The 61,483-nt window shown below is 35.5% G+C and overlaps 2 protein-coding genes across 2 annotated transcripts; both read right to left on the reverse strand.

Annotated features, from left to right (window-relative positions):
* Nucleotides 1-9,084: 9,084 nt before the first annotated feature.
* LOC150103855 (haloacid dehalogenase-like hydrolase domain-containing protein 3) lies at nucleotides 9,085-35,509 on the reverse strand. Its single transcript, XM_090397154.1, has 2 exons — nucleotides 35,259-35,509; nucleotides 9,085-9,941 (listed from the first exon to the last, which is right to left on the reverse strand). The coding sequence occupies exon 2, from the start codon at nucleotides 9,911-9,913 to the stop codon at nucleotides 9,167-9,169; it is 747 nt and encodes a 248-aa protein (XP_090253280.1). The 5' UTR covers nucleotides 9,914-9,941; nucleotides 35,259-35,509; the 3' UTR covers nucleotides 9,085-9,166.
* Nucleotides 21,228-35,355, reverse strand: LOC150103856 (haloacid dehalogenase-like hydrolase domain-containing protein 3). Its single transcript, XM_090397077.1, has 2 exons — nucleotides 35,248-35,355; nucleotides 21,228-22,047 (listed from the first exon to the last, which is right to left on the reverse strand). Exon 2 carries the CDS (start codon nucleotides 22,011-22,013, stop codon nucleotides 21,228-21,230), a length of 786 nt encoding a protein of 261 aa, XP_090253203.1. The 5' UTR covers nucleotides 22,014-22,047; nucleotides 35,248-35,355.
* Nucleotides 35,510-61,483: the final 25,974 nt, after the last annotated feature.

Below are 61,483 nucleotides of genomic sequence, written 5' to 3' on the forward strand. Positions count from 1 at the left end.
AGTAAAATTCCTGGAAAAAGAGGAAATGGTAAAACCTCAATGAGATGGTATACCTGGAGCTACTGGGCTTCAAAGAGTTGAAGCCTCAAAGAAAGTCCACTGAAGGACTAGGAAATTCATCTGGCACATCACCAGTGTCTGCATACAGACAGATATGTCATTGTCAGCTGTGAGACATTAGCTAACTTGCAATGCATGTAGAAAGATTTATAAAACTGGTTAGTCTAAGGCTACCGTTAGAGCCTCCACGGCTCAGTGTATAGATGAAGCCCTTTGGTCAGAAAGCCCTGTATTCGATTCCCATCCATGACTTGAGGAACCTTTATATGGTCTCTTTTGACTAAAGGTGAATTAACCAGTCTCTTTAAAAGGTAGAGAGTTTTTTTTTTCATCTGGAAACTCAGGTTTATCATCCATAAGAACAAGCCCCATGAACACACATGAATTACAATCATAAACACTTGCCCTTTGTAGGATGCAACAGAGGAGTGATGGATCGGCTGCATTAATTCCTCATAAACCCCTCATGAGGAAACTCAACCCATCCTAAGGTATGGATGAGAAGGGAAGGCAAGCGACCATTCTGCCCATCCAAGCAAACTAGTTCTTTCCTGCTCTTAACATTCTCATACAGAGAAGGTATTTGCCATCTTGCCTTTCACTTTCTTTTAATGCTAAATTCCTATATTCAATCGCAGATTTATTGTCTCCTGATTCACACTTCCCCTCAGGTCATTCCTGCCAACACTCCATCTCATTCTACACATCACAAATCACATATATCTCACACCTCACTTTTCCATTCATTTTTGCACATCTGCATCCTTCACTTTCTACTGTTCTTTCTCTTTTGCACTGATCACACAAGCTCAAGTCTTCCATCCATCTTTCCTGTAATCCTACACTATGCACCTTCTCCCATTCCCCCCCCTCTCTCCCCCTTACTCTTTATTTCCTTGACCTCTTATCCCATTCAATCTCTCCCTTGCTTGCTCATCTCTTAGGTCCACTCTGTTTCTTCTTCTAACTTGTCTCAAGTCTTCTAACCTCTATATTCATTATCATCAACCCAGTCCTCGAGTCTTCTAACTCTATTTTCCTCTTCAAAGAATGAACTGTAGACAGTGTAGATCCAGAATGCAATAGTACATTCTAGACAGGAATGTACAGTGGAATCTATAGTGCACTAGTACAGTGGATGGACAATAAAGAACTTGTTCACATTTGATCTGAAAAGCTTTGGATTATATTCCTTTGGAAACACAAGATGGCAGACTATTCCAGAGGGCAGCAGTGAAAGAGATGAAGAGGAGAAGAAATTATTATTATTATTATTATTATTATTATTATTGCATGAGCACCTCTATGGAGTCCTAAGATTCATTGTGGAGACCTAACTATTAACACAATACATCTCTCCTGGAAACCATTAACAGACAAAGCATCATAACTGACTTAGTTAACTGATTCCATCTCTCCAACCATAAAATCTACTCTTCACATTCTTGCTAACTACACTCTTACCCAACTACCAGGGATGACCTCTTGTTGTACCCCCTCTAGCCAAGTGCTGAAATATTTCCCTTGTATTAATCCTATAAAATCCTTTATGTAACTTTCATGTTTCTATTGTATCCCCTCCCCCTTTTTTTTGCCTGTCAACCAACTTTTCTAACCCACAAACTCTCAATCTATCCTCATAGGAAGCATTCCTTAGACCACCCTCTGGTCCTCTCTACTAAAATCAGGTGACCAGACTGAGCACAGTAATCCAGATGAGAATGTATCAATGCTTTATAAAGATGAATGATACCTCCCTTATCTCTGCTTGTTAGTGAGTTCAATAATCAAATAATCCTGTGAGCTACACTGGTTACTTTTAGTAAACTCCTTCCTGGAGTTTACTAAAAGGCAAGGCAATGTGGTACACAGCTTGTAATCTTTTATATCCCAAAATGCATAACTTTGTACTTTTCCACATTAAATTGACATTATGTTCTACCCAATATCGTCAGCCTATTTAAATCATCCTGCAAGTGCTCTATATCGTACCCAATTTTGCATCATCAGCAAACAACTGAATATCTCCTCTCAAATTATTTCCTATATAATTTCTATACAAATTCAACACAGTGGTCCAAGCACAGAATCCTGCAGCACAGCACTAATCACCTACCTTCTCCTGGATTCAGCTCTTCCAACTTTCCAGTTATACTCCTTTTTGGTATCTATCAGTCACTCTTTTTATCCATTGTCACCAGTTTCATATCTGTCCTCATTTGTGACAGTTTGCAAAACCTTTGCAAAATCATCATGTAACCATTCCCTTTATCCAACTCAGTTACACTATATTATAAAGAGTCAGTAGATTACTAAGGCATTACTAATCCTTCACAAAGCCATGCTTCCTGTTAGATCTGAAATAGGCAACTTCAAATTTTACATGACGTCACCATTCCAGAATCTAACAATTAACAAAAAATATATATGCATACTTATCTTTTAGCACAGTGTAACTATGTTTTTTTTTTTTGTAACAACATCTTGTATGATAAACTGTGAATTATGTGAATTTAAATTAATGTATCTATATGTCTAGCATAAATGTAAGTCAGCAAAAGGGGCAGATATGAAAGAATCATTAGTGAAATATTATAAATGAAAGAATGCGTGTTATTCAGCAACATAGGGCAAAGATCACCCTAATACTATAAGAGCAGCATAAGCACCCGTGGGCATCACATCTAAGAAGACATCATGACGCATACATTCCCGGAAACAAGAATGTCCCGTATGTTGATCGGTGAAGTCACCCAGCCTGAGACCAATGGGTGAGATGAAAAGAGAAATTCAAACTAGGAAAGGTGGCGCTCTAGGGGAGCGTATAAAACCTGTGACACGGAAGTAAATCCCCCCATTTTTTCTTGTTCCTGCATTTCTCTTCGTGTGCTCCAAGAGTTCATTGCAGTTTCAGCTCTCATTTTTTTTGAGGGCTAACTTACGAAAGGATCCGGCATGACACCGCAGCAGATTTCGGCAAGATCAACCGTAGGCCGTCAATGAGAGGGCAATCAACGTAAAACCTTAGCAGAGAGATAGCACTCAACTCAGGTGAGCACGTGTAACCCACATGGCGATAAGATCGAGACAACCAGAATCGAAACAAAGAAGGACGGAAGAAAACCGATAAAGAATAGATAAGTACTCTCACTTGTTCTAGCCCCTTTTGAGAATTGACTAACAGTGTTAAGAGAATGCATCTTAAAATTTGTAATGGAAGAAAGAGTGAAGAACTAAGATTTATGTAAATGACTATGCTTTTAAAATGAACTTTAAGAACTTTCAGTTAGATAGAGATTCTGTCGTAATTAATCCGAGAGAGATTATAAATGTGCTAAAATGCCTAAATGTCCAATTGAGCTGTAATTAAGAATTAATATATGTTGAGTTATTGAACTTGCTAACATTTTGAAGTCAATGCATCATTGTTTTAAGAGTGAGAGGGTGAGAGAAAGGTAGAAGATTAAATTAAAATTGATAACTACTTTAACTTGTATGGCATTATATAATGAGTTTAAATAAATATTTTGGTTCCTTACATGTGTTTCTGATCGTGATGACTGACCCTTCATAAAACTTCGAACCTGTGATCGTGTGTGTGTGCGGGAATACCCCAATTGAAAATAATAGGGCACGACTGAAAATTAAATAAGCCAGAGAACCCAAGACTTCTAAGAATTCAGTTAACATTATTAGTGGCACCTGATAGTCTGTGTTTATCCTAAAGGTTAAGTTTATCTCTAACTTTAAGACCCAGGCTGGCACAGAAAAAAAAAAATTTTTGCCTGAGTGACCAGGATAACTCATAGAATTCAGGGAACAGGTAATCTCTGGTGGCCCTTAAAAGGTTAAATTATGCAAGAAAAGGTATAAAAGAAGCGAGACATAACGATAAGACTAAAATTAATGAAGATCACAAAACAATGACGCAACCGACTTAACAAAGTGGTACATGCGATAGAATTTGATATAGCGGCTGAAGTAGGAAAGGATAAAGTAATTATATTGCCTCGATATATCAATATCAGAGATATACGACGCAATAATTCAGGTATGGGTAAATAAGAATGATATTCCCCTCATAGAATATCATTCTTATTTACCCATACCTGAATTATTTTTCTGAGAACTTTTCCAGTACTTTTACCACTAATCCTGTGATAGTGATTGTATAATTTGCTACCACAGACTTAGATCCTCCTTTATGCATAGTAATGGACTTTTTCTGTTGAAGGTGAGTTAGCCGATCCTATGCAGTGGTAACAGGGTTTTTTCTACTGGAAACTCGGGTTTTTCATCCTGGACACACACAATTCAGTATAATATTTACAGACAAAAAACATACTGTTGTTGATGAGGTGCAATAGATGGTGCTGATGGTAGTAATGTCGTAGTTGGATAATTTAATAGTGGATAGGATGAGATGTATTTAGCGAAGCAGAGTAGTGTGCCCTCCCATGATGAGTCCTTGGATTCCCTGGAGGTGTCACGTAATAATAATAATAATATTAATAATTACTTTGCCTTCCTTCCACTCTCTTGGGACTTTGTCAGAACTGAGACTTAAATTAAACATCCTAGTCAAAGACATAGCCAGTTCCCTTGCACATTCTGTTAAATCACAATCCAATATCCCATTCACAGCTGTATTATTTGCATTCATATTCTGCAATATCTTAAGTATCCCCCAATTCATCAACCACTGTTCTCATATTAATTCGTCACCTCTACCATAACAATATCTTCACTTCGATATATCCTTGCAAAGTGGTCACTCAGTGTCTCAAAAATTTTCTGCTGTTTATTCTCTACCATCTACACTCATTAAAGTTATCCTTCAGTAGTCATTCACCTTCCTACTTGCCATATCACAAAAATTCTGGAATTTCCTTTTGCCTGCTGGGCTAATTTTTTCTCATAATCTGATTTTGCCTTCCTAACCATCAGTGGCGGCTCGTAGCTTGAAATCGTGGGGGTGCTGCAACTTTCGAAATATACATACACACTGTAAGTATAGCGTATACATGTTTGGATAAAATATCAAAATTACGGTAAAATTTAAAAACAAATTAAACATGAAAAAATATGACTTATTATCAATAAAATTATACAGTTTGGTATAATTCAAAATTACTTTAAAATAAAATATATTCTTCTTGTTTTGCTTCATGAATAAATATTGTTTATTATCGATAAAATTATAGTTTAGTATAATTCAAAATTATTAAAAATAAAATCCATTCCTTTAATTGTAAATAAAGGAATGGATTTACAATTTTCGGACATCACAATTAAATCCTTTAATTGTAATGTCCAAATATTTAAAGAGACGGAGTAAACACGATAAGCACTACAAACACTTTACTACCGGAGCAAACTGCATATAAAGAACAGTGGAACTGCGCGACGGACAGTGCCGTATTACGCTACTAGCTCACTATGACATGCATATGCTTGAGCACGTAGCAATATGACACTGTGCTGCTAGTGTCCTTCACCCTCCTAAGTGTTACAAGATACAAAATAAGAGAATTGCATAGGATTGTTGATGATAAAATTAAATATTATCATCAACAATCGTATGTAATTCTCTTATTTTGTATCTAGTAGCAAGGCTTATACGTTGGTTAGACATAACTGGTAATTAGTTTACGGAATTAACAACGCAAATGAAGTATATTAATTAAAGGTAACTTTAATGAATCACTTCTATATTTCGGCAACGTCACATTGCCATCTTCAGGAACATAAAGATATGGTATGTGCACTCAGGAACTAACACAAAGCAAATGAGGAAGAAAGCAAGAAACTAATATTGTTCCTAAAGTCCTAATGGTGCCCTCTTGCGGGCTAATTTGGTAGTCTTGGCAGTTGGGCTGAAGTTCTCATAATGAAAGTCTCCCAAATTTGGGGCAGTTTCATGCACCCAAATTTGTTGAGGTTAGGAACGTTTTTTAGAGCTGCTGAAGATTCTTTGAATAATCTTTCGTATTTAAACTTGCTGCGATGAATTATTTTTGTTTTCTTCCAACGAATTTTATGGTGGGTATCTAAGGCATGGTCTGCCAGCCCAGAGCGGCTGTACTGGTGAAACCGGATGTAGTCTTGGTGTTCTGAAATCCTGATATTTGTTGTTCTGCCTGTTTGGCCAAAGTAGGACAATTTGCAGCTGCAAGGGACCTCGTATACACCAGGTAGGTCTAGGGGAAGTGGTTGGTCTTTGGTAGAGCGGATAAGGGATGCCAACTTTTTATATGGTCTGTAACAGGAAGTAAGGTCATATTTTTTGAGGATATTGGTTATTTTCTCAGAGGTGCCCTGGATGTAGGGGATGGTGATAGACTTGGTGTAATCTTTATTGTGGAGGGGGGGGGGGTTGTGGTTTGCAGGTTTTAGTATTTTTTGGATTTTTTTGGGGTTATAGCCATTGGCTAAGAAAGTGTTGCAGATGTGGTTTAGTTCAATAGTCAGGGCCTTGTCATCTGAGCAGATTAATTTTGCCCTGTTATATAGTGTTTTTATCACCCCATATTGTTGTGAGGGGGGGGGCGTGGGATTGCTGGTGAATGTATCGGCCAGTATGGGTGGGTTTTCTGTAAACAGAGAAAACCAAAGATCCATTAAGCTGGCGGGTGATTAAAGTGTCTAGGAAGGGGAGGGTGTTGTTTTCCTCTTTTTCTAAGGTGAACTGGACTCTGGGGTGTTGGTTGTTTAAGTGTGTTAGGAAGGAGTGGAGTGTGTCTGAGCCATGTGGCCAAATAGCAAACACATCATCCACATAACGAAGCCAAATAGTGGGTTTTTGTGGGGCGGAGTTTAAGGCTTTCTCTTCAAATGTCTCCATAAAGAAATTGGCCAAGGGTGGGGAAAGTGGTGAACCCATGGCTGTCCCCTCTATCTGTTTGTAGAACAAACAAACAAATCAAGAGGACACCATTAGGACTTTAGGAACAATATTAGTTTCTTGCTTTCTTCCTCATTTGCTTTGTGTTAGTTCCTGAGTGCACATACCATATCTTTATGTTCCTGAAGATGGCAATGTGACGTTGCCAAAATATAGAAGTGATTCATTAAAGTTACCTTTAATTAATATACTTCATTTGCGTTGTTAATTCCGTAAACTAATTACCAGTTATTTTGTATCTTGTAGCACTTAAGCAAATAAAAATAAATTAATAAATATATTTATATATATAGAAAGAAAAATTGGAGGTGCTGCAGTTCCGATGCACAACCGGCCCTGCTTACCATGCTACTCACCTATAAGTGCTTAAATATGGAGGTATAAAAGTTTCACAGTGGCTACATTGCATAATATAGACACTGTGAAAGCATTGTCAGAAGGTAGAATTTTAAAAGCTTGGAGTTGAGCTCTCATAGTAACTATAAGAAATACAGGAAATGTGAAAATACAGGTAATGTGAGAATTACAGAGAAATTTTCCTTCTGAGTATTCCAAGTAAGATTCATGCAAGCATATTTAAAAAGAGACTAAGAAAATTTACAGAAGACAAACTTAAAGAACAAGCTGTGTTGGTCAAATGAGGTACAGGATATAACTATTGATCTGTAGATCTTAAGTTTTGCAGATCTGAAAAAAGGCATAGAACGAGATGCCAAGAAAAAAAAAAAACTTTTTAAAATGTTATAATTATGTGGTGTAAATGGGACATATCACACAATACATGAACTATATTTGAGTTGCAAGCCAGCAGTCAGAATTGAAGGGGGATATACAGGAAGATGTATGATGTAAAATCAGGCAAATAACAGTCAAGGTAGTAAGACAAGGGTGTGCAATATCTCCACGGTTATTCATCATCTATATGGATCACATTATGTAGGAAAGTAGCATTAGGCCTGATATCAAAATTGTACATGTTAATCTCAGCTCTTTACTTTATGCAGATGTTATACTCTTAAATAACTACAATACAAGTCTGTAGATTCCTTAACTAAATTGAATAACTAATAAATTGTAATGAAAATGTACAATAAAAAGACGGACTATGAAAACATGCAGAAACATTGAAAACATTAGCTGCATCCTGAACGGAGAAACTGTAGAATAAATAAAACAATTCAACTATTTGAGTGCAATTTTTAGTGAGCATGATAATTATATATGGAAACAGACAACAGAATAAGTAAAACTGCTGTAGTGGGAAGCCAAATGAATAAATTGATATGAAATAAGAGAAATTCATTAAATTGCTAAGCTAGTTGTATACAAGGTAGTGTTCAAACCAATTTTAATTTATGAATCCAAGAACTGGGTTATAAATATAACATTTGTTAAAATACAAGAGACCAATATGAGAGTTCTGAGAAAAATTAAAGAGCTGTAGAGATGTCATATTAAAAACAAAGATATTAGGAATGAACTTGACATTATTAACATTCATAAATGTGTGAGCAGAGTTGATCTCAGGCAGCATGATCACTCAATCAGATTGGCAGATGAATGGTTAGTTAGCAAGAAGTGTTTTATGCTAGGAATGTATCACTCCACTGGTGTGATATGCTAGGAATGTATCACTCCACAGATTGGCAGATGAATGGTTAGTTAGCAAGAAGTGTTTTATGCTAGGAATGTATCACTCCACTGGATCCACCAAAATCCTGGTGGACTATGTAGTTAGATGCATCTTAGAAGACCAAAATATAAGATATGACAATACTGTACTCCTGACAGGTAAGAGATCAATTAGAAGGAAAATCATGTAGTACCATCATAGTATCCCATTCACCTGCTGAACATACATATCAAGAATTTGATTGTTACAGCTTTAAGAATGTGTTCCAAAAATCTGAAATGTGAACTCAAACTAAATATGTTACTTTGGCAAAATAAGTTCAATATAACTGCTTGGGATTTTAATTCACTAATAAATTCTACTAAAATAATAAAGTTTTTTTTTGTAAAACTTCAGAATATAATTTATTGAGAAGAACAAAAAAAAATATTCTTGTTTACATTACAGAGTCTCTGGACTCTGTAATGTAAACAGAGTCCCTAAATATCCCTAAAACAAAATAAGATTCATAAAACCTTTCAAAATGTATGAAATATTCATAAAACACCATTCATGACTTTTGCAGGTGATTATTTTTTTTTATCTACATGTATGATTATGTCAGTGAAGTTGGATACCATATTCTCTGATGGTATTTGTTTGTTTTTTGCAATACTTTCAACAAGTTCCTTCTCTAACAGAAGAAGTGCATTCCATCCTGCTTCTCTGGCTGCAAAATAATCTAGTTCAACATTGTCTCCAATGTGGAGGGCATTTTCTGCTTTTAGTTTTAAATTCTTAACACAGTGCAAAGCCATATCAAAAATTTGCCGACTAGGTTTCTCACATTTCACAGCATAAGAAGTTAGAATAAAACTGAAATATTTTTGTAATGAAACATCAGTTAAAATTGTTTCTAAACGATCATCAAAGTTTGAAATAACACCTAAGAGTATGCCTGATGCTTGTAATTTTTGCAGCGTGCCATGGACACCTGGAACAACATTCCAGCATGTTTTTTTACTATAGTCTTTATACAACTGTGAAGCAACTGCTGCAAGATCATTATTACCTGAATAACCAGCTGTTTTGAATGTCTGCTTGACTAATTCTGTCCACCACCACTCTGATGTTAAGCCAGTTGTTGCCCCGAAAGCAGGATGTGCTTTGCTTAAAAATGTCCAAACTTGCTTGAATGCTTCTTGGAGAGTTGATGGATTAGATTCAATTCCATACAGTTTGGCTGTATTGGCATACTGTTCACCTACAGGTAATTTTAGTTTCAGAAGTGTGTTGGTAACATCAAATGTAACAAGAGAAAACCGAACCGAAGTCATCACAGCAAGAATAAAAATGTCTTATATGCTGAAAGAAATAGATATTAAATTATTAATATTTTTATTAAACTTAATCAGTACATTTAAATTTGCCTGACATTTATAAGCAAAAATAAAACAATTATAACATCAAGATTGCGTTTAAAGTTAAGGGAAGGTTTATGATGATGTATTCATCCCTTCCTCTGGAAGAATTCCACTCTTCACTACTTAGCATGAAACAAAGCTGTCTTCGTTTCCTAACCTCTAGGGATTCACTCTTCTCCTATCATATATTAAAAATCTGTTTTTATATCTGTCGTATAAGATCCCACCAACTTATGTTTCTAGGCCAAGGAATATTCCAGAAATTAAGGGCTTTCCTAATAATTTCATTTTTATGATAAAAAATATTATCATTTAGTGCCATCTCCGCATAAAAAGATACATAAATATTAATGAAAGTGATAGACCCTATGAAATGTCAATGAGCCCACTTGTATTCTCCCTGCTTTGTGCAGAGAGGATACAAAACAATCATAGTTACAACACTGCTATTACCATTAAAAATACAGACTAAAAATGAAATTAATATATATCAGAGCAATGTTTTTTTGAAATGTCACAAAAGAACACCTGGGAGTTTATAGCAATTTTGTTGACATTTGGAAAAATAATTTGAAACGTTCACATTATTTTTCCAAGTAATTAAATAAGTTAAGTCTCGATTATAAATATTACAATAAACTGCTGTAAGTGAAAACAATAATGGGAATTCCTGAGACTTAAGTCCATTTCTTTGTCTTGTGAAAACAGTGATGGTCTGGGAATGCAATGATTGTAGGCTAAAATTTTTCTCTTACCATAATTTATTTCACTGGCTACACAAATATTCTATTTTTGGAGGAAGGGGAGATGTTGGCAGCTTGAAAAGTTAGTATAAAAGTTTACAACAAATATAATTTGTCAAGTGAAAAGCATGGCAAAGGAATCCCCTTTGCCATGCTTTTCACTTGACAAATTAGTCAGCATACTACAAGTCACTTGCAGTATGCTGAATTTTTTTTTTTCAAGTGATTATATACACCTTTTGTTAAATCATGGCTTAGAGAGTGGGTGAGATTTGGAATGGAACAGGGAATGAAGGCCTTTGTGAGTGTGAAGATAATTTCTGTGACTCTCTCTCAGAACAGGCATTTGGATCAGAAGCATGGAAGCAGTAGTATGATTAGAGGAAGGATGAACAGAAGTTCTGGAGGGTGTCCTACTCGGTTCTTTGTAGTACCAGAGGACAGGAGATTGGGAGTGACTGGATGGAAGGCATCTGTAAGAGAGGAAACTTGCACAAGATTGTGATCTGAATTATTTAGAGCAGCAGTGATATTTAGAGTATATCTAGAAGGGGAAGTGATTAAGAAAAGATGAATGGTATTGGGAGAGGATTATCAGGTATTCAGATTGGTAGTTGTATGATTTGCATTAGGTCAATGCTTAATGGAAATTATTGTCATCAGACTTCCATCGAGTCAAGAAACTCATTGTAGGAGGTCCCACTTTTACTCCTCATTCCCTTGTTCATAGCACTTCTAGGAACTGCCTTTTGTTCTCCTGTATACAGCCATTCTATGAAAAATATCATCCACATTAATCTGGTATTATCCCTTACAAGTTATGTCTCGATCATGTTCTCCCCCCCATCCACTAAGCTCCGCAATTTACATTCTCTCAATCTGTCTTCATACTCAACATGAAGCTGACCTGAAACTGACTTAGTCAATTGTCTCTGAATCCTTTCCAACACTTTATCCTTTTTGAAAAACAGGCAACTAAATCCATGCACAGTAATCCATATGCAGTCTGACCAAAGCCTTGCAATGGAATCATCACATCCTTACTTTTACATGTCTGTGTTCTCTGCATCATTGCCATAATCCAATGTGCTGTCCTCACAATTTTAGCAAAATGTCTCTGAAATTTTAGGTTCCTATCCACCAATGCAACTACCATCCAACCTCATCTGTTCCTGATTACCTCAAGATCATTCATCTCCTCCACCTCTTCTAAGATATCCTTGCCACACATACACCAATCTCATACTCTGCCTCCCATTTGAAATCTTACACTTTGCTACAATGAACTGGTATCTCTACTTACCTGGTATATTCAAGTCCTGCTGCAAGGCTACATCTATTCTACTCCTCATAGTTCTCCCTGACTTTGCATCATCACCTGCAAACAACTGCATGCCACCATGCAAGTGCTTACCAATGTCATTTACAAAAAAAAAAAAAAAAAACAGCTCCAATACAAACCCCTTTGAAGCACCACTAGCGACTTTCCTGTTGTGGGATATCACCCCACATAGATAACGTGTTAATACTCATCACACAGTCAATCTACCATCCAACCCCATCTGTTCCAATTTAATTACCAGCTTGTCATGTTGCAATTTATTGAAGGCTTTTGCAAAATCTAAATATACTGGCCTGGTTGGCCAAGTTGAGTGGTTAACATATCCACTCTCCAGCCAAAGGGTTTGAATCCCGTGGTGGAGATGGAGAGTTGTAGAGTAGGTGCCCTCCCTCAATGAGTCTTGGACTCCCTGGAGGTGTCAAATAATAATAATAATACTGTGTATGCAACCCCCCCACACCAGTCCAATGCATTTGTCACCTCATTATAATAAGTAAGCAGATTACTAAAACCTGATCTTCCTTTACCAAACCAATGCTGTCCATCAAAGAGAATTCTGCTACTGTCAACCTAGTTCTGAATCTGGTCCTTGCTTACTTCTCTAGCACCTTGACCACAACTCCAGATAAGCAGATCATCGTATATTTCAGAGTCTTAGTCTTATTTCCCCCCCCCCTTCATGAAGTTGAACAAGTTTGACCTCTTTCCTCTCCTTTGGAACTTGGGCCAATCTAACACTCATATTAAAGAGGTAAGTTACTTAGGAAGATGACGTCACCATTTGAATAGCTGAATTGCAGAAATTTGAGCTTCGTGGATAAGAAGGTAAATAGGTCAGAGTAATTTTTGAAATTTGGAGAGCAGTAAATACAGCAGATGATTGTAACTGAACTGGGCAAGGTAACTTAGCCAGAGGATAAAAGAAGGATTCAAAATTTAGCATTCTCTGGAAACCAGTGTCTGATCTAAGAAAGGCACAGGTGTCAATGTTGTGCTCTTCTGGTAAAAGAAATCACACAGTATGTAATTTGGACACTGAAGGCAGACTGTAGCTACAATTTGGGCTTAGTCAAGATTAGGAGATCTGGTCTAGATTTCTGTAAGTGACAGTATACATTATTTATGTTGGCATTTATGCCACAGATTAACATGAAAAAAACAGATGTGAAAGTGATTATTTATAGTGATTTTATCATGTTTTGTATAGTTTGTTTCATGCCTCACTTAGGTTTGTGAGTAAGATTTATTTTAATCACAATGATGCTCTCATTGTTTTGATTAGGTAACCGAGGAAAGCAGAGTAAGGACATGCAGAGAAAAGATACTCTTGGACATGCACATACAGAGAGTGACATCTCCTTTTCATAGCATAGCTTCGACAGTGCCTTCCGCATACTACTCAAACCCCTCCCCCCACTCACACACAACAGGCACACAATCTGACAGAATGTGTAGCAGTGAGTGCTAGCTGACTGCAAAGTCTCCTGACTCATTTGATGGGGTCAGGCCTAGGTACTATGTCATGGCCAAATTGCAGTGCCATCTAAGTGCTGTATGCTCAAAATGGAGTATGTTGAATATGCCCTGGAAGGGTATTATTCACACACTGCATTTAGAAGAGGGGGGATGGGGAATGGCTTGGTTTATTTTTATTTGCAGCTGAAGCAATTCATACTATGAAACTAGTGTATTATGTTTGCTTAATTTCATGTGTTCAAAGCCAGTTTGCCTACTGGGGGTAGTGGGGGAAAATAAACCAGAACCCCTACTCTAGATATTAAACAAGGCATGTGCCACTTCAAAACTCCAATTAGCACAAAAATACATATTAAAATGTTGTATAATAATATTATTTAAGTCAAGGGATATTACATCCCATATTGTTTCATAGCCGAATAAGAAACTCAAAGAGTTTCATGCCGAAGATAGTAAATATGTAAAGTTCGGAGAGTCCAAGCGTAAGCAAATACCTGGATAGTGTTACAACTGACCCTTTAGGGAGTGCAACACTGAGGAAATGAAGCCTTTGGCTCTTCATATAATTAATAAGTTATATAATAAAATAAATATGCAATTGAAATATTTATATAGTTCTTTATTTTACTCAGAAAAATCAGATTTTCAATATAATATAATATAATAAGTTGAAAAACATTATTAATAAAGTAATTAGATATATCTGACTTAGAAAATAATTTGTGTTAATACACTTTAATAAGTTTAATAGCCATGATTTCTATAGACATATTTCATAAGAATTATCTGGCAAATTGAAGATAAGTCAGCACCTCATGATGCTATAATTTTTTTTTTTTAAATATGAACTTATAAAAGTGCTGATTTTTCTCATGTACCCTTAACATAACAGGGAAAGAGGAGAAAATCAAAGAAAGAACATAGTGGGCAGAGACTGTGCATCATGAGGGAGGAATTGAATCTCACAATTCAAAAGATGAAAGAAGATGAAATTCCAAATCCCCTGGAATAGATGGTATACAGATAGAACTCATAAGGAATATAGGTGAAAAAGGTATGGAAGTGTTATGGCAAATTATTAACGGAATTTATGAAGGACAAGAATTACCAGAGGAGTTTAGAAGATCAATTTTTATCCTCATTCCAAAAAAGACGGGAGTTTTAGACCTTAACAATTTTAGAACGATAAGTCTTATAACTCGCACAGCAAAAATTCTGGTGCAAATAATTTTAGAGAGAATTAGGAATAAAATAGAAAAAGAAATGAGGAACAGTTTGGATTCAGAACCAACAGAGGAACTAGAGAGGCTATACCTTGTCTAAGAATTATTGGGGAGAAAACACTAAACCATGGTGGAAAGTTGTTTTTGGGATTTCTAGATTTTGAAAAGGCATTTGATACAGTGAAACATGAAAGGCTTTTTGACATTCTAGAAAATGCTGATATTGACACTTATGACTTGTAAATTTTAAAGAGATTATATTGGTCACAAATAGCATCAGTATGTGTAAATGGGACCCTAGGGACCCTGTAACCCCTAGAGAGCGCGTCCCCCGGGTGGCGGATAGGGGGAGCCCACTATGTGTGTGTGTGTATATATATATATGGTGGGGTGGTCCGAATATACTGAATAAGGACTCGTGGACCAACAGGGCCATAAGGGGCAATCATCTTGATTGTAAGGGAAGCGGCACTCCCATGGACCCCTAGCTGGATCTATCCTCTCCTTCTTCTACTTTGAGGAAGACCCACTTACTTTAATCTTTGCTATAAGGCCTTATCAGCCAACTCTTCTTACTTTATGACCCTTGTGCTATTAGAGTACTCGAGGGCCATGGGGTCTTTCAAAATGTTTCATGTTTCAAAAATTGAAACATTTGTTTATAAAACTAGACTATTGAATGACACAAATGTACAATGGCTATATGAACAAAGAATTAACCAGTATCTAGATAAAATAAAACAAAATGAAGAAATAGAAATAGAATGGCTTAATATAAAAACGATACTAAATGCAGCAGCAAACGAAAGCTTAGGAAAGACCAAAAAATTCAATAAAAGAAAAAAACTGAAGATCTGGGATGATACAATCAAAGAAATAATCAAAAAGAAAAAAGAAGCCTATCACAAATGGTTAAGCAGTAAAAGATTAGAAGATGAAATAGAATATAAAAGAATAAGAGCCATAGCTAAAAGAGAAGTCAGAAAAAGACAGAGAATCATGGAATAAATTTGTTTCTAACTTAGAACATGATTTATATAAAATAAGACCCAATGTATATAAGATTTTGAAACACCTAAATGCAGATACCAAAGAAAACATAAAATTAAACACTGAATTGAAATTAGAAGAATTTCTAAATTACTACACAGAACAGTGGACAGACAAATATTTTAAAAAAGACAACTGGCAAACAATTAACGAAAATGAAAAGGAAATAACTGAAGAAGAATTAGAAATCAGCCTGAAAGAAACAAGAAATGGAAAATCACCTGGAGAAGATAAGCTAGGTTCAGAACTATATAAATATGCAAGAACAAGATTCAAAGGAAGACTCATTATTTTTAAATAAAACTTACTCAACTGGTATCCCCCCAATAGAATGGAAAAAAGCAATTGTGATTCCTATCTTTAAGAAAGGTAATAGAGATGACCCTAAAAACTATAGAGGTATCAGTATACTAAATTCACGTTACAAAACATACAGCAGAATCTTAAATAACAAACTAATGAAATATTCCGAAAACTTTATTCTAGAGGTACAAAATGGATTTAGAAAAGGACGATCATGTATAGACCCAGCCTTCTGCCTAAAATTAATAATAGAGAAAAGAAGAGAATATAATTTAGAAACACATATTGCATTTATTGACTTTGAAAAAGCATTTGACAAAGTTAAAGGAAACATACTATTTAACATATTAAAAGAAAGACAAATACCAAATAATATCCTAAAAGCTGTCACAAGTATATATATGAAAATAATCAAATACAAATAAGATTAAATCATGAGCTATCATATACAAGAGAGATAAACCAAGGGTTCTGACAGGGATGTCCCCTCTCAGCAACTCTTTTTAATATCTACTTAAATGAAATAATAATAAAATGGAGTAAAAATTTACATCAAGGAATTAAACTTTCACCTACAGTTAACTTAAACACTCTCCTCTTTGCAGACGACCAAATAATAATTACAAATTCTGAAGATAACTTACAGAAAGCTATTTTAAATCTAAATGAGATATCCAAAGATTATGGTATGATAATATCAACAGAAAAATTAAAAACTATGACCTTTAAAGGACAAGATCCAGCAAGAACTAAAATAGTATTAGATAACAAGATCTTAGAATAGGTGAATTCATTTAACTACCTAGGATGTATGATCACTTATGAAATTGAAAAAGATATAAACCAAACCAAACCTAGTTCAAAAACAAACCAGGCTAAAAGTATACAATACATTAGCCCTACCGGTCTTAATGTATGGAAGCGAAATCTGGACAATAAAACAAAAAGACAAACAAAGATTAACAACAGCAGAAATGAAGTTTATGAGAAAAACTGCAAAGTATACCCTATTTGATCACAAAAGAAATGAAGATATTATGAAAGAATTAAACCAAGAACCAGTAATTGAAAAAATTAAAATATATAAACATAGATGGATGGAACACGTTCAAAGAATGAAAACAGAAAGATTACCAAAACAAGCCTTAAAGTACAAGCCATTAGGAAAAAGAAAACCAGGACGTCCTCTTAAACAATTCAACGATGACTTCTAAGGCCGGAACAGGCCATACTAGGCCTAAATCCTTGATACGTATGATGATGATGATGATGTGTAAATGGAGAGGAAACAGGAGAATTCCCGGTGGAGAGAGGAGTCAGACAAGGATGCAAGTTATCACCATTATTGTTTAATTTTTATAGTGAACAAAATGTTTAGAGAGGCACTTGAGGATGTAGAAGAAGGAATAAAAATAAACAGAAGAATCATTAATAACTTAAGATATGTGGATGATGTAGTAGTGATGGCAGAAAGTGAAAATGGGTTACAACAAATTATTCAAAGAATTGAAAACTCTTGTAAAGAGTATGGACTAAGAATTAACACAAAAAAGACCAAGATAATGATAATGGGTAGAAAAATAGGAGATAATGTAAAAATAAGATGTGGAGGAAAGATTTTAGAAGTGGAAAGATTTCAATATTTAGGTAGCTGGATCTCAGAGAAAGGAACTTCAGAGTTGGACATTAGAAATAGAATAGGCAAAGCTAAATCGGCATTTATGGAAATAAAGAGAATTTTAATAAACAAGAACACGAAAATAGGCGTTAGAATTGGAATAGTTAAAGCAACAGTTTGGAGTATTGCAAGTTATGGAAGTGAGTCATGGACACTAAGAAAGAGAGATATGGAAAGAATTAATGCATTGGAAATGTGGTGTTATAGAAAGATGGAAAAGATTAGCTATACAGAAAGAATATCAAATCAAGAGGTTTTAAGACGAGTTGGGATGGAAAGAACACTGTTAAAGAATATTATGCAAAGAAAGACTAGATTTGCAGGACATCTTCTGAGAGGTTCTTCAGTACACCTGACAAGAACTATATTACAAGGGAAAGTTGAGGGGAAGAGAAGACGTGGAAGACCAACTAGAGAGTGGTTTAATGACATCGTGGAATGGACTGGTTTAAGAATGATGGAAGCGACAGACAGAGAGAAATGGAGAAGAGCTGCTCATCTGCTGCAACCCTCTTGCTAGAGGATGCTACCAGACGACGACGACCCTTAACATTCAGATAAATCTGAATATATATAATTTAATAAAATAGAAATTTCAAAAGTGTGTTTTTCATTTGAGAAAAAAAAAATCAATAAAGATTTTAAGATAAAAATCATTAAAATCAACACAATAAAAAAAAAGAAAAAATGTTCTTTAGAAATATACATGTGGAATTCAACATTGATAATTGTTACAGTTGTAAATATAGAATGAATGCAATAAATGAAATACAGTCAAATATCATATATAAATATATAAGTATATAATTATAAATCTTTGAACCAAAGGAATGTTTTCAGGAATAAAAAACAAAAATTTTCACTTAGTAAAAATCAGGTACCTATACAAAAAAGAATAAATAATATTAAAATAGGATGTTTGTAAAAATAGATAAATTAAATGCAATTTGATTGCATCTAATTTATATCATTATATATTACTAATATAACAGTACTAAGTGATTCCTTAATCTGGATAATTCATATTTTGATAAATGCTATGATGTATTGGAATCAGGCCCGGCTGGTGGCGTGTGAAAAGTGTGCAATATATACAGGCGCTGCAGAAGAAAAGGCACAAAAAATGTCAAAAAATATGAGATAAGAGTTTAAATGAACAACGAATGGTACATATAATTATGAATGTACATCGGTTGTGTCCCTTCAGATCTTCCCGGAAACGAACAAATAAATTCTGAAATTGTATCCTGGACCCAATTATATCACTGTAATTTTTTTATTAAAATTTACGAAAATATACCTAAAATAGTTGTTCTGTGTTTTTCGATGTATCATAAATCAACTTATGATTAATTGTTGAGCTCTATGTAAAAAAAAATTATAAGCAAGACTAATCCGTAGGTAACATTATACTGTAAAGCGGTTTTCATTTGTTTTTCATTTCCTGTTTTATTCAAACTTTATTAAAAAAAAAAAAAAAACTTTTTTCGAAAGGTGCCGAACATTAATCGCACACACAAGAAAAATACTAGGTGCTGGTTCTGATTGGAATATATATATTCTACCATTTGTAAAAGAACGTGTCATATTATTATGCACCATATTCACAGGGAAACGGGGAGAGTCAGGGTGGACGGGGAAAAACTTTATGAAACATGCGCGTGTTGAATTCAGAAGTGAATGTGTAAGCGGACAACCACAAATTGAGATGGCCTGGGATGGGTGGAAAGAGTTTAGATGTGAAGAAAGTTGTAGAATTGGTGGTAATATAGAGGAAGTGACAGGGGAAGGTATTGAAGAGTCACATCGCAGGAGTGATGTTCTTAGGACTTGTAGAAGGAGTAACGATTTATTATGTTTATTCACTAATGCTAGAAGTATTCGAAATAAGGGGAACGAAATTGTTGCTTTGCTCGAGTCTGTTCGCCCCAAAATTGTTGGTATAAGTGAGACGTGGTTAGATGACGATGACATCCTGACAAGAATAGAGATGAACGGATATGATATTTTTTGTGAAAATAGACAGGGAAGAAAGGGAGGAGGAGTACTGTTAATGATAGTAGATGAGTTGTGCCCATCTAAGGTGGAATTGCAAGGTGCAAATAGTGGTCACGGTTTTGAGGCCGTATGGTATGAGGTAGAAGTTAACAGGATGAAATATTTAGTTGGGTGTTACTATAGACCTGGTAATATGGAGGGTGATGAGAAGGAAATGTATAGGCAAATTGGCTAGCTAGCAAGAAACGAGTTATCATTATGGGCGACTTTAATTATGGTAATATAGACTGGAAGCAAGAGACTGCATCTGGGGGGTAAAGAAAATGAATTTTTGGAGTTTTTGAAATAATTACCTTAGGCAGCATGTAATGGAGGCACATTCAAATCCAATTATATTAAAATTGGATTTGATCATCTCATCAGATGATGTTATTATAAATGAGGTGTCAAATCTTCCACCAGTTGGTGAGAGTGACCATGAGGTGATCACGTGCAGGGTGACCAGTCATTCGAGGATGTCTGTTAGAAAGGGATATATGTGGAATTATAAGACTGGTAATTACTGACTTGTAGAAGTCAATGATTACCAGTCAAAATCAAACATTGACTTGTAGAAGTAAGGATGTTATGGTTCCTTTGTATAAGGCTTTGATCAGGCCACATATGGATTACTGTGCACAGATCTGGTCACCTGGTTTTCAAAAAGATGAAATTGCGTTGGAAAAAGTTTAAAGGCGATTGACTAAGGTGGTTTCTGGTCTCTGGAATGTAGAGTATGAAGACAGATTGACAAAATGCAATTTGCAGAAATTGGTGGATAGAAGGAGGAGGGGGGGGGGGGGATATGATTGAGACATATAAGCTGTTAAGTGGTTATTACCAGATTAACGTCAGGGAGGTTTTGCACAGAATGGGTGAGGATAGCAGGAGAACAAGAGGTCATTCCTGAAAGCTGTATAAGGAGGGTGTGAGCAAGGGAGTGAGGAGCAGGTTTTTTGCATGGAGAGTGGTGAGTGATTGGAATGCTTTGCCCAGAGAGTGTGGTGTGTGCAGAGACAGTGAATACATTCATGGCACAGTATGATAAACTGTGTGTATAACAGTGGACCTCCCACGATGAGGCTTTGACTCCATGGAGGTTTTTATAATAATAATAATAATAATATTCTATTATTATTGAAAATAGTACAATGAAAAGAATATCAATTTTTGATCTGTATAAAAAATAAGAAATCTACATGGATGGCAAATGATACACTATAAGCAGAATCTCACTTGCAGCATTTTGCGTAAAGTCTGTTATATATTTTCATATTAATAAATTTTAGCATATGGATTTCAGTAACAACAAAAACAAAATGCACTTTGTATTTTTATCAAATAGCAAAATATATTCTTGCAGCTATTAATAATGTTAAGCTGTATGTACTGAAGTATTATTAGATGAATAATCAATATTTTCCAATAAAATATGATCTGCCACTTCACCGATGCTGAATACTACATCATTGGTTGGTAAGCAATAGCCTGTTTCATTATGAGAATCATGATCACTTAGTACAAGTATTGCATTCCAACCTGCTCTTTTTGCTGCAAGATAGTCAAGTTTAAAATTGTCTCCAATATGAACAGCATCTGTGGAATTAACTGGTAGGTGTACTTTTTGCAAAGCAGAATTGAAAATTTTTGAACTAGGTTTCTCACATTTTTCAATGTACGAAGCAATGACAAAACTAAAATAATGCCTCAATCCAACATCCTGAAGAAGAGTTTCTAAAGTATCATCAAAATTAGAAATAATGCCCAATATCACACCTGATTTTTGCAGTCTCTGTAGAAGGATGTGGGTTCCAGGTGCAACATACCAACATTCTTTTGTGCTGTAATCTTTACACATGCAACATGTAATTTTTGCAATTTGTTCATCACTAACATGGATATACCCAGCATCTCTAAATGTTTTATGAACTACTTTTTGCCAAAACATGTACGGAGTCAACCCTTTTGTTGCACCAAAAATTGGATGCGACTCACTCAAAAGTTTCCAACTCTCTTTATATGCTCTGGAGAGATTCTGAGGATTGGCATCAATTCCAAACAGTTTGGCTGTTTTAGCATAATGTTCTCCTGCAGGAGCTCTATATTTCAGAAGTGTATTAGTGACATCAAATGTCGCCAACATAAACCGACTAACAGCCATTACAAAATGTAATAGAAATGATGAAAATATATTCCTGAAAGGAGAAAGAAAAACATTAATATAAGTGCATGCCAATCATATAAATGTTTCACGATGTTAATAATGAATTCTCAGTGTTTCAAAAACTAAGTACACAACACATTCTGAGAATAGACATCAGCCATTAATTCAGATATATTATTTTTTAAAGATATCAATGTCTTTTAAATGGCACTATTTTAAGCTCAAAATCTTTTATTCTTCTTTAGTGATTAGCTGCATGGCATATCTGAAATGTTATCCATCACTGTATACTTTCTGCTTTTACATTCTTCAAAGAAACTTCTCGGTAAGAATATTATAATGAATTTACAATATAGACAAAATTAAGTCATCACAGGAGAAGCTCAGTAGAACCAGTCTGACTCACACACCATATATGTTGATGTATAAGACAATATTTGCAGTTAAAAAAAAAAAAAAATTCTGACACAAAGGGTAATGCTCTGGGTATAAAATCTGAACCTTTGAATTCAGCAATGCAGAACATTATTCAGTGATGGTAGAGAGGAGAGGAAGAAATGCTGCAGGAGGATAAGAATGAAAGAGTCAAAGCCATGGTTTTAGATTCAAAGCAAAGACATGGTGTTTTAAGAAAGGAGCATTTTTATTAAAATATATTAATACACATACTGGTCGCTGAATTAGAAACTTTTATTTAATACCATGTAGGACTTCCTTTAGCCCAAAATATAGCATATATGCAATTTGGCATATTTTTCACAAGGTGTTGGATTGCATCTATGGCTATAACATACCTGCATTCACCAGACAGTACTGTAACTGGCTCAGACTTGACAGAAGAGGACTTTGCTCCTGGATCTATTTTTTCTAACATGTCCCATACATTCTCAATGGGGTTCATATCTGGCCTTTGTAAGGGCCAGGGAAGATGGTGAAAGTTATCATCATGCTGGCTGAACCACTACTGAACAATTCTTGTGTGATGGACAGTAGCATTGTCATCCATGAAACAACTGTCACATGCAAATCCATCATGCAATGCTGACTTTTTCAAGTCAGCATTGCAGGATGGATTTGATCAGGACTAATGTTAAGATATTCCTTGGAGGACACCAGACATTCCAGCAATATCAGGTAACCTGTTCCATACACCAACAGCACATGCCCTACACCAAGACATCACCTCTACAACCTTGAATTGTGTTGACAAGGCAAGCTAGGTTGATCAACAACCTCTCATGTAAGGGGTCAACATAAAAAAAAAAGCTGGGTTCATTGCTTCATGGGGCTCACACCAAACTCTGCCTATTATCAGTATAGAACAAGGTGACCGTGACTCGTTGGACCACATGACTTTTTTTCAGTCTGACAACATCAGTCACAGTGTTCTCACACAACTGTAGATAAACTTTCCAGTTCTTTGCAGAATTTAGTAGTTTCCGTATAGGCGTGCAACTCTGCCAATACCAATCTTCTTCAATTCCCTGAGCATAGTTCGATGAGATATGGGTTAGAAACAGCCTTCATTAAATGCTTTGGTCAACTGCTGCACACAGAAAGTTCTGCTTGTCCATACAAGCCTTTGCAGTCAACTATAATTTTATTCCTGACAGACTGACTGTATTAGGACCACAGTTATGTCTCTTAGAGAAGCAATGTGGGCTATTTTTCCACTGATTAAGTATCCAGGATATCTCACTTTTTGAGAAATCAGTCAGCTCTGCTGTTTTCAAAATCATGACTCCGGCTACACCAGTACACACACAATAAATCCTTCATAGAACTCTGAAAGATTCTTTGTTTTTCTTACTGTGATCAACACTATTGATAATTACTGATCAGCAGCATTCTTAAATACTTGCCTAGAACAGATGGTTCTGACACACATGACCAAGTATAGTATTTTGCATATACATTTCACTTATGCAGTGTGTTTTGCATATACGCTGCATAAGTGAAGTTTACATACATCTGCATAAAGGTTTCTAATCCAGTGGCCGATATGTGTATGTATAAACCATTTTTAGGGTAATTGCTGTTTCACTTTTATATTATGTTAATTTACATGTTAATATACTAATTATTTTGTATACAAATATTTGTATTTGATAAATGTATTTAGCATGGTCAGCACATAGTGTTTTCATTTAAATCCTAATAACACCATATTGGTGTGTCACATGAATTTTAATATATGAAAACAAAGATTATTATAAACATGCCAAACAGTTTTACTGATTGATAGGGAGTAGGTAAGGCCATTTTAGCCCTATCTAACTTTCACAGACTGAGTGGGGAGTTCAATCTCCACTGGTAGCCAATCAGAGATAGCTAGCATCATGTTGGAGGCTTAATGGATTTTTTACAACACTCAAAAAGAATTAAAATAGAATTTAATACTTCCTATATTTCGTCCTAGTTCCCACACATCTACGGGGATTACAAAAACAATTAATGTAACATATACACAAATAACAAACAATACTAAGCCCAACCACGTGGGTGACACTAAAGTCCTATCTAGGTAGAGCGCCCTCTAAGGGCAGTAGTAGGTGGCCTGGAATGTAAGGTGGGAACTCTGGTGATGAGTTTCCTAAATTCCTGCTATGTGACAAGGTGGGAACTCTGGTGATGAGTGTTTCCGATTTGATTTAGGAAACACTCATCACCAGAGTTCCCACCTTACATTCCAGGCCACCTACTACTGCCCTTAGCGGGCGCTCTACCTAGATAGACTTTAGTGTCACCCACGTGGTTTGGCTTAGTATTGTTTGTTATTTGTGTATATGTTACATTAATTGTTTTTGTAATCCCCGTAGATGTCCTAGTGACTAGGACGAAATATAGGAAGTATTAAATTCTATTTTAATTCTTTTTGAGTGTTGTAAAAAATTCATTAAGCCTCCAACATGATGTCCTCACAGCACTTAAGCCTCTACACACATAGAGATAGCTAGCCCAAGGCTATCACTAATGAAGTGGAAGCAAGGGAAGAGACAGCTCAACAAGTGCTGCCAACTTGTGATCCCTAACACATTATATTTAATATCTGAAATAGTGTGGGTTCTACAGTCGATTTTCTTGAGCTTATGGGATGAAAAACCCAAGTTTCCAGGAGGAAAAACCACTTGCCAGTGCCAGAGATCGACTAACTCAGGAACCGATTGAAAAAAGGCTTTGGAAAAATTTCCTCTAGTTACTGACTAGATTTGAAAATAAGTCTTCCTTCATGCGATCAAGTGCCGTGGTGTGCAAACACCACATCCATTGAGCTACACAGGCTCTTTTTCAAAAAACAAATCAGCTAATGCCTTTTATTCCCATATAGAGAGTAGGCAAAGCTGTTTTAGCCCTACCTAACTTTTGGAGACTAAGTGGGGTAATTCAATCTCCACTGATAGCTTACAGACAAGAATGGTTTAAAAAAGAAAAAGGAGAATATGAGAGGAGATTGGCCAATCAGGTCAAGGCTAATTCAAAGGAATTTTTCTGCTATGTGACAAGCAAAAGGAAAAATAATTATGACAGTTTGATGCTGGTAGATAGTTATGGTAGCAGAATAACCATAACAAATGATATAGTGGAATTATTTAACAAACATTTCATCAATGTATATTGTAAGGGTGTGAATGATGCTGTGCAACACGTAAAAGGGAGGCAAGAATAAGGAGAATTAAAAGTGAAAGAATCCGAGGTGTATCAAGTGTTGCTTGGGTTAGATATTAATAAGGCTGTGGGAATGGATGACATATCACCATGTATTTTTAGAGAACGTGCAAAATTGTTAGCAATGTCCTTGTCATTTAATGAAAGTCTTGCAGCTATGAAGATTCCTAAGGAGTGGAAAGAAGGCAAAATAATCTCTCTCTCTCTCCACAAGCACAGTTTGAGAACAGAAGTTTCTAATTATAGACTGTCTGTATATCTGCAATTGTTATCAAAGTGTTGGAAAATTCAGTTAGAAATGGAATACAGGATTGGGTTGATCTACATAAAATTCTCTATGATGGTCAGCATGGATATGTGAAGAGCAGGTCTTGTTTTAGTAATCTGCTTATGTTTTATGATAAGGTGATGGATGTGTTGGATAAGGGAGAGTCATATATACAGTGATATTCTTGAACTTTGCAAAAGCATTTGATAGATTATCACATGATATGTTGATGTACAAGCTGAAGAGGATAGGAATAGTTTATTGGTTAGATGGATCGGAGATTGGCTCTCTGAACAATACCAGCAACTTGTGTATGACAGAGCCGTGTCTCAGAAAAGGCAGATGACCAATGGTGTGCCTCAGAGTTCTGTTCTTGGGCCCAACTGTTTAATTTATTTGTTAATGATATTTCATGTGGATTGACTGGGGATTTTCAAATGTTTGCCGATGATGCAAAGTTGGGTAGAATTATCAGGAGTAGTGCTGATGTTAATTCTCTAGAGGAAGATTTGAATAGACTTTTAGCTTGGACAAATGTTTAGTTGCAATTTTAATATTAAAAAAATGCAAGGTGTTACACTTTGGGATACCCAGACATAAGGTTATATACTGTATTGATGGAGCTGTACTTCAGGAAGTGGATGAGATTTGGGATCCTGAATTGATGGTAGACAGTGGACCGAAGTTTCAGGAGCACATAGCATTGCAGTTATGATAAAAAGTAAATTGACATGTAGGGATGAGGAAATGATGGTGCCTCTATATAAGGCAGTGGTCAGACTACATATGTACTATTATGGTCACATTTGGTTACCTAGTTTTCATTATGATGTGGAAACACTAGAGAGGGTCCAAAGATGAAGTGATGTCAGGACTATGGAGTGTTGGTTATGAAGAGCATTTGAGAGAATGTGGATTACCAAGATTGGTGGATAGGAGGAAAAGAGGAGATATGATAGAAACCTTCAAGTTAGTTAAGGGATTCTATCGAATTAATATGGAAGAAATTATAAAAAAGAGTGGATGTTAAGATGGTAATAACAACAGATCATCCCTGGAAGTTGTATAAAGATATGGTGAAAAAGGGTGTGAGGAGAAGGGTTTTATGTGTGTGGAGAGTTGTCAGTGAGTGAAATGCATTGCCTGAATACATTGTGAGTACAGGTAGTGTAAATAACTTCAAAGCTCATTATGACAGACATGTTGCTGGTTGAGTGGGTCTCTCACAATGAGTCTGTTGACTCCATGGAGGTAACCAAATAGTAATAATATAAATGGTATTTTTTGTTTTGCTTTGTGTGATGAAATCAAGGACAGTATTTTAAATTTGTGTCAAAACTATGCCTGCAGCATTAATTTTAGTCATCTTTGTCACAACATTCCCTGCTGTACTCTGATCTAGAATAATATATATATATATATGTGTGTGTGTGTGTGTGTGATCATTAGTTACATTGACTCGGTGATTAGATATGTTCATCTTTTTTTGACTGACTGAAACCGAGAAAATAGATAAGTTAATTTAATGGAGCACACAACATGTTTCATCAAAACGACTTCTTTAGGTGTGGTAACATTTAAATCAAATTAAAAAAAACATAAAAACACTGTGCCATTATAATAACAGACGTAAACTGAAGTTAAGTTGAATTGCCGTTCAAGTCCATTCTGTAGTTCTATTGTTGTGCAAATGCGAGCATATGAGTTCATGCATATGCCAGTATTATCTAATGGCAGAACTATGCGAGTCAGGTAGACTACAACTGAGGTTGCTGTTGATGTGAGAAGGGTCTAGTACAATTTCTTTGGACACAACTATGTGCTGTTCCACTTCATCGTGACAAATATAAACATTTGATTTTGCGTTCCAATCTACTCTGTGTTGATGGCCTTCATTATTTGTGTTCACTGAAAATAAGACATGACTTGAGAGTGTGCTTGCGCTAATTGTATTGTATGAAATGTCTCTCTGATGTTTCTCTAGCCGTAAGAGGATTAACTTCTCAGTCTGGTCATAGTATGGCCTCCCACAATCACATATTATTTTATATACACCGGGGAACTGAAGATGGTTATGAGCTTGTTTCAGGTGGCTTAGAACTGACCTTAGTTTTGGAAGAGTTGAAAAACACATTTTTATATAAAATTTTTTCAAAATTCTTCCTAGTTTCCGGGAGAGCGAGCTGATGTACAGTAAAGAAATATAACCCCTGGGGTTGTTAGGGCACAGGTATAGTTGCCTCTTAATGCTTTTGGAACAGTATCCATTATTTAAGAAAGTTCTTTCTAGATATTTTAGTTCTTCTTCATCAGGCAATACTGAGCAAGCATGGTGAGACAATGTGAAAATGATACCTAACTTTTATGTAGGATAGTGATGTGAGGATGCATGTAGGTACTATCCATTTGTGTTGATTTCCTGAAGATCGAGATCTGTAAAGAATCAGACATCTTAGTAAGCTTCATGTCTAGAAATGAAAGGGAACCATTTTCTTCGATCTAGACGGTAAATTTTATGTCTCGGTGGAAGTTGTTTAAATGATTTAGGAAGATGTGAAGATTCTCTACACCATGGGAGCATGGTGTAGAGAAAAATGTTACTTTAGAGATGACTTTTTCCTTGAAATCTTTGAAGAAAATGTTGGCCAGTATTGGAGACAAGAGGCTACCCATAGCTTAGTCCTTTTTTGTTTATAAATTTTCTCTTCGAACTTAAAATACTCCAAACTAATACAGTGTGAGAGGAGAGCAAAAATCTTTTTAGAATTCTTGTTTTTAAAATGCTGAGAACATCTTACATTGGAACATTTGTAAAAAGTGCCACAACATCAAAGCTCGCCATAATATCAGAATTCTTCAGCTTTATATCTTTGATTTTAGAAGCGAAGTCCATTGAATTTTTAATGTAAGAGGAAGATTTGTAAGGAGGATTCTAGATATTTTGATAATCTATATGTCGGTGAATCAATACTATCAATTAATGGTCTGAGCAGATAATTTGCTTTATGCACCTTTGGAAGGCCGTATAATCTTGGAATAAGTGGATGTAAGGACTGAAGAAAAAGACCTGTGTTTCTTGGAAGTTTCGTTGTCATCTTAAGCAGATTGTTTGTTCGTTATGTATCTTTCTTGTTGGATCTCAGTCTAGTTCAGAGTAGGTATCTGATTCTAGTAATGTCAGGATTTTTTCGTGATAAACTGTTTCATTTAGTAGGACCGTTACATTGCCCTTGTCTGCTTCGAGGATAATAATATCTCTATTCCTGTTAAGTTTTTTTGATAGCTAGTCTTTCACCAGGAGAAATGTTGTCGACTGGTGTTTTTGCATTGTTGATCGCAAATATTGCTTCCATATGAAGTAAATTTGCATTGACATTTTCTTTACCATACATCAGCTCACTCTCCCGGAAACTAGGAAGAATTTTGAAAAATTTAATATAAAAACGTGTTTTTCAACTCTTCCGAAACTAAGGTCAGTTCAAAGCCACCCAAAACAAGCTCATAACCATCTTCAGTTCCCCGGTGTATATAAAATAATATGTGATTGTGGGAGGCCATACTATGACCAGACTGAGAAGTCAATCCTCCTATGGCTAGAGGAACATCAGAGAGACATTTCATACAATAGAATCAGAGCAAGCACACTCTCAAATCACATCTTATTTTCAGTGAACACAAACGATGAAGGCTGCCAACATGGAGGAGATTGGAACGCAACATCAAACATTTATATTTGTTACGATGAAGTAGAACAGCACATAGTTGTGTCCAAAGAAATTGTACTAGACCCTTATCACATCAACAGCAACCTCAGTTATAGTCTACCTGACTTGCATAGTTCTGCCATTAGATAATACTGGCATATGCGTGAACATACGCTCGCATTTGCACAACAGTAGAACTACTGAACGGAGTATAAAGACAATTCAAGCTTAACTTCAGTTTACAAGTCTGTTATTATAATGGCACAGTGTTTTTATGGATTTTTAATTTGGTTTAAATGTTCCCACACCTAAAGAAGCCGTTTTGATGAAACATGTTGTGTGCTCCATTAAATTAACTTATCTATTTTCTCGGTTTCAGTCAGAAAATAAAAGATGAATGAATATATATATATATATATAGAGAGAGAGAGAGAGAAAGAGGGGTCGTCAATGGCAAGGGTAGTCAAGTTCAAGGCATAATTCAAAATTTGGCGGTGGGGAGAGCAGTTAAACTCAGAAATATACTATTTTCAGATTTTTCTAATCTGCTAACAGAAAATGCCACCTTATCTCACATCTGCATGAAATTTCATCTTTATAGACTCAGCACATCAGTACCATGGGAAGCTTAATCCCAAATTTTTTTTGAGTCAGTTCCATCCTCTGATAAGTAGGACAACAGCCTCACATCAGATAATAAAGACCATGCATTACCTAAAGACTAAACAGGTTTTATAGTGCAAAGAAAATTTTCAATGCATGACAAGAAGAGAGAAAAAATTAGGGATCACCCTGGAACTTACTTACATAGGAGTGCAGATGACAAGGGTATCAGAACTAGATTTTTGCTTGGAGAGTGGTGAAGGGATGGAATGGATTGCTAGAGGTTAGGTGAGAGTGCTAGGTCAGTGAATGAGTTCAAGAAGTATGGTGTATTATTGTGTGAATAATGGAATTCCTGACAAATATGTGAGAATAAGAGAAATGTATAAAGGAAGTAAGTTTTGTTATTGTACAGCAAACATCAGAATATGTTGAGATAAAGACTGGTGTGAAATGTCTGGATTACTTTTGATATAATTATTGATTACATTATGAGAAAAGTTACATGAATATGTAACTACAGCAATATAAGGAGAGGAATAAAATGGAAGATCTAGATTATACACATGACATAGTTTTCATATCATCAAAGCACACTGATATATAAGAAAAATTGGAAGCATTATATAAAACAGTTGAAAAAATTGAACTTTTTGAATATATGAATATAATAAAAGTTCTTAAATTGAACAGCATATGCCAGAAAGAAATTAAAAATTGACCATATGCATTAGAAGTTAAAAATTTTACATATTTGGGAGCTAATGTTGAGATTGAAAGCAGAGGAAAATACTGCTCAGTATTAGAAAATTGAATAACATATAGAAACCATCCAGATATTATAATAAAACCAAAATTAAGATCTTCAGTAATGTTAAAAGGCTATGGATCAGAAACATGGAAACTGAAATTTTAAAAAAAATCAATCAATAAATAAAAAAACGAAAAGCTAAATTAAAAAGTTTAAAAATAAAGTGCTAAAATAGTAAAAATTGCTTTATAAGAAATAATTAAATTTTTATAATTAAAAATCAAATAGAAAAAAAAAAATCCAGCATATCACTTTGTGATATGCTGGATTTATGTCAGGATGGTACTTGCTGAATATGTCACTCATATTCAGCAGGTGCCATCCTGACATAATTCTTCTCCAGTTCTTGCCCACGTGATTATGGAAAAGTACTTCCATTTACAATTCCCACAATATGAAGAATAGCTAGCTACAAGAGTTATTGTTTCATCAGAAAGAAATCAGAAGAATCCTGAATCTGCTTTGATACCAACAAGTCCTTTAGTCTTTCCTCCAAAAAATCCTCCAATTTACCAGGTGATGAAATTAATCCCCCATCTAAAGACAATAACAAACACTTATACCCATTGCAGGATTTAAACCTACAGCCTGCTGGTTGGACAATGATTACACTAATCCTCTCAGCCAACAAGGCCATTAAATATGTCTGTTCCAGAATCTTAAATTTTTCATCCAGAAAAACAAAAACTAGTGCCAAAACAACATATTAGTAACCACCAATAGCATGACACTGACTTCATAACTTTTATTGCTGTAATTCAAAACACCCGACTCAACCAAACTGCAATTTCTGCTGCCTCTTTGTTATTATTATTCAAGACCTCAATGGCATCACAAGACTCACTGAAGGAGGCCCATTTTAGAAAACAAAATCTATCATACTATTCCTAAAATGCATCCACTGTGTACAGTCTTACCAAATAATAATATCAGAAATGTACAGAGTTATTCGGTGATACATTCCATGGTCCCAGCATCCTCCATGCAAAAAACCAATTCTCATCCTCTTTACCAGTTTTACTCATACTTTTGCAACTTTCAGGAATGGCCCTTGTCCATGTTCCTTCCTCTTGTCCTGCAATATGAAGCATCTCCTCAGTGTTAATCCTGTAAATACTTCTCAGTGTTAGTTATGAAGGTAGGAGGAGAGGAAGACTACAGAGTTTGTATGCCCTATCTGCTTTCTTTGGCAGATAGAAGACAAAGGGAGACAAACTCTGTAGTGTACCTCTCCTCCTACCTTCATAACTAAAACTGCACAATTCTGATATTATTTTTATCTGCCCCTGTACCCATTCCAAGGTTTATTTACTTTATCCTCCTCAAATACTAGTGACCAGATTTGAGCACAATAATCCAGATGTGGTCTCATCAGGACTTTATACAACAGAATCACAACTCATATATATGATTGACATCCTCAGTATTACAGAGTCCTCTAGGTTACCTTTACTAGTTTGTGATGTGTCCCCTAAACCTCAAAATTATGTCAACCACCACCACCACAAGCCCTTGCGCCTCTTCCAATTCTTTAAGTATAGTTCCACCAACAGAGTATGCAACTTTCCACCATTGGATACCATATTTCAAGACATTACATTTAGTTGCATTAAAGTGACATTCTTATACATTCATTGATCTGTCCAGCTTATTCAAGGAGGATTTGAATAAGCTAGACAGATGGATGAATATAAGGATGTCGCTTTAATGCAACAAAATGTAATATCTTGAAATATGGTATCCAATGGTGGAAAGTTGCATACTCTGTTGGTGGAACTATACTTAAAGAACTGGAAGAGGCAAGAGTTTGTGGTGGTGGTTGACATAATTTTGAAGTTTAGGGGGACGCATCACAAACCTAGTAAAGGTAACCCAGAGGACTGCAATACTGAGGATGTCAAGCATATATAAGAGTTGCCAAGGGTCACAACATCAGTGCTATTACTAATAATCCTTCCAAGCTTCACATCATCTGCAAACAAATGAACATTTTTCTGTAATCCAGCTCTTTACTGTTGTAATGGTATATGTAGTGAAGTGTGGAAATTAGCCAATATTCGATCTATTCCTAAACAAATCTCTGCCCCAAAACAGCTAATAAACAATCATATGAATTCTGTTACTGTTGAACAAGGAATCTTGCTTATGTCACCCACCTATCATTTGAAAAATGTCTTGGAAAAGTTGGAAGAAACTTAGTTGATTATTCTTAATACCTCTCCAGCATTTCATTGAGTTTGGCACAAAGGCCTATTAAGTAGCTCCTTATGATTTATCTTGTGCAAATGGGATACTAGCATTGTGTCATCTGTCACTGAACATTGATGAGGTGGTGAGTGATCTTTGACTTCAAACTTTGAAACTAATACCAAGGCTGTTTAACCACTCTCTTCCCATATATTCATGACCAGTTAAGTGCAAATCTAATCCTCAGTTCGGTTGATGAACATACACTGCATTCTTCTTTCTCATTTGATAAATCTTATACTATACACATCAACAAAATGTTTAGATCTTCTACAATCCTATATTCTGAACTCTAAACCATTTTTCAGCAGGGTGTGTGTGGGGGGGAAGTCTGACAAATTTGTTAAAAAATAAAAATAAAAAAAAAGGCAAGATCGAGTTTTGAAAGTTTTTGAACAAAACTTTCAAAACTCAATCTCCCCCCCCCCTCAGAAAGTACTTTTCTTCCAGTTGTGTTCCTGACAACACCCAAATCTGTAGACAAGATGAGACTTCTCTTCTTTTCTTAGCATTTCACAACAAGAAGAGAGAGAGAAAACCTTAAAGCAAACAACTGTTAACTACATAAAATTACAATCCTGTCCAGCAAATAAAAACCGTTCTCATTATTTAGGACAGTGCTCTAACAGTTTCCTAAAAATCTTGGACTCTTAATACAGAGACAGCAATTAGGTTGTTTAATGACCTTTTGCATCAGCTGATTATACTCTTTCATATATTCAGTTTCTGACATACATTACCTGCAGATATTTTCATGGTTACTGCTCATCAGAACTGGCATTGGCAACCTGCTACAGAACCTGCATCAGCTACTGAAAATCTTCATGGTTCAACTCCATACTCAAAGAATAATTTTTTTTCTTCTTCATTCATTCTGTCTGCTATTCTACTTTGAAAACCCTTCCCTCTTGAACATTTACTGAAGAGTATAACCTGCAGATATTCAATATTACCAAGTATCCAATATTATCAATATTATCTATCCATCATATTAATGTATTACAGATGTTGAATCACTTCTTCTGTTTGTAATTAAAAAATAAATATATAAATAATTCATGATGCCAAAGATGTCAACTTGCTTTCAGATTTCAATGCAAAGGATTTACTCTAATTGTTACGATATATATATATATATATATATATATATATATCAACTATGCATGAAAGGTACCATCAGCAAACAGCTGATACTTGAAGAAATCAGTAGTGAATTAAACTTCTTTTTTTTTTTAGAGAAATGTGTGTCATGTATCCTAGGAAAATGAATAATACTTAGAACACATGGTTAGCAAATAAAGATTTATCCCTTCTAATCTTTTGCTTCATATTACATAGGCATCATCAGAAAGAATATAATAAGTAAAAAAAAAAGCATCTTTTTTAGAATCGATGATAAATATCAACTTTCAAAACCTAAATCAACTTAACGATTTGTCATTCCTTCCCTTAAAAGGACATCAAATCAGACAGCACAAGTTTATCAGAAATTTAATCTGAGTGCATTTTTAAAAAAACTGCCTTGCCTTCCCTTCCCTTCAACCAAGGACTGATTACCTCTTCTATCCTTACCTGGTGTTTACTGTTTTTTTTTCCCCTTAATGTACCAAATACTTAGAATCTGATAAATCAGATTATAAGTATTAGATTCATCCCATGCGACTTATATTATCTACATACATTATCTGCAGATATTTTCATGGTTACTGCTCATCAGAACTGGCATTGGCAACCTGCATCAGCTACTGAAAATCTTCATGGTTCAACTCCATACTCAAAGAATATAATACTTATATACTATCACTTATGTAATAATAAAAGCAGAACACGAGATTAATGAAAGGAAGCGATGTCCATAGTTATGATCAGATGTGCAACTCATTTCTAATGAAATAAAGTTACAAATCAAAATTACCAGATAATTACAAGTACCTTTCGTTTACCTGATTAAAGAGTCACGAATTGCGATGTATTGTCAATTGTGAACGTCGCATACAACAGCAATCTTTTTTTCCAAGATTTCGAATATTCACAGAAAACTTCAAAATATAACTTTTTGGAGGAAGAAAAAGCTTTTTATCGTCAGCTATATTGAGGTTACTTCGATTATACTGACCAGTGCAACAACATTTGTAAACAGATCTTGTAAAGATTAAACTACTAACTCAACCTTTCATCAAATCAATAACTCTGAACTGACAACCTCCATTACAGCTGATCACATCACTGTGACCTCGTTTCTTGAAATTAACTGTTCAATTTATGTTTCGTTGTTAGAAGACAGATAAAAACTAAAAAAAAAAATAATAATAATAAATAAATAGAAATACTGCCTGCAATTTAAATACTTTACATCAAAGAAATACAATACAAGGATAATCAATTAAAAAATTGATTATCCTTGGATATTTTAAATAGATTGTATATATGTATACACTGATATACTGGAGTGGTTTTTGAATCTAACTCTCCTAGGTAGCGCCACTAGATCAATTCTTGAAAATGAGCAGAGACAAGTTGTTTGCTTAGAATAATAGCCGTAGTAAATTAGCAAGTGATCGTCTCGCCGGCTTGCCTGTTTTGTCGGATAAGAATAATAAACAGCTCTCTCCGTATGAGACAGGCTAAATAACTTTCATCCGAAAATCCCTTGTAAAGTACTTTAAAGGACTTTCGCATCGTAGATGCGATTTGAACGAACCCAGGCTTTATCCGACCAAATTGTTTTAAGATAGACTGTCTTTGGACTCCCTGGAGGTGTCAAATAATAATAATAATAAACGGAAATAATATCCTAAGAAATGCTGCAAATCCAAATTTTCGTTACTTATGTTTATGTAGAACAAGAATACAACTTCTTGCCAAGTGCCACTTTTTTTTTTTCAAGTAAAAACTTGCTACAGCTATGTATAATCCGGAATATTATAATAATATAGTCATACGATTTTACTACATGTATAAGGAAATATACTTCTGTATGTAGTTATGATAGCATATTTCAAAAACTGGGTTAATTTTTATTATCTCCCCAGATCTAACTCCTGCTGATGAAGTATTATGAAGCTTTCTGGAATTCATTGACTCTCTTGTAGATGGTCAGCTACTTTCCACAGTTTCTCTCTGTAAAACAGACTCGGTAAATATAGTCACCTTTAGTGTGATGATTTGGCCGATGCTATCCCCGATTAAATACTACTCCTTGCTTGTTTTTCAGTGCACTGACCTTTTCTATGATACTTCATCATTTTTGTAATCGCCCATTCTACTCGATTGAGCTGAGAGAGGAAATGTTGCTATTATCATTGCTAGTTCTCCTTTCATAATTCTAAAGTATCTTTACTTGCTCTTTGAGCAGGATTACTCTTGAGGTGAAAGATTTTTTCTTTTAATTTCCCTCTTGTTAGAAATAATATTTTAACTTGTTAAAGCTTTTTAACTAGTTCACTGCCTGCACTAATTTCGTGCAGATTTTTTTTCCACTTCTCTTTTTTTTTTGGCACTGTTATTCCTCAGTTGGGAATACTATTTTTACTTCTGCAAGTACACCATGTCTATAACGTGGAATTGGGAGGCCTGCTTTCCTGCATTAAATAATTTTACTAATAGTAAGAAAACCTTTAACGCCTCACCATAGGTGACTATAAAGGTAAGGCGAATAGGCATTTTAATTTTTTCCCTTTCTTTAAATATGCAGAGTATTAAGAGATTTTCACTATAGATTCTCTTCCTTCTGGTAAAAGCACTACATTTTGATGTTGTTGGTAAAAATGAAATAGAGACACACTCCGAATCTTGAAAACTACAATTAGCATTTAAAATATATATGACTTATCGCCTTGGGGTGGCAATAGCTAACACACTGTCATCAAAGATTTCGCAACCAAAGGCAAAATAATAAGCGCCTCCGTAGCGCAATTGGAAGAATGACGGTACGTTGCGCGCTTCGATCGGAAAAGGCCAAGGTCGATTCTCATCTTGACGGGAGGAATCTTATATGGACTTCTTCAATCAAAAGGTGAGTCAACCGATCTCATACGGAAGTAGTAGGGTTTTTTCTCCCGGAAACTCGAGTTTTTCATCCACATACAGAAAAATTGGCCCTTTAGAATACACGCAATTTACAGACAAGAAATACTTGCTGTGGTAGTGGCCAGTAAATGGTGCTGATGTTGATGATTGGTAGTCGAAGTTTGGTGTAGTGGTGGAGATGGAGAATTGTACAATAGGTGTCCTCCCGCGATGAGTCTTCTGACTCCTTGGAGGTGTCGCGAATAATAATAATAATAATAATAATAATAATAAACAATAATAATAATACTCGCCAGCTTTCGTGTGCAAGAATAATTACAGTCACTTCCTTTATGGTCGGAAGACAGATATGCTTAGCTTGAATTTATATATTTCTGTTAAAATACAAAGAGAACTTTTATGAGGTCATTCACAAAGTATTTCTTAATTGTGGGTACTGATAAAATATGCAAAGAAGTCTGTCCGCAGAATCGGCATCATTTTCTATTCTGCTTTCACTAGAAGTAAAATAACAAGCATAGAATCTGTCGTTTTCATTGGAAGAAAAGACAGAGCGGTTGTCACTTTCCAGTATTACGATTGTAGCACCTGTGGTGAGAATCTCTGTACCACAGTTAGCAATGATGACCTCCTTTAGGTGGAAAGACCTGAGTTCGAATTCCTTCTAGGACGCGCGTGATCCTTATAAAGACTTTTCAAATGATAGTCAGTTAGTTTGCCTCATACGGTAGTGGAAGAGTTTTCCTAAGAAACTGGAGGGTTTCTTCTTGTAAAACAGCCCGGTAAACCCATGCAGTTAATAGACATAATATATTGGTCTGATGGCATTTGTTGCTGTGGCAGAATTCAAATATTAACAAAATAACCAAGAACAGCCTATTGTGTGGCGCCGTTGAATACCCAGATGTGAAATGTTTCCAACAAAGTATCTCAATGTGCAGGATTAGAATAAATCTCTGGAAAATTTCCTTATCCTTACAGATGTGGAATCCACACATTTTGTGAAATTCTCTCCACACATAACCTTTGCAGAAAAAAAAAAATTAGAGGTTCAATACAATCAATCCGGGTTCTCAGTGCTGATATTAATTATCACCCTTCAACTAACTTCTAGCGAAAACGAATACTCACAGTTAACGGAGAGAAACTAAACAATTACCAAACCAGGAAGACAGAATCTTCTCTATGTGGCAGATTACCACTAACAAGTACTCGTTTATAATTATAAAATAAAATAAATCAGGTAACGCCTTTTATTCCTTTATAGGGAGTAGGTAAGGCCTTTATACCTCTCTAGCGTTTGGAGACTGAGTGGGAAGTTCAATCTCCACCTTTCCTCTAAAAAAAAAAAAAACACCAAGCTATAAAGCAATAAATAGGAAAAAAATAGCTTTCATCATCATCCAGTTTTGATTGGAATTATGGACCCGATCAAGAATATATCCTTGATCGGGTCCATAAAAACTGACGAGGCAATATTCGTTACCAGCTTTGAGCATGGAAATTCTTCCATCTCTTCCTTTCGTACACAGAGCAGTCATAGGTTAAAACCTCTCAATTTCCTTATTTTCTCATCAAAATTATTTCATAGTTTCACACCCCGAGTGAAGCGAGTACTATAGGAGCAGCTCGGATCTACGTTACAGAAGGAAAAGGCTCTCAAATGCAAGCAAGTAATTTTGTGGAAGATGAAAGAGCAGGTACTGCAGAATATTTCAGCTGTGGACTTTCACATGGCTCTTAGGAAAATAAACAATGGAATAACCAGTGATCACTTGATAAATATCTTGCAAATGTTGCTAATATAGGAATAAAACTTTACCACTCGTAGTCATTAACGCAATTCTCAACATCTAAGGATTTTGTTCAGTTAAAAATAACATTTTGTGTAGAGATATATTGCTATTGTATAATTAATATCCTTCTCTCAGAGGAAACCCATTTTTACTGATGGCTGTTTCCCAAATGCTTTTGGTCAAAGATAGTGATATTTGTATTCTATTCCTTGGCCTTTGGCGAAGGATGTCTAGAATGAGACAAAGATAAATGATCACAAAAGACTTATGTGAAAAGAGAAACGCAACAAACGCTTAAGAATTCATGTTTCCTTCAATCCTGGAGAGAGAGAGAGAGAGAGAGAATAATAATGGTTGTTTTGCCGCCGTAAACCAAATTTACATGGGATCCCCCCCCCCCAAGATCTTTATAGCCAGCGCTGCAACTATATCGACTAACAACATGATAAAGTTCAGGAAACGATCGTGCTGATAATGCCGATTTTAGCAAACTGGAAATATGTTGTAGACACTGAATATAACAGACGCGGAGAAAGAAGAAAAAAGGACTATCACCACAGAAGTCAGTCATACTGGTCTAGTTATAGGAAGTCAGCTATACAATTTTATATCTGTATTGAATTTCACGGGGAAATGAGAATTTTTTGTAAAGTCGGGTTTTTGGTGTTGTCAACTCAAGAAAATCGACCATAGAATACTCGTTATTTCTGGCAATAATATATTGCATTAGGTATAACATTGTGGAGTGGCGACACTTATCTGCCCTTCTTCACTGGATGCTTTTTTAATTAGTGATAATCTTGGCCAGCTATCTTTGATAAACTAGAGTGGAGATTGATTGCCCTCAGAATTCAAAAATTAGGGCTAACATGATCTCTCCTACTCCCTATAGCGAGTAAAATGCATTAATGTAATCAGTTATATATGCACTACTTAGTGTAATTAATGCATCCATAGTGCTGAGCTGCCTGAAGAAAGAGTCATAAGATCAAGCCTAGGCGATGATTAGAGGAACATTTTCTGGCCTTTTCTTCCATCAGTTCCATTAGATGAATGAATGTGGAAGAAAACGAAATAAATTACTTACGGTAATTATTACCTAATTGTCGGAATGTTATTCGATTGCGAAAGATTTTGCGTGGACATTTCTGGTATGAAAACACGTTATCATTGCAGGGGAAGTCCAACCATCTTTTAATGTGAGATTTCCTTTTACTTCTCAACAGTTGCTAGAAATGAGCAGGGGCGGTTCGTGCATAGGCACTGCAGCACCTCCAATTTTTCTCGATATATAAATATATTTATTAATTTATTTATATTTGCTTGTAATATTTAATTTTATCATCAACAATCCTATACAATTCTCTTATTTTGTATTAAAAATAATAGAAATCCATCTTGCAGCACTTGGGGGGGGGGGCAAAGGACGCTAGCAGCACTGTGTTTACCACAGTGTCGTATTGCTACGTGCGCAAGCATATGCACGTCATAGTGAGATGCAAGCTATTAGTGTAATGTGGCACTGTTCCTAGCCCAGTTTTCCACTGTTGTTTATATGCAGTTTGCGCCAGTAGTAGAGTGTTCGTAGTGTTTACTCCGTCTCTTTAAATATTTGGACATTACAATTAAAAAATTTAATTGTAATGTCCAAAAATTGTAAATCCATTCCTTCAATTACAATTAAAGGAATGGATTTTGTTTTAAAGTAATTTTGAATTATACCAAGCTGTATAATTTTATCGATAATAAACAATATTTTTTCATGTTTATTTTTATTTTTTTTTTAATTTTTACCATAATTTTGATATTTTATCCAAACACGTATACACTGTACTTATAGTGTGTATGTATATTTCGAAAGTTGCAGCGCCCCCACGATTTCAAGCCATGAGCCGCCACTGGAAATGAGATGTCTTATGAATGCAAATCGTTGTCCAAGAAATCACCTGGAATCACCTGGAAGAAATCACCATACGTTCATTTCTTTCAGCAAAATTGCAATTTATAAATAACATTTAATCTGAAAATATATGCAAACGAAGTTTCGTAGTTTACAAAATGTAAATTATGCGATCACCTGCAAACAACACAAACTATCTCTGCAATATAAGCAGCTCATCTGTTTTTTTTTATTTTTATTTATTTATTTATTTAACACACTTCACTGTGGATAAGCTGTACTGTACTGTACTGTACTGTACTGTGTGTACTTAAGAAAATAGTCAGAAATCTTCGTCACAAAGCAGTGACCATCTGGAAAATAGGATATAGCGTTGTAATATTGCACTAATTCTAGTGAAGACAGTTGTTAATTTACTGTACATTGGTATACTAAAATCTAAATTTGACGACCTTTTTCGAATCTAAAATTACTTTGTTCATAATGAAATATAAACAGAATTATTTTATATTTCATAAAAAAATCCTACTTTATGTTTACAGTCTTATTTCTGATTTTTACATTTTCGGAAATCAGCCATCTTTGCCTTTCATTAAACACCGCACATAACTGCAAGGTATTAGACGAAAGGTGATGTACCTGATCTTACTCAGTAGTATTTTGTGGTACTCATGTGTGTTGTAGAGTCCAGTTGCTAAGTTGCATTTTTAGAAATCGAAGATTATTCGAAAAGAAGAAGAAATCCTAAAACTAACCTTTAAAGTGCTAGTTTGTAGCTCAGTGGATGTGGCGTTTGCACGCAATGGCGCTTGACTGCACGAAGGAAGAATTATTGGTTTCGAATCTAATCGGCAACTAGAAGAAATTTTTCTAAGTTTTTTTTTTCTCGGCCAGTTCTCGAGTTAGTCGATCTCTGGCACTGGCAAGCAGGTTTTTTTCTCCCAGAAGTTCGGATTATTCGTCCCGTAAACTCAAGAAAATCGACTGCCGTAGAACCCACATTGTTTCAGACATTAAATACGAGTGTTAGGTTTAGGGACCACGAAATGGCGACACTTGTTCAACCGTCTCTTTTCACTTCCTGCGAATTTAATTAGTGATAGCCTTGGGCCAGATATCTCTGATTGGGTACCAGTAGAGATTGAATTGCCCACTAAGTCTCCAAAGTAAGATAGGGCTAAAACGGTCTTGCCTACTCCCTATATATACGGGAATAAAAAAGATTTAGTTGATCATCTTTTTTTTTGAAGGGCTAGTTTAATTGCATTTACACGGTTATAAATCGTGTAATCGAGTGAAGCAATATATATATATATATATATATATATATATATTGAAGAAGAAGAATATATATATATATATATTCTTCTTCTTCTTCGCGTTATTCCCGCTTCCTATGCAGGGTCCGCGTGTTACTTAGATGCAACATCTTGTTAGTACTACTCCCAACCGACCCGTCGCCTGGTCTGCCGCTGGGGGGGGGGGGGATATATTTTTGACTGTAGAGGCGTATGTTCACGGGCCGGTTTGCCTGCTTGCGGGATGAAAAACGGCAGATAAACTGGCGGAAAAAACCCTACAGACCGCGCCCAAGACCGGCTAACTTGGCTATGCCGGAGGAAGATCCTCAAATTCCTCACGTCTACAACGGGATTCGAACCTGGGACACTCCTTCCCCAGGCATATGGTTGCTAAGCGCAAAGCCACTAGGCTAACCGCGCGGTATTTATTTATTTATTTATTTAATTTTAATTTAATTTATACAGAAATTTATTTTTACATCATGATTTTGTGAGACGGTAAAGTGTAGAAGTTTTTCCATTAATTCCTATAAACGACATTATCATCCTGGAGTATATACATTATTTCTGGAATCATCATTTGTCCTTGCGTTATTTGCTTCAAGATTGTTTTCATATAGTGGTTCGATACATTTTATATTAAATGGATATTTGGTTCAAAAATAATTGATTAATTGAAACAAAGGAAGAATAATTGTGCCTCTATCAAATACTCTTCTTTAAGGGAAAAGTCTTGTTAATTTCACTGTGGTTCTGTTCTTATGCACAAGTAAACTGATTCCATTCATTATATCTAGCATTTTTTACCCCTCCAAAAACGTTTAACAATTATAGCAAGCTATTTCTAAACATGATGTTCACTTTAGTAATCTGCATGGCAAACTATCTAGATCGCAAATACCTTACTACTGAGCCTGTATTTCTGGATTCCATTGAAACTTCATCGAAAGACATTCTACCGATTAGCAATTCATAGAAAAAGAAACTCGTCGAATAAACAATGACCTGAAAAATATCTACAGTCTCCTGGATGCCAAAAATTAAAACTCTTCCCACTGTCCGAAAAGTCGTGGCCACAGTATTTCGCCAAGGCTTTCTGTTGGTGGATCTCCCTCAAGGGAGGAACAATCAATGTAGAGTTTTGATTGTTCCTCCCTTTACTGTGCAATGTTGGACAAACTGAAAGCCAACACCCAACTCAAACGACCAGGACTCCAGACAAGCGGCGTGATTTTGGTGCACGACAATGATACTTCACACACTGCGCACACCACTCGTGAGTCGGTGTGATGGAAATGTTTTACGGATGAAGAAGTTCATCAGACGGCGCGATGTTGGTTACTGGGTGCGGGCATAGACTTGTTTGTATCGATAAACTGGTCTATGTTTGGGACAAGTGCATCGATAAATTTGGAGACATTGTGGAGAAGCAGTGCATGTTCACGTATTTCTTGGTGTATAATTTCGACTTCCAGTTATTGAACATCCTTGACAAAAACAAATGTATTACCTTACTTTTAGGAAATCCCTCGTATTACTACTAATAATAATAATGGTGCCTCCATGGCTCAGTCAGTATAAACGAAGCCCTTTGGTTGGAAAAGGTATGAGTTCGAATCCTGTACATGAAGCAAGCAATTTTTATCACTCCTCTTCAACTGAAAGTATGTTAGACAGCTTCATATGGAGATAACATGGTTTTGACTCGAGACTCAGGTGTTTTATTTCGTAAAACGGTCCCGCGAACACCCATCTAGAGACATAAAACCGAATGAGGAATCCAATTACTACCACGGTAACCATTCTGTTGAGGAGAGAGCTAAAGGAGGACAAGGGAGGATTATTCTAAATAGGAGACTAAATAAAAACGTAAGGATTTCTTGCGATGAAGTATCCATGCCGATATACAGTCAGTTATCTTTTTATGCAGTGGATATGTTCCACAGTAAACCGCATATAAAAAATCGCACAAAAAAGATCTAACCTACGTTGAAAAATTAGGGATACGTTCCATAATTTTCTAAAAGCATAAAAACGAAGCAGTGAATTATAAGAAACCTAAAATCACATAAAAAGTTTTAGAAAAATTCAGGAAAATAAGAATGCCTAAGTTTGTTTTAAAGCTTTATTCATTTGATTAAAAAAAAATCTGCTAACGCCTTTTTATTCCCGTCTAAGGAGTAGATGAGAACCATTTAGCCCTATCTAACTTTTGGAGACTGAGTGACCAGTTCAATTTCCACTGGTACCCAATCAGGTATAGCTGGCCCAAGGCTATCACTAATTAAGCGGCAGCAAGGGAAGAGACAGTTCCACATGTGCCGCCATCTCGTGGTCCCTAACCCTATCACAATATATATAATGTCTGAAATAATGTGGGTCGATTTTCTTGAGTTTACGGGACGTAAACCCAAGTTTCCGGAAGAAAAACCCACTTGCCTGTACCAGAGATCGACTAACTCGGGAATCAGTCGAAAAAAGGCTTAGAAAAATTTCCGCTAGTTGCCGACTAGACTCAAAATCAAGTCTTCCTTCCTGCGGCCAAGTGCCGTGGCGTGCAAATGTCACATCCACTGAGCTACTACACAGACTTCATTTAAGTTTATTGAAAAGTAACTTTTTTTTTTTTTTACATTTTTTCATCAGAATTATCGTCGCTATTTGACAATATTTGGCAGCGTTTGCGAACTGGTGCGAAATCACTTTCATCACCAGAAGAGATAGTCAGCGCATCAGATCTGTATGGTAAAGGCAATGGTTCTTCACAAACAGAATTACTTTCAACCTCGTTCTTTGCTAATTTTTTTTTCTGACAACGTAATCGGTGATTAAACTTTGCGATGATGATTTTACTAATTTTTATATACAGCTCGCGATATCCAGACATACAGTTCTTCAGCTCACGTTGGAACTTAAAGGTTAGTTCAGAATTTGTATCATGAACAAGAAAATATTTTACAATTTATTGCACAGTTCAAGACCTTCTCAAATTATATTTGCAGTGAGCAGGGGACAGGTTTTTCTTCCGCTTCACTATCGTTTTCTAGATATTCGACGATATCTAAAGTTAATCGATATCCAATAATATCATCGTCACTTAAGACATTACCCACAAGCAATTAGTCTACATCATTCTGGATAAATGTACCAAAATCTTCTCCACCAATTTCATGTGCCAAAGTAATGATTTCAGCTGATAATGTAGACGTTTGGATGGTTGCAATGTTTGAAACACATCCAGACCAAGATGCTTTCCAGTACGCATTTAAAGTTTTTGGTCTTATTTCAGCGATAGCAGATGCAATATGATTTAAACAGTCCAAAATAGAATTTTTTTTCCAAACGTCAGTTACTGTTAATGATTCATTTTCTAGTTTATCCAATATAAATTGAAAATTATGCTTAAAGTAATATTTTTTTAAAAGTAGCAATTATACCTTGATCTAATGGCTGAATAATGCTTGTTGTGTTGGGTGGAAAAAACACTACCTGCACATTTGAATGTTCTATATGAGGATGACTTGGTGCATTGTCGCAATTAATAAAAACTTTAAAATCGAGAGCTTTTTGTTTCAAGTATGTTTCCTGGTACAAAGCAATTATTGAACCATTCAGTAAATACAGCAGTTGTTATCCAGGCCTTTGTATTAGACATCCAATGTACCGGCAACTGTTTTATATCTTGCCGTTTAGAGCACATGGTCTTAGAAATCGATTTACCAGGAGGGAGTTTCAACATTCGATCCCCTGATGCACTGCTACAAAGTAACAACGTTACTCGATCTTTGCTTGCTTTAAACCCACTTGATTTTTTTCTCAGACTTTGCGATGTAAGTTCGACTAGGAATTTTCTTCCAAAACAATCCTGTTTCGTCAACGTTAAACATTTGATCGCGACATCCATCATTCATCATCTTCAATAATTTTGGCTAACTTCTCTTGAAAATTTTTGGCTGCTTCTGCAACCTCGCCTGTAATCTTCACGTTATGAAATGCATTCCTTTTTAAAAACCCAGTTAACCCTCCTTTGCTAGCCGAAAATTGTTTATCAGTCTGGGAAGCAGAAGTAGATGACACCATTGCTTCATCTGTTCATAACCGAAGAGCTTTTTATTTAATTAAATAACCACTTATAGGAATTCTTCTTTGAGGTAATTCTTCAATCCAAATTACACGCGCTCGTTCCGTTTTTTCTAATAAAGCATCTGTTGAGAACGATGATAATTTGGCCGTTAGTTTTGTGCCAGAAATGACAGATTTTCTTATTGCGACTTCACTCTTTTTAATTGGTTTTATAGCAGATTCGCCTAAATTAAAATGTTCCAATGTACCAATCACCGTAGATCCCTCTCCTTTTGCAGCGATCTAAAATTGCAATTTTCATTCCCAGAGAAACTGCTTTTCTTTGGTCCTTTTTTTATTTTCTCCATTGGGCCAAATTAAATCTTTAAAATAAAAATTATCGAAATTTAGACTTACTAATGAAAAGACAAACAAAGTTACTCACATGCAAAATTAAACTTCACGGACACTCACTGCATACACGTTAGTCACGTTACGCCAAATTGTGCTGCAACACACTGTTCATGCACAACACTATATAACTTTTGAAGTTATGCATCGCATAACTTCAAAACCGCATAAAACATATACGCATAAAAAGAGACCCGAGTGTACCAGCGAACGAACCATGCGGATTGAATATTATTAAAGTATTGCACTGCAAATTGCGAAATGCTGATATTCTGATGTGAATGGTAAAAAAGATGAAATTGGCAAACATGCCCTGATGATAATCCCCCGTGAATTTCACGAACACGATGTGTTGGGAACACTTGCAAGGTACTACAAAACAAAGGAGCGCTGTTTTCAAGATAATTTACTTTTCATATTAGTTTCTTATGGTAAAATACGTACTTCAAGGTTAAATTTTGTACTTTGTATGTGTGTCTTGTCGCTTTTATGGTTTATGGTATGTTTGTCTTCATTTTTAAATAGCTGACTTTTCTCGTCCTTTCTTATTCACTCTTATAATTTATTTTAAATACTCAGGTTACGAATGTACATTGTACTCTAAGGAACACTTCTAGTTAGTTCGCTTAATCACTAAAAAACGAAAAATTCTTCTGATAATCCCCTGCATTCCTTTCAAAAGAACAGAGATTATCCACTGAATTTTCTATTCTTACGATGCTCTACGGTTGCTCCGATGAAGATGATTTCATTTGTTCTACGTATTTGATTGCTGCATTTTCTTTAAATGAAAAAAAAAAAAAATATGGAAGACTGATAAATATGGTAATGGAAAATAAAACAGTAAATGAACTGTAATAGTAAAGTGAAATACCTTGCGGTATATTTGACGATGCCATTTGTAAGGTTTTCTCAGAATATAATAATAATAAAATTCAGCTTTTTTTTTTTTAAATCGGAAAACTTGAAAAAATTATCCTTTATTAAAATTTTTGAATCATGTTGCATTTATTTATTCCTGTTTCTGCTATTCCTCAAGGGCAGGTGTGCCAATACCCTTATTCCTCGAATGTCCTCGAAGGCAAGTGATTGCAGTTGACAAGGGGAGGATTAAGCTATGAATAATGCTAGGTATACATGTGGGTGTATTTCTGGGGATGAGGAGGTGGTTAGTGTAGTTTGTTAAAAAAAGTTCAGAAGGTTCTCTCGAAAAGTAATAAAATAAGCATAATAAGTAAAGAAAGAGAAAAACTTGGGAAAAAATCTTAAAGATTTTTGAATCATGTTCATCTGTTCATGATATCAGAGGGGATCGCACAGATTCCAAGGGCTGCTCATCTTATATTCAGATGAGCAGCGCTTGGAAGATCGCATTCGATCTTCTCAAGGACATTTTAACCATTCCTGATTAGGTTAATTACAAGACAAATTAGTTCAGAAAAAGACTTTTTTTCTGAGAATTTACATCACGTATAGATCCAATCATATTTAGAACAAACAACAAGCAGTTCAAATAACCGTCGTCTTCAGAGAATACCAACTCATCAAAACTGGTGTTCCTCAAGGATCGGTTCGAAGACGATTTTTTAATGATTTATATATATAAACGAACTTTATTCAAATGAAATCGAAAGGGAACCCGATCAGCTTTGCTGATAATGCGGCAATAGTTTTCTGACGTAAAAACTATTGCGAACCTTAACAGATAACATGGAATTTGACGTATTAACCCTGCATACATGGTGCAGTGAAAATGAAATCAAAATGAGAATTCAGAAAACTAAATTTATTCTATTTGAGTAAAGGGTGGAGCACAAATTCCACCAATTAAATATCTTATCACATCTTGCAATTCCACATGAGACTGCATTTACGAAACTATTCAGAGGATCTACAGCTACCAGACTCGGCATACACGTGGATCATAATCTAAATGGAAACCCGATAACCAAGCTGTTACAAACAAACTGAAGTACACATTGTATAGAATGCATAAGATTATACTCATAGTATCGCATAAATTTTAGATATTCTGCTTCTGGAACTAAAGAATTTGGTATGGAATTTGTAGGCAGGAAGAGCATAGAAGATCCTTGGCAAATTACAAAATTCACATAACACAAAATTAAAGAAAATGTTCATTTTTAATGATAGTGCAGTCAACAATCTAATTTAATTCTTCTCAACATCAAGCATATATACCTTTATAGCATAATTATCTTCTTACGTAGAAATAAACTCTAATTTATTTACTAATTTACCAATAGAAATTTACCGAACTCGTTTACTACACCTGGCAACTTAAAAATATTTCTTTTCTATTTATACATTTTCTTTGGTGAAAGAAATATTTATATATTTCTTTTATATATCTTTCATAAATATTTAGTTAGGCTCGAATATGTATTTTATATATTTAATATTTACACAAAGCAGCTATTGAATATTATTGCGATATGCGAATGAAACTTATTCAGTTTGTTGGAGGTTTGAAATTTCCGTGTTTGGTTTCTACAGCTCAGATTCTGACTAAATAAAAAAAATTAATAAAAATAAAATAAGAAAAATATTATATTACTCTGTCATCGTCATCATCATCATCAAATTCCTGACATGTACCCTCAAGGGGGTATGCAGGATATGATAGTCTGTTAAGACTGTAACATTATCAGATCTTATATTTTTATCTTCTAAAGCACTTTTTACCGTATCAATCCACCTATATTTTGGTCTTCCTCTGGGTCGTTTTCCTGCCAACCTGGCAAAGAACACTTGTTTTGCTAATCTTTCCTCTCCATTCTGTTTAAGTGACCATACCACCTGAGATTAGCTCTCCTAATGCATTCCTGGATGCTGACAATGTCAAGTTCTTTCCTAATATCCTCGTTTTTAATATGATAATGCCATTGATACCATCTGTTCATGCCCCTCATCTTCCTGAGGACTCTCATATCTGTCGTCTCTAGTCTTTGGTCAAGTGTTTTACTTCTGACCCAGCTCTCAGATCCATAAGTTAAAACTAGTTTGAACACTGTCTTGTCTTGCATACAGCTAATTTAGTGTTCGGACTAATTTTTCTCTTATTCCATATGAATTTATTCAATTGACTTACCACCATACCAGCTTTGCTGATTCTGTTGTCTATTTCTATATTTAATTTACCATCTTCAGTAAAAATCGTGCCTAAATAGCTGAAATGTTTCACTTGTTCTATAGTTTCTGCATTCAGTTGATATTTTCATGCTTCTGCTTATTTTCATTGTCTTTGTCTTGTTATTGCTTATCTTTATAATATATTTATTTCATCCGTTATTAATTTTAGTCAGAGAATCTTACAAACTTGTAGCAGATTTATTTAGAAGTATAACATCATCTGCAAAAAGCAAAGTGCCATTAACATCTCCAGTTTTGATATCAGGTTTAATACCACTTTCCTCCATATAAGTAATGAATAACAGAGGAGATAATGTACATCCTTGTCTGACACCAGATTTGACATTAAACCTTGTACTAATTGCTGACTAACAACTCAAATAAAAACTAGGTATTGCTAGATATAAAGCTCCATTGACACCATATAACTGTAGCGTTTTGAATAGCTTCTGTCTTGGCACTTGTCATATGCCTTTTCCAGATCGACAAAACTTAAATACAGATCTTTATTATATTCTCATGATATATTACTCTGTTCATGATACTAATGTAATATATAGCTATACATAGCTATAGGATAGGTATAGCTATATAGCTATACAGGGTGTTCGGGATAAATTTGACATATTTATAATTAATTATATTTTTCCGTAAGTTACATGTATTAACACACACTTCTCTTCATTTAAAAGTTTGGACCCTTCTTCATTCATATACAAGATGTCAGAAAGGATGGATAGCTGGAACCCACCTGAATCATGGAAGAGAATAACTTGTATCATGATGATTCGTGCCCGCCATCAAAATAAGGATATTACGACTGCTGCCCAATGCTCCCTGAATACAGTAAAAACAATCAGGCATGAACTAGAGACTTGCAATGGTGACTACGAGGATGTAGCAAGAAGAAAGATCCCTAGCAAACGATCTGATTGCGTTCGTACAGCAGAATTCCTCGCAAATCTGCAGGAACAGGTGTTGAAGAACCCTGGCATTGGAATTCAGGCTTTGTTCGTGGAGTTGCTAACTGTAGTCAAGCCCTGGATAACAAGGGTAGCCAATGGTAGGCCGTATGTATGGCAGCAGGATTCGGCCCCTTGCCACACCTCTGGGAAAAGTCAAAAATGGTTGTCTGAAAATTTCTACGACTTCACCAGTCCAAATGTTTGGCCTCCAAAATCCCCAGACCTTAACCCCATGGATTATTTTGTATGGGGCGCAGTTGAAAAAGACACCAATCGCACTTCCAGTAATACAAAAGCCCAGTTAATGGATAAAATTAAAACAGTTTTTGCGGCCCTTCCCAGGGAGACTGTAGCATCAGCTTGTTCGAGGTTCCGAAGCAGAATTGAAGCTGTGATCGATGCTAATGGTGGTTATTTTGAGTAAATCTTGTTGATAGTATTGTAATTAACTCTGCCTGTAATGTTTTTTTGTCAATTCATTAAATTTAATAGATACAAAGAAGATTTTCTTTTTCCTTACGAAACTGTCAAATTTATCCCGAACACCCTGTATATAGCAATATCAATCCTGTTTATAATAATCATAATAATGATAATAATAGCATTAATTTCGCTTGAGGAGTAGTGAGCTTTAGGTTTACCGTTTATTCCAGTTGTTCATATACACTAGTTTATATATCATTAACCCATCAATTATTTAATGACAGCTCGTCTGAACGATGTGTGATAAACAGGATTTGGATGCTGCCAACATCAATTGGTATTTAGTCTTTATGCGAGCATCCGACATAATAGCACCGCTAGTCGACTACGTTATTAAGATTTTTAATTTGATGACGAAGACTTCTTTATATTGCTTTCTCATGCTTAGAAAGAATCAACAAACACCATACTGTGAAGAGCAAACACACATGCCACCCCCTTAATACGATGGAGGACATACACTGCGATGATTGCAGTAATCCAACAGGACATACTTTTCACAAGTGTACGTGGAAATCAATCCGCGTACACTTGTACGCATTTCCACCATTCTTCGTGTACGCATGCTATGAGGTCCAGGACTGTTGTGGAGCAGATGACACTTGAACCTTCCAGACGTTCCAGTTCATCCTACAAATGTTCAGCAGGTTTGAGATCATGGCTCAGTTCGGGTCAGTAAGCTCTCGAAATTCAGTCTTCATATCCTCACAGAGGTCAGCGGCCCAACTAGCAAAAACAGGACTATGCCATTACACCGGCACCTCCGAATTTCGTAATTGGAGTTAAGCATTTTGGTAAGAGATGTTCACCGTCATCAGCCACATCCATACGTCTACTTGGTAACGGGTGAAGCGTGATCCATCTCTCCATATCAACTCTCTATTTGTCTTTCTAAGTTTCTGCGTCCCAGTATACATTTTCTTTGTACCACTGAAGAACCGCTACCCTTATTTCCCAGTTTTTCATTCTCGGAATGAACACGGGAATTAACACGAATCTGCATATGTTTTTGTGCAGATTCGTGTTCCAGTCGATGCTGAGAACTACATTCAGTGTATCTGCCGAGAAATGGCATTTTTTAAATATTATCCTTCGTGTCATCCTCAGTCACGTCTGGGGAGTATGGTGGGTCGTCCACTGAGGATAATACTACATTTGTCTCCCTGTATTTCCATCTCAGTCATCCCTGACTTGCTGTTGGCCTCTAATTGCTCAATTTGCGAACAGTTTTTATGAACTGATAGGCTGCAACATGTCTTCCTATCACAATGCATGTTTAAAACTCCGTGAGTTTCCTTCTCGCTGCCATTTCACCTGGACGCAACTGCACTGACTCGTGAGCATCATATTCCTGCAATTTATACCCGCCACATACACATGACTGGTTGCATGTCACGATGCATCTTCTCCATGGTGGTGTCCACTGAATTGATTGATATTCAGCAATCAACAAAGTTGTAAGATTGGTAACTAACTTTGTCTTCCTATCTTCCTATCACAATGCAGGTTTAAAACTCCGTGAGTTTCCTTCTCGCTGCCATTTCGCCTGGACGCAACTGCACTGACTCGTGAGCATCATATTCCTGCAATTTATACCCGCCACATACACATGACTGGTTGCATGTCACGATGCATCTTCTCCATGGTGGTGTCCATTGAATTGATTGATATTCAGCAATCAACAAAGTTGTAAGATTGGTAACTAACTTTGAAAGCATCTCATCATGTTCCTGCCCAAACACCCTTGTTAAAGCGAAGTTACTTAAGGGTGTTGTTCATCCAAACATGTGCTGTTCCAGATTATCTTGTCGATGTTCTCATCTACATCACCAATTATATCTACCCACGCCACGATTGTGTGAATGGGAGCTATAAGGCCTATAAGGGTACAATGGTAACAGGCAATTGATAATATTGAGTAATAATTTCTAATAGGCAGTTTCCTGTGAAAACAATACGGTGAAAGATGCTGCAATGAAAAATATGATACACCACGTGTTGATTGATGACATTGAACAATCAACAAATCAACAATCAACAATCGTAACAGAATTACCTCAAAATTATCGCCCTGCCAGCCTGGTATCCATTCTAGGAAAACTTGCCGAAAAAATTATCCTTTCCACACTGCAGTAATCAACAGACAAATGAAATATCATACACAACGAACAATTCAGCTCTCCTCGAAATCACAGTACCACCCAGCAAATTCATCGTTTAGTACAATATATTACCAAGAGATACAATTGGAAGAAACACACCTGCATTCTGTTCTGCATTCCCTGATATTGCGAAGTCTTTTGATTAAATTTGGCACTATAGTCTACTTTGCAATCTCATTACGGCCAACATATCAACGAATATGATACGCTTAATCAAGTCATACGTGCCGATAGAAAAATGCAGGTCAAAGTTAGTGGTATAAGCTCTATCGAACGTTTCAAAAGTATCCTTAATGGCCCTGCTTTAGTTTGCAATCTACATAGCAGATATCCTGCAGAACCCCACAGCGTCCATGACGGCTTTATATGCACACGACTGGGCAGTACTAGCTAGATCTCGCCGTCCTTACCTGGTAAGAAGCAAAAAAAAAAAAAAAAAAATCGAAAACATTATCTCAATTTTAGAAAAATGGTTCTCAGACTGGATGAATGTTTTGAACCATCAAAACAGTGTAGTCATACTCTTCACAAGAAAGTTGGCTGAATCTCCTAAAGGGGACATTCATCTAGATAATACTAAAATCCCATGGAAAACAGAAACCAAATATCACGGGTTACTGCTAGACCAAAGACTATATTTCAGCAATCATATCAGCCACATCTTTGCGAAAGTATCCAAAACTCTTGCTCAACTCTACCCATTGATTAATCGAACCAGCAATTTAAACACTAGGAACACAAACTGTTCCTCTGCCAGATGGTGATTGGTCCTATAATTACCTATGCCTCTCCAGCTGGGAGCCGTACCTTCAATATCAACATTCTGAAATTACGAGTGAACAACAAATGTTTCCGAATTAAGATAGGTTCTCCATAGTATGTCAGAAACGAATGAATCCCTGTGATACTAATATTTCATATATCTTCACATTCTGATCTGATCCAACAATTGCAGACTACAATGAATATGATCTCTATAAACACAAAAGACGTAAATTCATTTTACTTTTCAATGATATCATTTAATCCGTCAACCCCCACAGAGCGAGCTTAATGCTCATAAATTACTCTGAAGAATATATTCCGTTTCAGATAACGGGAAGTAAAAAAAAGCAGCAAGCTTCACGCTTCTGCAATAGTCTTGAAAACAATATCCATTTCTTTCATGATAATTCCATTTTGTACTTTGATTTAGCAACCCAAAATTACAACGTCAAACGTCAACCACTAGCTCTTACGTGTCACAATGAACATACCATGCAAAACCAATCTCCTTTATTTCTTTAAATTTTAGAGATGATTCATAATTAAGAATGACTATGCTTGACCTGCACATCAATAGTGAATCCAATGATGCGTAATGGTGAGCTATTGGCTGTAGTCAAGAGAAATAACTTTGCTAAACTCAATAACAACCTTCAGGAAAATTCATCGCGGGAGGGCACTCTGCTGAATACATCTCATCATCTTCCGTATGTTTGATTATTTATTTTTCTCACTATACATAACTACCATAAAAGCCATCTAGCACCGATTACCAATAGTATTTTTTATCTGTAAATCGCGTGTGTGTGTGTGTTTTGACCGATTAACCTGTACAGGGAATAAAAAACATATTTTCCAGAGAAAAAATCCTTCGACCTCCGTATGAGTTCGGCTAACTCACCCTCAGTTGAAACATTCCATATAAAGATTCCTCCCGTCATGACGAGAATCGAACTCAGGCATTTTCCAATCGAAAGGCGCAATGTACCGTCGTCCTTCCAATTGCGCAACAGTGGTGCTAATCGAAAAAAGTCAACTAATATGTGTGAAATTTAGTTAATTGTGTTTTAATTTCTGTAAAAAAGTATAATCTGTGTGTCATAATAAGCTATGAACATAAAAGCTATATATATATATATATATATATATATAATCTAATCCTGTGGCCTCCTCTTTAAGAGGGTTGCAGCTGATGAACAGTCCGCTTCCATGCATCTCTATCTCTAGGTTCTGTAAGATTCTTGGGTGTCCAATCTTTGATGATCTCTTTCCATTGCAGCCGGGGTCTTCCTATTGCTCTCTTTCCCTTCACCATCTCCTGCAATACTATTCTGGGAAGCTCTCCAGAAGAACCCCTCACCAAATGTCCTGCAAACTTTATTTTTCTTATTTGGATACTACTCATATGGTCTCTTTTCATTTTGAATCTTTTAAAAACCTATTCATTGCTCCCTCTTTCAGTCCAGCGGATACGATCCATTTTTCTCAAGTACCACATTTCAAATGCATTCAATTGGTCACTCATCTCCTTAATGATCGCCGAGGACTCACATCCCCGCGCTCCAGAACATTGTCTTGAGGAATCTTACTTTTAACTGTTTGTTCAGATTTCTGTTTCCTAATATGTGGTATATTTGGAAAAATTCTGCTTTTGCTTTTTTAATTCTGTTCTTAATTTGATAATTGGATCTCCTGCTTCTGTTATCCAACTTACAAGGAAATCAAAATGTTTTACATTTTCTATTCTTTGTCCATTCAAAGTGATTTCCATCCCATCATTTCCTTTCCTTGAAATCTTCATCACTTTTGTGTTCTGAATGTTTATTTTCATTTTATATCTCTCATTTCCAACCCTGTTCAGTCTATTCAAATTCTTTGCAAGCCTTCCTCTCTTTCGCTCATAAGTACAATATCATTTGCATATATCTTATGTTATTTATCAGGTGTCCGTTTATCTTTATTCCATCCTTCAGATCTTCCAAGGCCTCCCTCATCATCCATTCACAATTGACATTAAAAAGGATTCGGGACATCCATCACCCTTTCTTATGGGGATCTATTCAGTATCCTCTCCTTCAAATCTGAACCCTGGCTTCTTGAGTTTTGCATATTCTGAACAAAATTCTCATAATATTTTATGTATTCCTATTTTATGCAAAATATGAAATAAAACTAAGTGATTAACATTATCGAAAGCTTTTTCATAGTCCAGAAATCATAGATATCAATCTTTATTGCACTAGATCATTCTTTCTCCCAATATCCTTACTGTTGTAGTAGCTTCCCTGGTTCCCCCTGTTTCTCCTGAAATCAAATTGTGCTTCATTTAATCCCCTCTCTATCCATCTGTTCCATTCTTCTATATATTATGTTGATTAGGACTTTTGCAACGTGGCTAATCAAGCTGATAGTTCTGTGATTGTTGCAATCCATTGTTCCTGTAGTCCTGAGAATAGGAATAAAAATAGATCTTACGAAGTCTTTATATTCTCCTTCCAGTCTTCTATTAAAGATTATGGTGTTAGAAGTTTTATTCCTTGCTTTCCCAATGCCTTCAGTAACTCTCCTTGAATATCATCCACTCCTGGAACTTTCATATGCTTTATTCTTTTAATGGCTTCTTCGGTTTCCCATTCCTTAATTTCTGGGGCATTATCATTTTCTATCTGATCACATTCCAGATGATTTTCATCTCCATAAAGTTCTGTAACATACTTCTTCTATCTTATCATTTTTTCATTTTTTTCCAACAAAATCTTTCCTCTAGTGATATCTAAAACTGTATTCGACTGTGGAGTTTGTAATGAGAATGTTACGTATTTAAACGGGGCATTCTTTTAGGTAGCACCGTACACACTACGTCAATGACACGTGATTTAGAACGGAGTGCGTTTTTTAAAGTTATCACGGGTGCTAAGAGTACATAACTCAGTCAGTATAGACGAAGCCGATTGGTCGGAAAGATCAGAGTTCATTCCCGTCTAAGACGTGAGGAACCTTTATCTGTTCTTTTTCGACTAGAGGTGATTTATCTGGTCTCATACCCAGGTAAAGATTTTTTCTCCCAGAAACTCGGGATTTTTGTTCCTCAGAACTGGCAAAGGGCCCCGTTAACACACACGGATTGCAATCAGGAATACTGCCCTTAGCGGATACAGCAAGGAGTGACGACCCATCTGCATTAATTAGTCGTAAACCCCTTATTAGGAGGGAGGGGGACTAAACCCATCCTCGGATGGATGGATGAATAGGATATTAATAAATATTAGTCCGCGCGGTTAGCCTATTGGCTGTGCGCTTCGCAACCATATGCCTGGGGAAGCAGTGTCCCAGGTTCGATTTCCGTCGGTGACTCAGCCATAGCCAAGTTAGCCGGACGTGGACAGTATGGTTTTTCCCCAAGTTTATCCTGAGATTTTTCATCTCGCAAAGCAGGCAAACCAGCCTTGAAAACTCAATACTACAGAACAAAGGACACACGAGGGCGTAGGGCTGGCCATCTTATCCTGTGAACGGTTTGAGGTCCGTTGATTAATAAACCTTCGACACCGCGAGGTAAAAAGAGGGTGAAAAGAAGAGGAGATGATGAGATATATAAATTATTACATCTGAAAACAAAAATAACACTAATAATGTACTATGGTAGTATTAATACACATGTCACACACACAGTCAGAGTGTGAATGCTATGATTAATCCTAGATGACTTAGAAATGCCGCATGAATATTATAGTTAACAATCTGCGAGTCGGAAATTTCAATTTTTTTTAAAAAAAATATAAGTTGAACGTAATATTTTAATATAATTAGGAGCAGTTTCACATCAAAATTATTCAAATCGAATGCTTCTTACCCACAAATGAATACGAGTTAGAGTGATTAATGTACTAAACTTCAGACACCGTAAGAAGTGAAGTTAGGTTAGATATCGATTTCTAAAACATTGGAGATAAAGAGTGCGACCAAGTCCTTTTGAGGATTATAAAAGTGTAGAGCAATTTTTAGGTATTTATTCTTTAGTTTGAAACAGTCCTTGTACATTTAATTTTTGACTTAATTGCAAAAGAGTCAACTTAAACAAATAAAAACAAATACCCTGATCCATTTTATTCCCTAAAAATAGAAAACATTGCTCTTCTGTTTAGTCCTAACTAGTTTTTTGGGCAGTCTGTCTCCGTTCTTCAGCCTTTCACACACACACACACACACAGAGCCGGCGCTATGGTCTTTGCCGCCCGCATGCAATTTCTATCTAAGCGCCCTTGTAACGATACGGTAGTGTGTGGTTCTTTTACGATAATAAAAATTTAAATTATTTGAAATTTCTTAAATAAATATTGACAGAACAGCCACACGTTGGTTCGCTAAATGTAACGAACCGGAGGTGTTGACGTTAAAAAAAACCCCAAATATTCAAAAAATTCTCAAAAGTTAATGCAAATTTTGATAAAGCCTCTTCACTTTAATCCTTTAATATAATGATACAGGGATTACAGCCTTCTCACCGACCTGAATCACTAACAAAATTAAAATGCTTTTTAATTAAAGTTAAAATTTATTTGAACTAAAGTTTAAAAAATTCTTGCATTTTACTAAATTCTTACTAAGTTGTAAAAATTTTTTAATAATTTTTACAACTTAAGTGGAACTATCTTTTAGAAAAATAAAAGAAACTCAAGATAGATGAGAAAATAAGAAAAGAGTTCAGAAATAATCAGAACATTTAATATAAGTATTCAAAAAATGACATCTTTACAGAATAACAGAAATTAAATTACATAAACATACTAAATTTTTAAACTAAAATTTTAAAGTTTTTGATTTCATATTCACAAAATTAGAAATAATGGTCTTAACGTCTAATCCCACACATATATCATTTTCAATAGCTATTAACGCCAAACTAACAAGCCTTTTTTTGTGACATACTTGTTCTTAAGTAGATTTTAATCAATTTTCAACTTGGAAAAGGAACGTTCACCGCTCGCTACACTAACAGGTAAGGTTAATAGTATTCTTAAAGCAATTGAAAACTTAGGGAAAGACAAGTTATTGGACACAATAAAATTAAGAATATCGAAAGGGCTTTTGAATATTTAAATTATCCTTCCGAAAAATATCCCGGAAAACACATAACTCGTCATATAGTTCTATTGTATTTACGTCTTTATTGTCGCAGTCCTTCAAGAGAATCTCTAAATCGTCACAATTTCTTCGTAAATCTTCGTTATTAATTTGTAGTAATCTATACAAGAAATTGAAATTATCATAATATGTTTTTAGTTGTTCAAAACGTTCTATTAACGAACACATTGCAACGTCTAGAAGTGTATAAAACACATTCACTTTAAATTTATCTTCTGGCGATTGTGGCGTTTCGTCATGATGCTCGTAGTCAAACTGTCGTATCTTCTTTCGTCGTCGAACTTCCGTACCAGTTTTAAATTCCTGTTCTCCATCCACCTCTTCACTCAGTTACTTTGCCGTTTTTAGAACTTCTTTATAATTTGTATCTGATCGATACTCTTGTAAGAATATTTTTAAGTTTTCGATAGATTCTAAAGCAAGTGTAATGTTCATATTTTTGTCTTGAAGCATTTTACTCACAGGGTTTATTCTGTTAAGTAAATCATGCCCAGTTATAAGAGAGCAAATAAATTTGTAGTCCTTTATTTTAAATAATATTCCTATTTTTAAAGTATTATTATATTATTTAAAAATAAAGGACTTTATTTTTAAATAATATTTTCACATAATATTTGTGCTTTATGTTGAGTTTCTTTATTAAAATTTTCATTATTTAAAATTTCAAAAAGTGCATCATAAATTTCTCTTAACTGATATCGTAGAGGGCGGATTGCATTAATTTTACTTTCCCATCGCGTTTCTGATGGCTGTTTCTATGTTAAATTTTTTACGAACTTTAAAAGGATTGCCCAACGTTTGTAAGAGAATGAAAAGAAATTTTATATTTCTTGAATAATTGCAAAGAAACTACTTGCATCTGCATTCACTTTGGCTGCATCGTTATTAATGATTAATAACGATGCAAATTTTGAGCCCATATTTTTTCTTTTTCATATTTGCCCCATTGTCATACCCTTGACCTCGCATGTCTTCAATGGGAATGTTTCATTTTTCCAGTTGTTCCATTATTGTTGCACATAAACCACGTCCTGTGGAATCTGATATATCTGCAAAACCTAAAAGGTTTTCCCTGATCTTGACAATTCCATTGTCACAGGAAACAAAGCGAATAATAATGGTCATTTGTTCTGTTTTACTTGCATCAAGTGTGCAGTCTAAAATTATGGAATAATATTTAGATTTGCGAATTCATAATAAAATTGTATCCCTGATTGCGTTACCCAAAGTTTCCAATATTTCATTTTGACTGTCTTTACTCAAATAGTGTACCCTACTGTTTCGTTGTAGGGCCCTTTCAACATGATTTTCCATAACGGGATCAAACTTAGCAAACAGTTCGACTAATTTTTAAAAATTGCTTTTATTCCTTTCATATAATTTATCAGATGATCCGCGAAAAGCTAAATTTCGACTACCAAGGAATTTTATAATTCAATCAAGCGTTCTAAAACACTCGACCGTTGTTTCTTTTCCATTTCATACATGCTTTGAATCTGGAAATCAATAGTAGTTGTTGTTTTTTTTTAATTTTTATCAAGTTCCTTCCATTTTAAGAAATTTTTCATGTGAGTTAAACTAGTCTCATGTCTATGAAAAGTCGTTTACATTTCTACAATCGTTATAACCTTCTACAAGACTCAGTAGGTGATTCAGTTGATTCAGTAGGTGCGACAAGTTTGCAACAAAAGCAAAAAACAGAATTTAAAGTTTCGGAATAAATGAGCCATGTTCTTGGCAAGAGCTCCCGTTTTCCATTTTTCTATTATAATGCGTGTCGCCAAATTTACGACCATATAGGATATATTATATTATACCCCTCCCATTATATCCCATTATATCTCTGGGATATATTATATTTTTCTTTTGAACAACCCCCATTTCAATTAAAACAACTCGTAATTTTTCATCAATATTTCCCCATTCACCTGGATCTTCTAAATTTACAGAGACTAACAATGTGTTAGTTTCGTGGTCAAGTACAACTAAATCTTGT

The sequence above is a fragment of the Typopeltis vanoorti genome, chromosome 8, assembly GCF_054136105.1.
Source record: "Typopeltis vanoorti isolate ZY-2024b chromosome 8, IOZ_Tvanoo_1.0, whole genome shotgun sequence".
In the NCBI taxonomy this organism is placed as follows: domain Eukaryota; kingdom Metazoa; phylum Arthropoda; class Arachnida; order Uropygi; family Thelyphonidae; genus Typopeltis; species Typopeltis vanoorti.

Excerpts from the sequence above, each read along its gene's own strand:
- LOC150103855 (XM_090397154.1), bottom strand. The coding sequence starts at position 9,913 with ATGACTTCGGTTCGGTTTTCTCTTGTTACATTTGATGTTACCAACACA.
- LOC150103856 (XM_090397077.1), bottom strand. The coding sequence starts at position 22,013 with ATGGCTGTTAGTCGGTTTATGTTGGCGACATTTGATGTCACTAATACA.